Below are 72,089 nucleotides of genomic sequence, written 5' to 3' on the forward strand. Positions count from 1 at the left end.
AGAAAGGGCTTCCAGCTTTAAACACAACACTGTATAAATCCTAGGAAAACAGAAATTAATTTAGCTATTTTAGGGAATATAAACATGACCATAATTCCATTCTTACATGTTAAAGATGCCCTTCACTATACTTCTTTCTACTGTAAGAAAATATTAGCGTTTAAAGAGAAAGAACTTTGACGAACATTTTTTATTGAACAGTTTTATTCTGTCTTAGAATAAAAACCTTTTTAATATTGTAAGGTGCACTGCAGGTATGTCACGCTGCCGGTTATTACTGGGGTACCAAATGCCCTAGTCAATGACGCAGAGGGCTTGGAAAATGCATGAATTCATATTTTCAGAGCGTGTAGAACTGTTATTTACAGTTTTTTTTTGTTTTTGTTTTTTTCAAATCAGCCCCAGGACATCTCTAATAGTCTACACAGGTACTGCCATAGCACTTGCTTTGATGTTCAGAATGCCTCAGAAATGTGTTCAATGCCATGATTTATGGGTCCTCCAAAAGATTTTGTTGTTAACATGCGAGCAAACAGTATTAAACAATATTATCTAAACTATGGCTGCCAAGTACTGGACCTTAATAATGAAACCAAATTACAAAACATTTTCTTCTGGAGCTACACAAAAGATATAAAATTAAAATTTAAACTATCAACCACCTTTATATACTCCAATTCTCCTACAGTGCAATTTTCCATATCTTTATCACTACTGAATATTTTAAGGAGAAAGTTAACAAAAATCAAAATAGATAAAAATATTTAATCTTTGGATCCCTTTATTCCACGGCCTTCATAAAAACACAAAGTGGCCAGATTTTTTTTCCCACTATAGCTTAAAATGTCAAAAAGATTTACTAATAATTTTAGCAATTAACTCTATACTGAGTCATTTGTGGGTCACAGGTCTAAGGACCAGTGTTTTGATATCTTATAGGTTGCCAAAATAATTTCTAACACTCTGAATCATCTTGAAATATAATGGAAAGAGTCAAGGTATCACAACAAAACTCCAGGCATATCAGGAAGAACAGGTTAATTGACACCTAGTTTTATTGTCTTAAAAAAGGGGGGGGGGTTACTTATTTGAAAATACAGCTAAGTACATTCTTATCTATGATTATTTACATTTGTATACTGAAAATATCTATTATGTGGATAAATCCTGTGATATGCCATTTGCTACAAAATAAAGTTCTTACAATGAGCATAAGTAATTTACCCTTTTTAGATAATGAAAGAATGTATCAAATCTTCATTTACGTTCCAAACATTTAAAAAAAAAATCAAAATAAACAATCTTAAGCCTGAAAAGCTATGAAAAAAAGACCCACCCATACTTCTGCTCCTCAGCACATCAACTTCTGCAAGGACACAGTATGTTTGCTGACTTTAAAATGTTTATTCTTTAAAAAATTAGTTGCTTTTTATACAGCTATACAAAGTTCTTAATGTTTCTTTGGCAATGGAATATAATGGAATTTTACAACTATATAAAAAAGTTACCTTTGCCTAAGAAACAGTATTTACTGTGTGTACATAGTTGACTGACAAAATTCTCTACCATCCAGCACCCTAATTAATTGACGAAATAAGCTACCTCAGAAGGGTTATTACAGGATTTCCAAAAAAAGAAAGAAAGAAAGAAAGAAAAAGAAAGATATAGACAGACACACAGACACATAGACACACAGACCCTTCCTTCTGTGGCTCAAAACAGTATCACGGCCCTATCTGCAGGCAACTCACAATAACTGCCAAATACAATTTAGTGATAAGAAAAATCCTTTCAGTGATGAAAAAATACTTATAAGTTCCACTGGAGTACTGCTTTAGTTTAACTATACATAAGAAATTACTTAACCTTCTGCTATTCCAAATATATTTAATGCTCATTTATTAAGATGAGCCTTCCCTCCCACCCCCAAAATTAACTGTATTGTATCTTTGAAATTAAGCAGAAAAACAAACAAACAAACAAACAAAAACCCAGTGCTGGTGACAAATATACAGCAAATTCACTTTTTCATTCTTCTCAAAGACTGAAACCAATTCTCAGGACCACGAAGAGCTAAAAATCCATCTATTTTCAAAGACTTGTTTGCAGACTATGCAGCAACTTTGTTGTCTTTCTAAAAAGGAAAAAAAAAATTAGCTCATGTTTCAAACTATTGGGGTTTATTAATAAGTATTTCTTTTAAATCTGCTTTATTTTAAGTATATTTTTCATAACCTTTAAATATATCCTCCTCTTACTTTCACGTATAAACTCGTTTCACTGATTTCCAGGAAACACTTTTTATAACTTACACACCCAGCAGTAGCTCATTATCTGTTAAGTGTATTTTCCAGTTAGTAGAGGTTAAAGCAGTGGTGCTGTGGGCTTGTCCTAGCAAGAAGGCCCCCTACGAAGATATAGGCACACCCTACTACCTTTGGTGCCGTCCTAATAATTAAAAAAAAAATTAAGCCTTCATCATAGTAGTCAAACTCATCAAATACAACTGACAACATTTTTTGGAAGAAGATAAATAAAATTCCCGAGTCTTTGATATCTTTACTAAGCAATAAAATATCCAGGTGGTAAAATAACATTTCTCTTCTCCACAGTTTCATGTCAGGAGAAAGCAAGGATTTGGAAATTCATTTTAAAAGGACAACTTTTAAATCTGAAATAAGTTCTGAAAATCAGAGCGCTGCCTGGGAAATGTTTTTAAAAGCAACCAGGGAGAAAGCAATAAAAATCTCAAGGAGCCTCTAGCTTTCCAGTGAGATTAATCCTAAACCAAATGCCTGTACACAGAGCCAAGGGCTTCTCTTTTCCTCAGGACTAGTTGCTACCAGCTAGCTGCTACTAGTTGCTACCTGATTTTTACTGCTGATTCTCACCCTGACTGTTAGAAATACACACTGCCTACGTTAAAAACTTAATTTTATCTGTGTATACAACACCAAACCATTTGTACAATGTTATTAAATTAGAATACAAACGGCATGGTGTAAGTTGATACAGAAAGAAATAAGCTGAAGATGATCCTGATGTCTGTCCCCCACCAGTGCCAACCTTCACATGCCCTGTGTTTTTTTTTTACCTTTCAGAAAGCTGTATGATCAATCCAGACCTTTTAGGGTTCAAAAGCTGTGATTTTCTGAAAGGTAAAAAAAGAAAGCGAGATAGAAAGGGAAAGAGGGAGGGAAAGGGGAGAAGGAAACAGAGAAGTAGCAGGAAGGAAAGGAGAAAATAAAAGGGGAAAGGGAGAGAGTACCATGCTGAGTCATTTCAGATACCTTGTTGTCTCTGGACCCTCTCTGAAGAAACACAGACTCAAATGAAAGGCAACCTGTCTCACCCACCATGGCAGCTTAACCTCCTTAGCAGCAGCGTATAAAATAGGAGTGGGCCACTCTCTCATTAGCCCCAGCCTGATCTCCCAGCCCCCAAAAAAGAAAGAAAAGAAAAAGCACCATAGGACCAAACTCACCACAAGTTTATGTTTCTAACATTATCCTAAGGAAAACTCAGAAGCCGAAGACTAAATTTTGGCTAAGCTTATACCTAGATCAAGAGAGTTAACTCCTCTGGGTCCTTGGTTTCCTAACTATCTATTAAAGTAGGGTGGGAGAGAAGTTCTAGTTTGACTGATATTTCTAAGGAGTTCTAAAAAAAAATATATGATCCTATCTTTACCCATGTTTTCATTAAACAACCAGATCTGCTTATAATGTTCATGTCAGTGGAGCATAAAGAACAAAGCTAACCCATTACATGAAGGCTGCTGCAAATGCCACTGTACTTCATCTCTGAGAAGTATTAGATGCTTCAGAAACAAGTATAATCTTAGAAGGTAAATTTCCTTTATGTAATAGTGGTCAATCACTACTTCCACCTTTAAAGGTGCCAGATGCTATGATTTAGAAGGAACAGGCTGCTGAGAAGGTCTGGGATCTAGTGGCAGACAGAAGGATCATGCAACTTTGGAATGGACAAGCAATGGCTAGCCATACTGATGGACCTTCAGCCTCACTGAAGTAACTTATTCCTAATCAACATGCTAAGTACTTACTTCAAGCCCACTATGGCTCCATGCTGAGATAGGTGTTCTGGTGGAAAGAAAAGTAAAATACATATTCACTAATGCCAAGAGGCTCCCGCCTAGTTAGCAATGCAGAACAAAACAAAACACATGAAATAGGGAATATAAGTATATGTAAAATGTGTGGTGATGAGAGCAGATACCACAGGAGGTCAGAAAAGGAAGAAATCAGTGGAGGAAGGAAGAGAAGTTTCTAAGGATAGAGCAAACCTTAGGCAAGACTGAAAGGAAGCCCCTGTCTTTCAGCTGGGTCTGTCTTCCCACTGGACCATAAACATCAAGAAGGCTGGGACTGCATGTGTTTTGTTACCACCAATGTCCAGCATAGAGCTTGGCATATACGAAGAATTCAATATATTTGGTCAATGAATGAAGTCAGAGTTGGAATCAAGCAGTGTGTATAAGAGATGACCATGAGTCAACTGCTTGAATCGGACAGGTTAAAGGGTAATAATAAATGGGGCTGGATATATCCAGTGGGACCCTTACAGAGTAAAACGAGCAGGCAGTGCAATGTCACATTAGAACCTTCTAGCCATCAGCCTGAGGTCTAGTGAATCTACCACTCCTTGAAACACCCAAGCAGAGGTTGAACTATCTGTCAGGGATACATTAGTGCGGATAAAGGCTCATGCAGACAACCTCTACAATGCATTCTAATTCTACAATATATATGATAGGAGTTTTAACTAAAGGCTCAAAATGGCTGAACAGTGAGACACGGCCTGAAAACGAAGGTTTGCGTTAATAAGTGCATATTCTATGCACACAGTGGTTATTCAAAGGTTTACTGATGACTGCTCAGATAAAGGGAATTAATGATCCAGTCTTACACAACATGACAGCTAACTTTTTCAAATATATGAAAAATCATTATGAAGAAGAGTATATATTCTGTGTATAGACAAGGGTAGAGTTAAACTAATAAGTTTAGAAGGTAGAGGGAAAAAGATTTTGTTCAAATTATGTGTGTGTCTGTGAAATCCTAATAATTAGAGCACACCTGGGGTGGGATGGATGCTCTTAGAAAGTGTAATAAGTTCCCAGCCCTCATAAAGGATACCAACAGAAGAGGTTTTTGGTTTGGCCAGGAGGTCACAACTCTCAGATGCTTTCCAACTCTGAGACTTTAATGGTGTGTCTGAAATAAAACTGTGCAAAACTGAGAGCCAGAAAGGTTTAACAACTCAACTGAGGTCATACTAGCAAAAATTACTAAAATTCTCATCAGGATCAAGGTCTAATTTAAACGTACTTTTTCTCAAACCAAGCTGACTCAATGTGGTCTTCAACAGGAGTTGCCATAGGTTCTTCAACAGGTAGCTGATATGCCTGAAGTGAGGTAAAGAGAAACTGAAGGTCTAAACACCAATCAGTGGGTTATTATGGTAGTTGGCAGAAACGCCTCAAAGGAATGAATGTGGTGATGTGGAAATGGCCCATGATCATGGATACCTCCACAGCCTGGTAGACAAAAGAATACCAAACTGAGATGATGGGAAAGTGAGAAGATGATGAGGACATTCTGAGGAAGGTTAAGTTTAAGTTAATCACAGGACACAATGCAAGTAAATATAGAAAAATGTAAGTGAAAGCATACAAGGTCCAAGTTGAAAAACTGATTAGAAGCTATGAATAGACAAGCTCAGAAAGGGGAGGGGGAAATTGCTGCAGGAGAGGAGAGAGGGAAAGCTCGAGCCTATGCTGAAGTGCAAACATGAACACAATGGAGCAAACTGAACATTGCAGGCAGAAGGAATGGGTAAAAATGTCATGAGATAGGAATAAGCTTGGCACTAAACAAGAGCAAGAAGACCCACATATGTGTAGCAGAATGAATGAAGAAAAGGGCAGTCCCACTGGCAACAAGATCTAGAGCAAGTACTAGACCTCTCATCTGGAGAAACAGGCAGATCATGAAGCACCTTACAGGCTGTGTTAAGGAACATACGTTATTTTTATAAAGAGAGAAATATCAAAAAGTGTTAAAAAAAACAAAAAGCAGGAAGAAAGACTCCACGTTGGGTGGGCAGTTATCAGTGTCAAATATTGCAGAGTAGTTAAGGGCAAATATTTGTGAAAAGGCTACTGAATTCTATAAGCAAAGGTCACTGGCAACCTCAAGAGGAGTAATAGTGGCAAGGAAGAGGAGTTCTGTAGTTCCTAAGACACAGTCCCCTAGCTGAAATGGCCATTTTGCAAGTTAGAAGTGCTGAAGCCACATCAGGCTGCATCTACCATGGCTGGGTATCCTGAGCTAACGACTTGAGGCTAATTTTCAGCAGCCTTGGCTGTGATGACACAATACTAAAGGCATCAAAATTAACAGAACAGATCCAAAAGCCACTAACAATGACCCTTCAAAAGGGATCTCAACAATGACCAGTTTTAAATATTGAATAATGAAATTCCTGCTAGTAGGTCTTTTTGTTTCTTTTCCTTTTCTTTTTTTTTTTAAATTTTTTTTTTAAAATTTATTTTTGGCTGCTTTGGGTCTCCGTTGCTGTGTGCAGGCTTTCTCTAGTTGCAGTGAGCGGGGTCTACTCTTTATTGCAGTGCATGGGTTTCTCACTGCGGTGGCTTCTCTTGCTGCAGAGCAGGGCTCTAGGGTGTGCGGGCTTCAGTAGTTGTGGTATGCAGGCTCAGTAGTTGTGGGGCACGGGCTTAGTTGCTCCGCAGCATGTGGGATCTTCCCAGACCAGGGCTCGAACCCATGTCCCCTGTGCTGGCAGGCGGATTCTTAACCACTGCACCACCAGGGAAGTCCCGGTCTTTTTGTCTCTAGCTGCCCTATGTAATTCCTAGTAGACTTCTTTATGATAGGATTTTGATCGTTTCTTTGATTATATACTTTCCTCTCCACTATCCCTAAAATCGATGACTAGGATAGTAACACTGACTTAAAGACCCCTTTAAATATGTTCTTCCTAGATTCTCTTGGTATTGAAGCATACTTTGTAATATGAAATAAAGGTGATACAATATGGCTCTTTTCTGTACCATATAATATCTTTTAGTGAGCCCCTGTGCCTCCAACAACAACAACAAAATTTTTTTAAGGAAAAGAAATTAATCCTAAGTCAGTCTCTTAACAGGTTTTTGGAAGAAATTTTACCAGTCCATTAAATCTGAAACCATGGCTTTATAACAGAAAGATAAAAAAGAATATCACATTTCTATCTCTTTACTTCCTCCAACTGAAAAGAAAATAGTTAAAAAAGAATTAGATTCATTAACCAAGAAGTTACTGCTCCTTAAAATTATATAAATATCCTAATCAGGTACATCCTCCACTGAAAAGTCAAATGGAAGTTATACAAATGCCCTAAAAATATTCACCTCTAATAGATAAGAGTTTAAAACATTTTGAATTTCATACAACTGCAAGCCAACCCCAAAGCACATAATAATACTTACCCTATATTCGAAATCTGCAAACTCCCTGCCCCCACGACCTCCTCTGAATCCACCACGAAATCCTCGAGGAGTGGCAAAGTTACCACCTCGGCCGCTACCACGTCCTCGGCCACCACGGAAACCAAGACCTCCCCTGCCTCTGTACCCTCCACGGCCACGGTTTGGACGAAGTGGGATTCCAAATGTTTCTGCATTTAATCTTCTTTCTTCAGCCCAGGTTGGTCTCCGTTCTCTATTATGAGAACAAATAATCTTTAGTGTATCAAGTTTTAAAGAACATTTTCCAGCAAAACTATGCAGCACTGATTCCCAAATTAAGGCTAAGTAATTCCTAAGAATCAAAAATAAGCACCTTATCTAAGTCATCACAAGCTGTCCATGGCAATATGTTCCTATAATTCATGTGAAAATATGACTGGTATTAAGCTTCTTGCAAATGCAGTTGATAATACAAAGAAACTGACAACAGCCCCAATAAATGGGATTGGCAATTCACTCTACCCTCCAATCAGCCCCAAAGGAAGAAAGGGCAAAGCCAGGAAAGGAAACCCTGTCTCAGGATGTGAAGAGATGGAGGATAGATCCCTGAGTTCCTAGTACGCTCCTGGCCCAACCTCTGAACCTGACGCCTGAAGCGTCTGAATTGCTGCTGCTGGCCCACAGCCCAGATAATCAGAGGATTCAGAATCATCCCCATCCACGTTTAAAGTGAAGTAGAAAACTGCCACCAGGTGGCACCAAACTGCAGCCTGGAGGACAATTAGGATCAGGCAGCAGAAACCCTGGAACTCTTAGTTTGTTATGTTGGATCCTTTAATTAACCAGTTTTCTGGATCCACATTTACTGCAATATAGCAGAGCTTTACTGTATCAGCAAACTTCATCTGAACTACATTGTAGAGGGGTAAAGTAAAAGGTGTTTAGGTGTTAGATGAATGCCTCTATTTTTATTTACTAATTTTCAAATGTGAATGCATCCCCAAACAAAAGTATATGATTATTTATTTTTCTCAAAGAGCAATATCATTTAAAATTTTAGTATAGATTATCTTCTTTTAGCAAAATAAATCATTAAACAATTGTAGTCATTAGATTTTTTTTTTTTTTTTGCCACACATTGCAGCATACGGGATCTTGGTTCCCCGACCAGGGATTGAACCCGTGGCCCCCCCACCCAGGGATTGAACCCGTGCATTGGAAGTGCGGATTTTTAACCACTGGACTGCCAGGGCAGTCCCTAGATATTTTTAAGTATTCATTAAACTTTGTGAATTTATAAGAATTCATTTCACACTTCAACCTCCTAAGAGCATAAGAGCAGCTTAAAAGACTACCTGTTATCATCACAAGAAATATTATCAAAGAAAGATTTAGTTTTGTCATAATAGCAGTTAGGTCCAAGTGGATCTTCTTCATCTGCATTTCCTTCACTGTTTTGGGTATCAACTCCTGAGTCTCCTTTATCTTCACCATTTACAGGCTTCTCCTGTTTCTCAAGTTTATCTTCTAATGAAAAACAAGCACATACCATAAAAGTCAAGACTTGTACTAAACATCCATAATTCACAAGTCAAATAAGAGTATTTTTTGAATAGAAAAATAAAAACTCACCTTTCAATTTAAGTTTATTATGAAACTCTCTGTCGATTTCCTCCTTGTTAAATTGTGCATTTGCACTTTCAAAGTCAAAGTCTTTCTCAAATTTCATTGGACCATCTCGTCGAATACCAAATCTTCCCCTGCCACCTCGATGACCCCCACGCCCTCTCCTTGGAGCTGAAGGAGCACCTGGAACTATATTAATAAAGAAAGAACAAGCTGGTTTAGAGCAGAAGCTATTATTGTGGTCTTTATGGTCAACAAGAGAAATGCTTACAAGTCTCTATACACATGACGATATTTGTATTTTTTAATATAAAAAAGATGAAGTTTCACAAACATTTAATACATAATAGACTGAGAAGAGCACATATAAAATTTATAAACATGAAATTTATAAATGGCACACGTGAAATTTATATCTATGGGGTTTACACTCATACATGCTACTGATACAGTATACAACCAAACAATTTGGGAGACTTCTGTACTAAATTACTTTGTTCTTCTTATATCCCTAATACCTACAAAATGTCAAATATATATTGGGTTCTCAAAATTCAGGAAGACTTTTATGGAAAGGATCATAGAAATCAAGATTTATAGTGAGAAAAATAGATGAACATTTAGCAGCACAAATTGCAAGATAACACAAAAGACAAGAAGTACATGGTCTCGGATTTCCCTGGTGGCGCAGTGGTTAAGAATCTGCCTGCCAATGCAGGGGACGCGGGTTCTATCCCTGGTCCGGGAAGATCCCACATGCCGCAGAGAACCAAGCCTGTGAGCCACAACTACTGAGCCTGTGCTCTAGAGCCAACGAGCCACAATTACTGAGCCCGTGTGCCACAACTACTGAAGCCCACGCGCCTCGAGCCCGTGCTCCACAACAAGAGAAGCCACTGCAATAAGAAACCCGTGAACAGCAATGAAGAGCAGCCCCCACTCACTGCAACTAGAGAAAGCCCGCGTGCAGCAATGAAGACCCAACGCAGCCAAAAATAAATAAATAAATTTATATTTTTTTAAAAAAAGAAAAGACGTACATGGTCTCAACCACTCCAACCACTTCCTGCTTCACCTTTACTGTCTCCCTCTAAATGGCTCCATATTTTTCAAGTCTTCCTGTATCTATTTTTCTCTACAATTTAATACAATAACAAGATTTATGAGGTATGATAAAGCAATACCAAAGTAGCATAAATTATAGTGAAAACTTGAGAACCCAAATATCCAACACAAGAAGAACAGTTAAGAAGAAAAAAATTAAAAGAGAAACATGGAATAGTATTTGATGTTGGTTAACAGAAAAATATAGAGCACAAAGCACTATGAATTCAATGATTATAATTATGTGAAATGTTTAACACATACTGATAAAGATCAGAAGCGACTACAGAGTAATAGACAGGTTTGTGCTCACTGTTCACTAAAATTTGGCAAATTGTCTAAGTTTGAGAAAACAAACCTCAAAAACCCACAGCAGTATATCCAGACACTTAAATCTAGACAAGCAGGATGTTTAAATATTCAGCTCTACTACTGAAAATGTCTTGGCCAAAAGCCAGAAATTACAGCACAGTATTTCTGTCTTAAATTTTGAAGGGCAGTGAGAGATACTTTTATTTATTGCTTTACATGATTTATATTTTATTTTTTAAATTGAAGTATAGTTGATTTACAATGTTGTATTAGTTTCTGGTATACAGCAAAGTGAATCAGTAGACACACACACCACACACATATACACATATTCTTTTTATATTAAAATATGCAGTGCTTCATGAATTTGCATGTTATCCTTGTGCAGGAGCCATGCTAACCTTCTCCGTATCGTTCCAATTTTAGTATATGTGCTGCCAAAGCGTGCACTACTTTACACGATTTTTCAATGATGGAAGCATGGCAATTATTTTACCTTGAGAAGAGAGGGATTCTTTTTCCAAATTAAAAAAAGTGAAACATAGTAAACCAAACCAAAACCTCTGTAATTCTATGGCACACAGCACAAATAAAATACATATAGGGACTTCCCTGGCGGTCCAGTGGTTAAGACTTTGCCTTCCAGTGCAGGGGGTTCGGGTTCAATCCCTGGTTGGGGAGCTAAGATCCCACATGCCTCATAGCCAAAAAAACCAAGACATAACTCAGAAGCAATACTGTAACAAATTCAATAAAGGCTTAAAAAAAAAATGGTCCACATCAAAAAACAACAAATAAAAACATAAACATATAAAAATGTACAGAAGAAATAGTGTTTATACATTTAAAATTGTATCTAGCTTTCTAAAATTAAGTGAAAGAGCATCTTCCAATTATTATGTAATTAAAGAGATCACACACTGCTTTTATTTTTTAATTTGGAAGAGTTTATAATTATAATTTATTCTCTGCTAATAAATTTGAGAAGAATAAAATGGATGGATTTGGGGTAAATGTCATAGATTACAAAACAGGTAAAGAAAGTATACAATCATATTAAATCAATAATAATGAAAGAAAGTTAAAGTCCTTGAATAACTACTTCAAAAAAAAAAGGAGCCCAGAGCTTAATTTTAATGAGAAAACTTCTCAATTTTAAAGGTACAGATAATTCAATTCTTTTTTAAAACATTTATTTTATTGAAGCATAGTTGATTTACAATGCTGTGTTAACTTCTGTTGTACAGCAAAGTGAGTCAGTTATATATATTCTTTTTCATATTCTTTTCCATTACAGTATATTACAGGATATTGAATATAGTTCCCGATAATTCCATTCTTTTTTTTCTTTTGGCCATGCCACGCGGCTTGCAGGATTTTAGTTCCCTGATCAGGGATTGAACGCAGGCCATGGCAGTGAAAGCACTGAGTCCTAACCATTAGGCCACCAGGGAACTCCCAATTCCATTCTTAAGAGCATAGAAAACAATTTTATAATGCTAACATGAAACTGACACAAAAACATAAAAAAATACAAAAGACAGTACAAAAGAGAAAGCCATAAAACAATGTAAATATAAATATACAAGTCCTACTTGCAGATAACATTCAAGAATATATCAATAGACAACTGCCTACCATCAAGTAGGGTTTATTCCAGACACGTGATTAAAAAAAAAAAAAAATCTTTTGAAATAATTAGGTTAAAAAAAATTGAAATAAAAGTAGAGTGGTTCTATATGCCTATCACCCAGCTTCCCCTCCAACAGTTACATCTTGATTATCTATTGTACATTATCAAAAACTGGGAAAAACCAGGACACTGGCACAATATAATTAACTATACTATAGATCTCATATTCAGATTTCAACAGTTTTGGATGTTCTCATTTTTTTGTATGTCTTTATGTACAGTTCTATGACATTTTGCTACGTATACAGATCCACAGTACCCCCACCATAAGATAAAAAACTGTCTGTTACCACAATGAAACTCCCCTGTGCTACTCCTTTATAGTCACCAACCCTTGCTATTCTTTCTTTATAGTAATTATGCATCATACATTTCAAATGTTCCCTCTATTGAAAAGCATAGGATAAGGCTTTCAGATCCAAGTAACAACTTACCAATTTGTCTCTTGCTATCATTTCTGAGTTGCTCATTTTCTGGTCTTGAAACCTTGTGTACTTCAGCTATAGAACACACAGAAAGTGACAGTTAACTTAGGACACATAATCAAAAACTTCTGGAAAGTTAGAAATGGAAAAACAAACAAACCCAGAACAAAACCAAAAATCTATATATCCCCACCACCATCACTACTTTGAGTCAAATTTGAAAGACTGAACATTCTATCAAGTTCAGTTTAAACTTTCTAGGATCATTTACATAGAGTAAATGTTTTTAATGAAAGTAAGTTGAATGGAAGATGTTGACCAGTCAATTAAAAAATAGTAAATAGCTAAAGTTCTACCTCGCCTGTGCTCTTGATTCTCTATTGCTTTTTGGCTGGTTGATTGTAAAGGCCTGGTTGATGATACAGGGCTCCTTCTCCCAACAGGTGCCGGAGCAGGTAAGTGGGCCGAGGCTGTCTGCACTGCTTGTTCCATGGTTGGGCTTTTTCTCAAAGGGTCTAACTGAGGGCTTGAACGACCTGAAACGTAACCAAAAGATATGAAACTATCCCTATCCTCTGGGGGTTTCAAAATCACCTAGATCCTAAAACTAGGTCTAGAGTTTTACTTCTACCAATTCAAATCCTCAGCACAATCTGAATCCATCTACTCATTAGACCAGAGTTTAAAACTGTTTATCTTTAGTGGGCTGGTCACTTGATCAGTAAAAAAAATAAAATAAAATAAAATAAACCCCAAAACAAACAAACAAAATCTGGTACAAAATCCCCCAGGAGTATTATCAAAGATAATTTAGGCAGGTCAGATGTAGGCTTTCCCCAATAACCACAACCACCAGATTACACTGAGACTTTAGCCATTATTTCTAGAGGCTTTAACTTCTTTTAAAATTTATTTTTGGGTGCTTTGGGTCTTCCTTGCTGTGTGCGGGCTTTCTCTAGTTGCGGACAGCGGGGGCTACTCTTCCTTGTGGTGCACGGTCTTCTCATTGCAGTGGCTTCTCTTGCTGCGGAGCACAGGCTCTAGGCGCGCGGGCTTCAGTAACTGTGGCTCCGGGATCTAGAGCGCAGGCTCTGTAGTTGTGGCGCACGGGCTTAGTTGCTCCGCGGCATGTGGGATCTTCTCAGACCAGGGATTGAACCCGTGTCCCCTGCTTTGGCAGGCGGGTTCTTAACCACTGTGCCACCAGGGAAGTCCTAACTTTTTTAGTACTTTCTGAAGATATGTCTAAAGTGATACCCTTATATCTATAAGTATTATCTGAATTAAATTTCTATTATAAAGGAAGTAAAGAACTAGAAAGTCAGGTGAAATTCTTCGATTCCTTGGAGTCTTGGGTAATTAAACATCAATACTAAAAGGCCAGCAACAAATAAACCCTTCAGATAATTACACAGTAGCCATACTCACCCTTTGCTGTTTGAATGATCACTTGGCAAATTTTTGCTTAATATGGGTTTTGTACTTACAAATTCCATTTTTTCTTCCATGAGGTCAGAGCCTGGTCACAGTATGAACAGAAGAATGTAACACTGGGCACTCCCATCATGCTTTTTGTCTCTAATGTTTGCCATAAATCTCCGCTCAAGATGCTCTCACATCCCATGATATTGCACCAAAATAGGTTTTGCTTTATAAAATTGTCCTCATTTTATGTAAAAAAAAAATATTCCCAAATATGCTGCAAATGTTACTACCCACCTGTGCTATCTGCACAGGCTCCAAACTGGGGAACTGGTGAGTACTGACAGCACATTGGTTGTGCACCAGGTGCTTCAGGGACTGCTTATTAGTAATACTCCCCAAATATACGGTTAACTAAAGTATGCAATTACAAATGTGTGTCACCATTTCCAGCATTAATGACAAAGTTTACTCTGTCATTAATAGAAACACTGTAATTTTCCCACTGATTATAATGGGAAATCATAGTGGTTTATACAAGTTTTGGTCTAAGAGAAAACATTTTGTAATCACTTATCACCTTATAAACAGATTTATTTGTCAAACAAGTGTTAAGTTTTTGGAAAAGCCTATTGTTTAGGTAATTTTATAATAGTACATTAAATGGTCTTATAAACTTACAAAACTTTACTTCATTAAGGCTTTTCTTTAAGATCCTGTGACTCACAATATTACAGAACTGCAAGTGATAGGGCAATCACAGTAAGTAATAACTCACTGCTGTGTGTTTTTCTTTTTAATATTTATTTATTTGGCTGCACTGGGTCTTAGTTATGGTATGCGGGATCTTTTAGTTGCAATATGTGGGATCTAGTTCCCTGACCAGGGATCAAACCTGGGCCCTCTGAATTGGGAGCACGGAGTCTTAGCCACAGGTAAGTGCCTGTATTTTGAAAACCTTCGTAATTAAAGTCTGGTACTACATCATGATGGCAATTTTGTTATAAATAGGGAAATACAGGTGATACTGGACATATTAGGGATAAACTCAAAAGCTCTTTTATAATAAACACACCCCCGAGTTATCTTCACATTCTTATTCTTACAGTTACAAGAAAATTCTAGGTGTTAAAATTTTATAAATTTCAAAAATTTTAGTTGGTGAAATCAAAATGCAGATTCTCAGGCCACCTCTCCCATTGTTTTATTTAAACATACCTCTTTCTTCTAATAAATATGTAATTAAATTTAGAAAAACATTTTAATCTATTCAAAACTTATTTTAGCCTTAAGTATGAGGGAAGGATTCTAGAGTTACTTTTCCAAGTGATCAGGCAGTTGTCTGTTCACAAAATCATTTACTGGATGGATCATTTAGTAGTCTTTCTCTACTAATTTAAAAATAATATCTTTATCATATACTAATTATTTATTTATACTTGGATCTATTTTTGACTTTTGCTCTATTCATCTCTAAATTTATTCCTGTACTGCTTTATTTTATGTATACTTTATTAAGGAGGTAAGCCCTATCTCATTACTTTTTTTTTTTTTTTTTTTTTTTGCAGTACGCGGGCCTCTCACTGTTGTGGCCTCTCCGGTTGCGGAGCACAGGCTCCAGACGTGCAGGCTCAGTGGCCATGGCTCACGGGCCTAGCCGCTCCACGGCATGTGGCATCTTCCCAGACCGGGGCATGAACCCGTGTCCCCTGCATCGGCAGGCGGACTCTCAACTACTGTGCCACCAGGGAAGTCCTCATTACTTGTATTTTTAAAACATATCTAGGTATACTTGCATGCTTATTTTTAAGATAGTCTGTGTATCTATTTTATTAGGTTCTCTTACTATTCCATGTAGATTTATTGAAAGTACAGTAAATTTAATTATTATGAGAAATAAAGTCTTCCTAATACTAAATCTTTTTATCTAGGAATAAGATATCTTTCTTTGATTACATGTAACTTCTTTTATGTCCCTCTATTATATTTTGCATCTTTCATCATAGAGACTGGCCATATTTCTTATTATGTATTTTATATATAATTTCTATTTCTCATCATTGTGAACATCTTCTTTTATCCCCATTAATAATCAGTGGGTTAGGTTTTAGGACATCTATTTTTTTTTTTTAATTTATTTAATTTTTGGCTGCATTGGGTCTTCACTGCTGTGCAAAGGCTTTCTCTAGTTGCAGTGAGCAGGAGCTACTCTTCGCTGTGGCGCACAGGCTTCTCATTGTTGTGGCTTCTCTTACTGCTGAGCATGGGCTCTAGGCACGTGGGCTTCAATAGTTGTAGCATGCGGGCTCAGCAGTTGTGGCTCATGGGCTCTACAGCACAGGCTCAGTAGTTGTAGCTCACGGGCTTCGCTGCTCTGCGGCCATGTGGGATCTTCCTCGACCAGGGCTCGAACCCGTGTCCCCTGCACTGGCAGGCGGATCCTTAAACCACTGAGCCATGGGGGAAGCCCTAGGACATCTACTGATTTTTATACTTATTCTCTACATTTTACCTCTATCTAATTTAAGTCTCATATTAGTTCTAGTTTTTCAGTGAATTCTCAACTCCAAGTAGGAAGTCAGCATTGGCAAATAATGCTATTCTAATATTAATACTTCTTATTTCTTTTTCATGTATTCCTGACATAGCTAAAAATTCCAGAACAATGCTGACTAGCAATGAGAAAGGGAATCCTCACTTATGATTTTAATAAGAATCCTTCTGGTGCTTCAATATTAAGGTTAATGTTGGTTATTAATTAAGATAGCTAACATCTACTGAGCACGTTCTATGTGTCAGGCATTATGTTAAGGACACTGATACATTTCAAAAAAATTTAACCCTTACAATAAGTCTGTTGTTTTATCAGTAAAGTCCTGTTTTATAGTATGGAACACTAAAGCTTAAAAAGATTAAATATCTTCTCTAAGAAGGAAATCTTAAAAAAATTAACAAACCAATAACAAACACACACAAATATACACTTATGTTAACCTAGATGAAAGTCTGGATGTAAATATTTGTTATTTCTGGGTGGTGAGATTATAGGTATTTTTATTTTCTTCCTATGCTTAGTGTATTTCTTTTTTAAAAAATTTATTGAAGTATAGTTCATTTACAAAGTTGTGTTAATTTCTACTGTACAGCAAAGTGATTCAGTTATACATATATATATACACACATATATTTTATATATATATATACATTCTTTTCCATTATGGTTTATCACAGGATATTGAATATAGCTTCCCGTGCTATACAGTGCGCTTAGTGTATTTCTAATTTACCTACAAAAAATCTTTAGAATGTTAAAAAATTAAAAATTAAGTTTTAAAAAAATCAATATGAATAAAAGTAACTACAACTATTTCAAAATATCTAAAGTGAGATACACAGGATTATGTTTAGCATTGGCTTGATTTTACCCTCAAGTGCTTTAAAAAATACTGTCCTGATCATAATAGCATCTTTCTGAAATGACTTTACATTGTTTTATTTAAAAGTAAACATCCATATAAAGCAATGGGCCAGTTTCACCCACTTTAGCAGCAGATAAAGAATCCTGGGACCACTGAAGGTTATGAGACTGGTTGGTGGAAAGACAGAATTAAAAAGAAATGAAACAGGATCCTTTAAGCTTATTAAAATGCAGATCTCCAAGCTCCAGGGATTCTGATGTAGCAGTTCTCAGGACCTACATTTTTAAGAAGCATTCCAGATCAGATGATTTGATTGTGAGTGGCCCACACTGAGAGCCACTGCTCTAGATTCTATGAGGATGCTAGGAAAGATGCAACAGCATAATGAATAGTTTGTTTCCTCAGCTACTATTTCAAATTCATCAAGGATAGTTCATCCTCAGTGGTGTCTGAGATTGACCAGTAAGTATTATATACAAGTAATATAATTGTTTTGTAAAAAAAAAAAAGGTCAAACTTAGACAATGTTCACCATTTCAGTTTTATGATCTAAGAGTTATAAAAAGTCTGAACAGTAGAAGTCATTCAATAATGTACTTATTGAACAACAATTAAAATTTTTTTTTAAAGAACTAAGTAGAAATTATACATGTGAGTTACAACCTGCAAAAGCTCTTACATTCAGAGAAAGACTACTATCTATAGAAATTTAGAATGGAAAATTTTGAAGGAAAAAACAGCTTACCTTGAGATAACTGTGTTTTCAGAGATCTTGTATCCTGTGTAAAGGCAGAACCAACTGCACTACTTTGGGATAGGGCACCGCTGTTTGATGCTTCTGTTCCAAAGGATGTCAAGGAGCTTCCAGCTTTAAGAAAATTTTTTTGAATGACAAAAAATTTTAAACCTTTCAATTATATAAAGTAGCACAGCATTTTAATGATAATTGTCTCTCCCTATAGCACTTGTGTAAATTAATAATACTGGAAATTAATGAAACTGAATCAAAAAATACTTTGAGAAATTTTTGACAATATATAAAAAGCAAGCCCATATATACTCCAGCATCTTTGTTTGTTTGTTTTGTTTTGGCTTTTTTTTTTTTGTGGTACGTGGGCTTCTCACTGCTGAGGCCTCTCCCGCTGTGGAACACAGGCTCTAGACACACAGGCCCAGCGGCCATGGCTCACGGGCCCAGCCGCTCCACGGCATGCGGGATCCTCCCGGACCGGGGCTCGAACCCGCGTCCCCTGCATTGGCAGGCGGGCTCCCAACCACCACGCCACCAGGGAAGCCCTACTCCAGCATCTTTGGATGCAAACAATTTTTTTAACATATGCAATACTCTCCTGGACAGTTATACAGATGGGACAGCAAGGATGTACATCAGATAGAGAAGTAGCAGAAATGGTACATTCAATACCATCATTAAGGTTCAATTATCTTAACACCAAGTATCTGCACAAATAGTCAAATCAGCAGACAGGTCTATGAAGAGCTTTTCCAGCATTTCCAAGGCAGTGGACAATGGACTCCAGTCCATTCTAATGCCTCCCCTCAGTACAGTATTGTGGGCTGCATTCTGCCTAAAGCAACCACAAAAAGTTCTGGTAATATGAGGAACAAAATATGAGGAAAGGACCTTTGCTATACTAGGTTATGTCAATCTTCTTTTCTACATTTCTTCAGAACTTATGGATCAATCACTTTCCATATACTGTGCTCTCTTCTTAATATTTAATCTACATAGGCTTTCTCTAGCAGGAACTGTTTCAATAGCCCCTCTTCCCCCACCTCTAAATCCAATATAAAAGTGGTACTGAGAATAATCTTTTATGAAACAGAAAAATAATCACATCACTACAGTGCTTAGGACTCTCTGATGGCTTTCCACTGCCCTCACGAAAAAAGTTCAAACTATTTACCTTAGTTTATAGGGTCCTCCCCCTTATCTGCCTACCTCTTTTCTCATTACTCATTTATACCTCTTTGTTCCACAACAGAAGTTTAACTACCTGCTTTAAAATTACTTGAAGATTATGATCATGTTCCTCACATCTTCTAATTTCCAAGCTAAGCAACTCTAGTTCCTTCAACAATTACTCACCTTCACATGCTCTTTAAGCCTTGCCTCTTTTGACTTCTCCTAATTTAATGAATTCTAGTTGTTCATATCTCTCTTAAAACGGGGCATCAGAACTCAGCAAAGTACCTCAGACAATAAGAATGAATGGGACTCCTTTAGAGGTGTAATCCATTCAGGCTGCAGTCCCAGCCAGCTAAGGAGAGGCCTAACATAACCTCCCACAACATCCCCAGAAATGTTGAGGCTACTGCTCTCAATAATTCTGTGGGATGCTGAATCTATCCCATTATCCCTAGTATTTCTGGGTAATGACCAAGACATAAACCACTCTGATGATGTGTATTCAACCTCCATCCTGCTCTGACTCAACCTCCCACTCACTGCTTGCGCCTGCCTCCCCACCACCACCTAGCCCCATGAGCAAACTCTTCTACATCCTCCGTCTCTTTTCTGACTTCCCAGTCATACTACACCCACCTCCCTCGTGCCATTGCTGCTATTGATTTATCTCAAGTTATTTTTCATGTAGAGTGTGAGGCAGGGGTCACTGTTAATTTTTTCCAAATAGATATCTAGCTGCTGCAAGATCATTTGTTAAAAGGATTTCCCCTTCTATCCACAGGAAAATAAAAGTGAAATTTATAATCATCATTCACAAAAAAAACCAAAACAAAACAAAAAAGATTTCCCCTTCTCCACTGAACTGCACTGGCATCTCTGTCTTAAATCAGCATTTAAGTAGGTCTATTTCTGTACTCTCTATTCTTTACCCTGGTATATCTGTGTATTCTTATATCAATAATTCCCTGTTCTGAATCTTGAAATTGGGTGTATACCTCAAACTTCCTCTTTCTTCAAGAGTAGTTTGGCTATTATAGATTTTGTATTTCCATACAAATATTAGAATCAGCATGTCAATTTCTAGTTTTAAAGTGTGATGGGATTTTGATCAGGATTGTGTTCAACCTGTAAACCAATTCTGGGGAAAGTGTCATCATAAAAATAATATTGAATATTCTAACCCATAAGCATGGATTAACTCTCCATTTATTTAGATCTCTAAATTCTCTCAGCAGTGTTTTGTGATTTTTATTGTAGAGCAGAGTTTTCTCAACTTCAGCACTACTGACGTGTTGGGCCAGATAATTTTTTGTTGAGAGGGGTTGTCCCATGCATTGTAGGATGTTAAGTAGCATCCCTGGCCTCTACCCATTAGATGCTAGTAGTATCACCCAGTTGTGACAAACAAAAATGTCTCCAGGCATTACCAAATGTCCCCTGAGGGAGGGGGGTAAAATGAACTCCCCTCCACTGAGAACCACATAGAGATTTTCAAATACTATCTTTTGTTACATTCATTCCCGGGTATCTGATGTTATTGGTGCTATTGTAAGCTTTGTTGCACTTTATATTTCATTTACCAATAATTTGTTCTAGATCAGCAAACTTTATCTACAAGTAGCCAGATGGTAAATAAAATATTCTAGGTTTTTCAGGCCATATGCTCTCTGTTATAACTATACAACTCTGCCCTTGTAGTGTAAAAGTAGCCACAGACCACATGTAAATAAATGGGTATGGCTGTATTCCAGTAAAACAGGAGGCTGGTGGGATTTGGTCCACAGGCCACACAGTTTGCCAAACTGTCTGTTCTGAATACAAAAATACAGTTGATTTTTGTATATTTACCATGTATTCCTTTACTATGCTAAATTCACTTATTCATTCCAGTAGGCTGAATATTCCTTTGCATTTTCTACATACACAATCATGTCACCTTCAAATAATAACATTTTTAGCTTTGCCTTTCCAATCTCTAAATCTTTTATTTATTTTTTTCTTGCCTCACTGGACTGACTAGGACCTCTAGAACAACACTACATGAAATAAGACAATTCTTTCGCTTTATTCCTTACCTCAAGGGAAAAGCATTCATTATCCCACCATTATGTGTGTAAGTTTTTTTTTTTTAAATAAATAAATTTATTTATTTATTTATTTTTGGCTCTGTTGGGTCGTCGTTGCTGTGCGCAGGCTTTCTCTAGTTGCAGTGAGCGGGGGCTACTGTTCGTTGTGGTGCGCAGACTTCTCATTGTCGTGGCTTATCTTGTTGCAGAGCATGGGCTCTAGGCGCACGGGCTTCAGTAGTTGTGGCACGTGGGCTCAGTAGTTGTGGCTTGCGGGCTCTAGAGCTCAGGCTCACTAGTGGTGCACCGGCTTAGTTGCTCCGCAGCATGTGGGATCTTCCCGGGCCAGGGTTTGAACCCGTGTCCCCTGCATTGGCAGGCGGATTCTTAACCACTGCGCCACCAGGGAAACCCTGTGTGTAAGCTTTTCACTTCACTGATCAGGTTAGGAAATTCCCTCCTATTCCTTAGTTGTTGATAAAGGGGTTTGAATTTTACCAAATGCCTGTTCTGTATCTCTTGGGATTGCAGTTTTTCTCCTTTATTCTGTTAATGTGGTAAATTACTAATGATTTTCAAATGTTAAAACATCTTTGCATTCCTGAGATGTCATTATGTAATATCCTTTTTATGAACCGCTGGCTTCCACTGCTAATACTATGTTAAGGATTTTTACATATATGTTCAGGGAAATTAGCTGTAATTTTATTTTCTTGTATTGATTTCATTTAGATACCATTTAGGTTTTGGTATCTCAGCTTGCCTTGGTTATCTGGTTAGGAAGTGTTCTTCTTTTATTCTCTCAAAGAGTTTGTGTAAGATGGGTAAAATTATTTCTTCCCTAAATGGTAGAATTTATCAGTAAAGCAAATAGTCTAGAATTTTCTTTACAGAAGATTTTAAATTAGTTTCAACTTCTTTATTTTTTTATTATTTTTTTTTCAACTTCTTTAAAAGGGTGATACTGAGACTGTACTTCCTCCTGTGTTGGTTTAGGAAAGTTGTATTTTCAAGGAACTTGTCTGTTTCATCTGAGATGTCAAATCTGTTGACATAAAGTTGTTCACAATATCTTCATATTATCCTTTTAGGATCTATAGTGATGCCTACACTTTCTTTTTTTTTTTTTATTTTTTAAAAAATTAATTAATTTATTTTTGGCTGTATTGGGTCTTCGTTTCCGTGCCAGGGCTTTCTCTAGTTGCGGCGAGCGGGGGCCACTTTTCATCACGGTGCGCGGGCCTCTCTTGTTGCGGAACACAGGCTCCAAACGTGCAGGCTCAGCAGTTGTGGCTCACGGGCCTAGTTGCTCCGCAGCATGTGGGATCTTCCCAGACCAGGGCTCGAACCCGTGTCCCCTACGTTGGCAGGCAGATTCTCAACCACTGCACCACCAGGGAAGCCCTATTTGAGTCTTCTTTTTTTCCTTGTTTAGTCTTGCTAGGGGCTCATTAATTTTATGAAATTTTTCCAAGAACCAGCTCCTGGCTTGATGATATTATATACATATTTTTGACTTGTTTCTATTTCCTTGATTTCTGCTTTAAATTTTTTCTTCCTTCTAGTACTTTTGGGCTAATTTTCTTTCCTTTTTCTTAGCTTCTTAATAAGCTGGCAGCTTAGAGCACTGATTTTAAAATATTCTTGTTTTGGGGGCTTCCCTGGTGGTACAGTGGTTGAGAGCCCGCCTGCCGATGCAGGGGACACGGGTTCGTGCCCCGGTCCGGGAAGATCCCACATGCCGTGGAGCGGCTGGGCCCGTGAGCCATGGCCGCTGAGCCTGTGCTCCGCAACGGGAGAGGCCACAACAGTGAGAGGCCCGCGTACCGCAAAAAAAAAAAAAATTCTTGTTTTCTTATATATGTATTTAAAGGTATGAAATTTCCCCTAAGCAATGCTTAAGCTCCACTCACAAATTTTGATATGTTGTACTTTATGATCATTATATTTAAAAATATCTTATTTCCCCTATGATTTCTTCAGTTCATTAGTGATTCTTGTAAGTTTGCTCAATTTCTGTATTGAGCAAACAGAAAGATACTATTTGTATATTTTTCAATTTATCTTTTTTTTTTTTTTTTTTGCGGTACACGGGCCTCTCACTATTGGGGCCTCTCCCGTCGCGGAGTACAGGCTCCGGACACGCAGGCTCAGTGGCCATGGCTCACGGGCCCAGCTGCTCCGCGGCATGTGGGACCTTCCCGGACCGGGGCACGAACCCGTGTCCCCTGCGTCGGCAGGTGGACTTCTCAACCACTGCGCCACCAGGGAAGCCCCAATTTATCTTTATTAATTCCAAATTTAATTTCTTTGTGGTTTGAGAAGATACCACGTATGATTTCAATCCTTCTGAATTTAATGTAACTCATTTTATGGACCAGGATTTGATCTATCCCATTGATTGATCAATATTTACTTAAAAGAATCTACTTTCTGCAATTGTTGGTGTTGGTGTACTATTTTATAAAAGTTACATACACATCTAGGATTGTTACAGCTTCCTGATGTACTGTTATGAAGAATCCTTCTTTATCTTTGGCAGTACTCCTGATCTTTAAGCTGCTTTGTCTGATGTTAATTTTCCTAACATAGTTTTCTTCTTATCAGTGTTTGTATGGTATGTCATGCCTTTTTCTGTTCTTTAACTTTCTTTTAATTCATCTCTTATAAACATCACATAGCAGGGTCTTTTTAAAAAAAATTCAGTTTGATGATCTCTGCTTTTTAACTGGAATGTTTAATTCCTTTATACATTACCAAAGTAGATTTATTTATTTATTTATTTAGGCTGTACCACGTGGCATGAGGGATTTTAGTTCCCTGACCAGGGATCAAACCTGTGCCCTCTGCAGTGGAGGCAGGGAGTCCTGACCAATGGACTGCCAGGGAATTGCCCCCAAGTATATCTTTAACAATCCTTTGTCTGTCATCCTTAATGCATGAAACACCCTCCTGGTTTATGCTAACTTTATTTATTTTATTTTTGGCTGTGTCAGGTCTCAGGTGCAACACAAGGGATCCTCCGCTGCAGCGTGGGCTCCTTGTTGCAGCACATGGGCTCCAGAGCATGTGGGCTCTGTAGTTGTGGCATGCGGGCTCTCTAGCTGTGGCCCGTGTGCTCAGTAGTTGCAGTGTGTGGGCTTAGTTGTCCTGCGGCATGTGAGATCTTAGGTCCCCAACCAGGGATCGAACCCGTATCCCCTGCATTGGAAGGCAGATTCTTAACTACTAGACAACCAGGGAAGTCCCTATGCTAACTTTAAAGTTCATAAGCATGTTAAGTATTCATTAAACTCAGTGATTAAAAATTAATGTGTACAAAACACTAGAGACCTAAGAGAATCACTGTCCAATATGGTTCTGCTATTTAAGCAGCTAAAATGTACCCACTGGCTGAACCCATGTTCAGCCAATATGCCTCCATCTTGCCCACAAGAGTAGTATGAGACTTAGCATGTCATGGCTATTTTGATGCTTCAGTTTATTGTGAGATAATTAATTTTTCCTAATTAACATCAGTAATGACCTAATCTTTGCACATAAAAATTATTTGTGCATCAGCTTAAAAAAACAAAGTATGAGAGTATCTCTTTCTTCACAATCTTGCCAAAACAGAATATATTCAAACTTCTGTGTTTTTGTCAAATTGATAGTGAGAAATGGCGTCTTGGTGATGACTTAAGTTGTATATCTCTTATCATGAGCAAGATTTAAGCATCTTTCCATGTTTAAGCGCCATTTGTATTTATTTTTTTCTGAAAAAGGCAAAGTCAGTGTCTAATCTTTACAAATTTTTCTGTTGGATTGTGGAGCTTTATTTTTAGAAGCTCTTTAGATATTCAGGATATTAACCCTTCATAATATAAATTGCAAATAAAACTATGAAAATTAAAATAGAAAAAATTCCCCCCAAACAGCAATAGTGTAATCTTGATTTATTTAAACTTTCTCTTTACATCAGAATATTAGGCACAGAAAATGAAAACAAGAGGCTTAAATTAAAATCTGGCTTAATTTTACCAACACAAATTATATCTAAGTTAATTCCGTTTCTAAAATACATCTGCCACCTTAATCAATGCTACAGTTTTCCTCCTCCTCGTTTAACTACTTCTAAATACTATATATAGTTCTCTAATTAGCGACTCCAAAAATTGTTCTGCCAGTATGAAAATCAAACAATCAAAAATAATCTGTCAGGGCTTCCCTGGTGGCGCAGTGGTTGAGAGTCTGCTTGCCGATGCAGGGGACACGGGTTCGTGCCCCGGTCCGGGAAGATCCCACATGCTGCGGAGCGCCTGGGCCCGTGAGCCATGGCCGCTGAGCCCGCGCGTCCGGAGCCTGTGCTCCGCAACGGGAGAGGCCACAACAGTGAGAGGCCCGCGTACCGCAAAAAAACAAAAAAACAAAAAAAAATAATCTGTCACTGCAAAAATTAAGTCTACCCACATGGAAAGCACAAGCAAAACCTTCTACCTTTTTGACACCCAAAAACACTAAACCAGCAACCTCCAATGTCAAAATTAGATAACAGCATTTATAAGGAATATATATTTCACCACCACAAAATACTTTGATTAGAGGAGCAGGATGTGAAGAATAGCAGACGCAGTATTTATTATGTAGATACTTTGTGCTAGACCCTGTTCAAATGCTTTATACATATTAAGTTATGCAAACTTCACAGTAATGTAGAAGGTAAGTACAATAATCCAAATGTTAGCTAACTATTCAACTTAGTGAAAGGAGTCTCAAAAGGATAATATAATTTGCGATTGTCCCTTATCTGAATCCTCAGAATAGGATTCTAACAGTTATAACTAACGTAGAGTATATCTTGATTAACGTGTATAAGCAACATTGATCTTCACTTGACCAGGATTAGAAGGTACGTGGACCAAAGCTACCCTATTTCACCAATCCAACAACAAATCTGAAAGTAATTAAATATTTAAATTTTGATTAGGGATGAATGTCTGGGTTACAACCCACCCCCCAACAAAAATAAATTTGAAAAATGTCAAACCTGTGTCAAAATTGAAAGAGGAGTACACTGAATATCAATATATTCCTCCATCTAGCTCACCAACTACTAACATCTTGCCACGCCTATTCCATTTCTTCATGTTGTGATATACACAATTCTCTTTTTCCTATATAGACTACAATCAGTTTGCCTCTTCACCCTTAAATACTTCAAAATCATCTCCCCAAAACAGACATTCTCTTATATGGTTAACCACAATACCATTACCACATCTAAGAAAATAAACAATAACACCATCCAACATTTAGTCCTTACTCAAAGTTCCTCAGTAGTCCTAAAACATTCTTTGTTATCAACTTCTCCTAAAACTTGCGATCCAATCACATGTTATATTTGGATGCTATGTCTCTCCAGTCTTCCCAAGTCTAAAACAGTCCCAGGACTTCCCTGGTGGCGCAGAGGTTAAGAATCCGCCTGCCAACACAGGGAATATGGGTTCGAGCCCTGGTCCGGGAAGATCCCACATACCGCGGAGCAACTAAGCCCGTGCGCCACAACTACTGAGCCTGCGCTCTAAAGCCCACTCGCCTAGAGCCTGTGCTCCTCAACAAGAGAAGCTACCGCAATGAGAAGCCTGCGCACCACAACGGAAGAGTAGCCCCCGCTCGCCGCAACTAAAGAAAGCCCACGCACAGCAACAAAGACCCAACACAGCCAAAAATAAATAATAAATTAATTAATTAAAATAAAGATCGAATGCAATTAAAAAATAAACAGTCCCGCTGCCTCTGTTCTTTACAACATTGAATCCTTTGAAGAGCCTGGCATTCTGAATATATATCTCAATTTCTTCATGATTAGAGCCTGCATTTTCAGCAAGAATACCACAGAAGTGAAGTTGTTTACCCTCCTTCCCCCATATCATCACATCAGCAGACATATAATCATTAATTATGGCAATGCCAAACTTGACGACTTAATTAAGATGGTGACCATCAGATCTCTCCATTATAAAGGCACATTTTCTCCCTTTGGAATTAATAAGTAAACTGGGGGATGATACTTTTAAGATCGTTTAAATATCCTGTTCCAACACCATTCACCCAATGATTTTAGCATCCACTGATAATCCTTGTTAATTATTTCACTAGAGATTACAAAATGATGATTTTCTATGTCCACCACTCTTTCTATTTATTAGCTAGTGTTATTCTAAAAGCATCGTTTCCTCTTTTTCCTCTTCTTTTTAAAAGGGGCCTAGATCCCTTTTAGCGGGGAGAGGTATTTAGAAAGCAAGAACTGGGTTTATACATGTTCTTTGCTGCTGGGTATCATTGCTTCCAGGCCCTTTCTATGAACAGAGTCAGGAAACAACCAGTTTTTAAAAAATGAGTTCACACCCATACCTCCAATTCACATTCACCACCATAGCATTCTTCTTTACCTTTCCCCATTCCATATTTATATCTCCCTTCTCCAAGGTAAGAATACCATTTCTCAACAACATCAATATATTACTCATTTGCCCTATCCTATAATACATACAAAATAGTTTCAAAATTAACACCACCAATACCACTACCAATAATAAACCCTAAGTCAAGTTTTTTTTTAATAGTTGTATTTATTCCTACAATATATCTTACTAAGAGTGTAAAAATTTACTTGAATTCTTATTTCTGTGTGGTTATGTTATCTGATATAGTTGTTTCTGTTTGTATTCATTCAATTTTTGGATTTTTTTTTTCCCATTGTTTTTTATTTTGTGAATAAGTAAAACATTTACATACTTGGAAAGTCACAACTATATAAAAAATATTCAAAGAAAGGAATTAATTTTAACAAAACCTGTTAACATACTAATGAGTTTCAAGATAAACCTGAAACTGGATTTGTGATCAGTGAGATAAACTGATAAGTGATTATTTCAATGGAATTAAAAAAGATTAAGGGTTAGAGTTTGAGATTTAAAACTCTTCTTTATTGTGGAAATTTCAATAAAGGTGTACTTAAGAGTTAAAACGCACAACTATAAAAATAAACACAAAAAAATCTGATCTGATTATACCTAGCTTTTGTACATGATAACCTTTGTCCTCCAATCATAAACAGGACTGTTATTAGCCTAGCCCTCCTATATTTTCTCCTTATAGTGTTATATATTGATATTGTTCCCTAATAATGGCATTATCTCTACTTCCCTTTTTGAAAACCCACAATGTTGGAAAAAATGCTTATTTTAAATGGATATATCTTATGAAAATTTAAAATAACATTCAATAACATTTGGTAATTGGATATATCTAGATTTTTAAAAAATGTTAGCATTCTAAGAGATGGCCTTTATAGAACCACTAATCATTAAGGACATTAAAATAAAGTCTTTAAAATAATAGGCTACAAAAGGAACACCAAACAATATGTCTGAAAATTTGTGGTTTTATGTATCTTTGTGGTAAAGACAGGGAAATATACAAAAAAGAAAGAAAAAAAGGAAAAAAGCACAACATACCAACACCAACAGCCCCAAACTGCTGCCCGACTAATGAACTTGGACTGAATTGACTGTATGTTGGCATCCTGCCGAAAGGTCCATAGGAGCCCACTGACTGGAATGAAGAAGTAGATGAGCCTAGTGAAGACTGAGAAAAGATCATGGGTTAATTTTCCAGGCTCTAAACAATATGTACATAATGGAAAGAAATTTGGATATTTACTTTTTAAAGAAAACTATTAAATTACAACTACTAGACACAAAAGCAATTATAACAACTTGCAACATGCATTTAATGTTAAAACAGCTGAATAACCTGATTGCAGTATTTATATACATGTGTCAATTGTACGCAATGTGATTTATAAATGCTTTTTTCTACAATGAACTCCTCCTCTGAGTTCAGTTTTACAACAGATTTAGGAAAGAACCGAAGAAAAGTTACCCGAATAAGTAAACTAACTTTGCTTAAAGAAAAAATATGAGAACAATCAAATTTCGTTACAGTACTAAGTTTCAGTCTGGTGGTGACATAAGTAAGACATCTCACTTTTGATTTTACTCTTATTTTCAATCACTTGAGGTATACTATTAAATTTATGGGAAAGAAATGCAGAAACAAACTATCCTGTACGAAACCACTTGCTACTTACACTTTTAAATACAGTTATTATTACGTTAAAGAGCACTTTATAAAAAGCTTCTTACTAAACCTAAAATACATATATATATTAATATGTATATATATACATTAATTTATCTTAACATAAAATGTTTGATAATATAAATATGAAGTGTACTAACAGCCACCAGGATACAAGTTCACTGATGGCAGAACCCTGTCTGTATGTTTGCTGCTAGTATCAGACACAAGGCAGGTATTCAATAAATACTACTGAACGAATGAATCAAAAGATCAAAAGCCAAAATTTACAGTGGTTGGAAGAAGTTTTTAAAAATCATTTTGAATTGTGCTCTCTAGGTTACTGTCATTCCATAAAACTGACAGATTAAATAAGTTGTTCTCTGGAGAGTTATCAAAAGATATGAGAGTCCGATAACATCGCTCTTCGGTGTAGGCAGCTATTTCTATGAGAATGTGTCTCCTCTCCCTCCATTTAAGAAGTTCGCACTTTCTCAGGATTCTTTCAGACTTAATTCCTCAAAAGTAAGACTTAAAAAGCAGGGGATAGGTAAGAGTAGAGAATTTCTCCAGTTTATGTTGCAAGAACCAAATTTATTATTTCTTAAAAAGCTTATCTTATACTCAGAAAAATAGTAAGTAAATGTTAAAAGGTACTTTCTCTTTTTTTCCCCCATTTTAATTTTATATAGTACTTAATATTTTCTTTAGAAGAGTTCACTAGGTATTTCCTTTTAATAGCTGGAAGGCACATTCTATGCAAGATAATATATATTTTAATAGTCAGTTTTGTGAAAACCTAAGATTTTTATCACTCACAGCATAAAAAAGAGGAAGTTAAGAAAAACCCAACAAGCATATTTTACTGCAAATGACCAAAGACTTTTGACAAGAAAAAAACTTGAGAAGAAAATGGATTCAGCAGGAAAACCATATGGGGGCCACAAAGTTTTTAATCTATGCCAGTAACTAAAAACACTCATGTTAACCTGCTTCCTCTGCTGCTCTAGTAGAAATTCAGAGCTTCTATGTGCTTCCAATTAACATATAAACAGGTACTATAATGAACATCTTCTTTAATTCATAATTTACAACCTTTTAGACATCATGTGTTTCTGTTTTAAATAAAATACACAAATTTTATAATTCCTCGGGCTTCCCTGGTGGCACAGTCGTTAAGAATCTGCCTGCCAATGCAGGGCACATGGGTTCAATCCCTGGTCCGGGAAGATCCCACATGCCATGGAGCAACTAAGCTCATGCGCCACAACTACTGAAGCCCGTGCACCTACAGCCCGTGCTCTGCAATAAGAGAAGCCACAACAATGAGAAGCCCGTGCACCGTAACGAAGAGTAGCCCCCGCTCGCCGCAACTAGAGAAAGCCCGTGCACAGCAACGGAGACCCAAGACAGACAAAAATAAAAACAAATAAATAAATTAACTGATTTAAAAAAAACTTCTCTTAATGAGAATACTTAGGATCGTCGTCTTTAATACTTTATTTGGGAATTGAACAACGTATCTGTACATGTTAAAATCCTTTTATGTTTTTGCATTGCATGTATACTATGTTACAAACATATAATATATAATGTGATTTAGCATTTTTTTCGTTAAACTTAGTCATCTTACCTAAGAGTAGCCATCACCACCCTGGTTTGTAATATGATCCACGTGTGAATAGTATAGTGGCATGGATCCTGGATTCTAGAGCCAGAATTCCTGGGTCTGTTCAAATTATGGGTCTACTTCAATTTCCTCACTTATGAAAATGAGGATTATAAAAATGAGAATAACTCTAGCACCAAGCTGAGAGGGTGCTGTGAGGATTGCCCTATTATATGTGCAGTGCTTTGAATAGTACTTCTCATAAAGTCAGATCTCAATAAATGTTAGCTATTTTAACCACTGTTGAAATCAGAAAGTATCTTATGATAAAAATTAATTCCTCAGCTATTTCTTAATCTATTTAGTCCCAACTTATTATCTGAAGAGAAAAACCTGGGTGAGAACATTATCCAGTTATTTTGGGTATCCAGGTAACTAGAAAACAGTAATAAGCTTATATGAACATTTAATCGAGAAAATTTAAAAAACAAGGAGAGGCAAAATCCAGGGCTAGTTATGTGCATGAAATTTACTTGAACTGCAAGACAAATTTACTATGTTACCTGAACGATAGCTGGGTCCTGAGGCAAAGAACATTGTGGTTTTGGTGGCTCACAAACAGTGAGGTCTTTAATATCACTCCCACGGAATATAATGTATTCAAAGACTTCATCTCGAGGTGGTATTGGACGATCTGTTGGTCTGTCTTCTGTACCAAAGGACCGAACTGGTGAGAAAACAGAGGATATGAGATACATGTCTACTCACTGTATTCAGGTAGTGCCTCTTACAATGCACTGTTTCAAGTACTAAAGAGCAGTTCTTAAATGCCATCCATAAGATAGTATTCATTAATTTGTAGCTAAGTAAATTTCTTTTCTTAAGTGGAAAACAGAGTGGGTTTTGCATAGAGCTAAATGTGTTCAATTTAAAAGACTATTGGCGGGGCGGCGGGGCTTCCCTGGTGGCGCAGTGGTCAAGAATCCGCCTGCCAATACAAGGGACACGGGTTTGAGCCCTGGTCCGGGAAGATCCCACACGCTGCAGAGCAACTAAGTCCGCGCGCCATAACTACTGAGCCTGCGCTCTAGAGCCTGCGAGTCACAACTACTGAGCCCACATGCCACAACTACTGAAGCCTGCACATCTAGAGCCCATGCTCCACAAGAGAAGCCACTGCAATGAGAAGCCTGTGCACCGCAACAAAGAGTAGCCCCCGCTCGCCGCAACTAGAAAGTCTGTGCAGAGCAATGAAGACCTAATGCGGCCAAAAACAAATAAATAAATTTATATATTAAAAAAAAAAAGAATCTGCCTGCCAATGCAGGGGACACGGGTTCGAGCCCTGGTCCAGGAAGATCCCACATGCTGCACAGCAACTAAGCCCGTGCACCACAACTACCGAGCCTGTGCTCTACAGCCCGTGAGCCACAACTACTGAAGCCCGCGTGCCTAGAGCCCGTGCTCCACAAGAGAAGCCACCGCAATGAGAAGCCCACGCACGGCAACAAAGAGTAGCCCCCGCTCACTGCAACTAGAGGGAGACCGCGCGCAGCGACAAAGACCCAACACAGCAAAAAAAAAAAAAAGTTATCTTTAAAAAAACAAACAAGACTATCGGTATTATGAGGTTGTGTTCTTCCTACATTTTTATTTACTTATATCTTTGGTGGTTGTGGTAAGAGGAGGTGTTAAAGATGTCCTTCATTGTTATTTATTTTTAATGCCCTCATTCAGCAAAATAAAAAACTGGCAGCATTTCGTGTGTGTGTGTGTGTGTGTGTGTGTGTGTGTGTGTAGTAAGTGAAGATGTGAAGATTTTCCCAATCTACAAAAATCCCAAAGTTTTGGAAACTGAGCTTCGGGTTTAAGAGAAGAAAATGGAAAGAATATCCATCTTGGTGAATAGTACGTCCTCTAGAAGCCAAGGAAAGCAGCTGTCAAACTATTCAGCTCCATGGGATAGCCTGAAATGCCCTAGTTACCTGAAATATCTATCTCATAATTAAATCTGATTATTTTAACATTACTCAAAGGTGAACTGTGGACCACCTGCATGAGGGTAAGCTAGAAAGATTCTCAAATCCACTGACTCAAATCTTCTGGGAAGAGGGTATAGAAATCTGCATTTTAAACCAATTCCTCAAGAGTTTCTTATGAATACTAAAGTTTCAGGTTCACTATCTTAGGAGACTTCTGATGTTGACATTCCTATAGAAACTCCAAATAAGAAAGTTTTCAATATCAGATATTATTCATTTAAAGAGTGTCCTAGAGGAAGTAAACACCTTAACATTGTGCAAAGTTTTGAATGTATGCATTTTTCTGCAGAATTGATCCACAGCTAGATAGAAAATAAAGATTTCAGTTTAAATAATGCCTTTTTTTAAATCCTAAAAATTCTTTCTAGTACTTATGAGACTTCCAGGAAAGATGATGGCATGGTTGTAGGTTTGCAGAATATGCCTCCCCAAAAACTAAAGAAAATTAAAAAGTTAAAATATCCTTAAACCAGGAAAATACCTCAAACCTATACCATAAAGCTTTATTAAAAACTATCATTCAGATACTGAATAAGTTAGTACAAACCAGAAGACCAACTCCAGAATCCACATGTAGCATGCTGAGCAATTTTCCCAGGCACCCTCCAACCTGGTGGACGGGGACACAGATGTGATAAAGGAAAAGATGGAGGACGTCCTAGCTGAAGCATCCCTTCCTCTGGTGGCCGACCAATACTTTATCAGGGCGGGAGCAAGTGACAAGGTCCTACATCTTGTCCTTTAACCAAAAGGAAGGCCAAAAAGAATTAGAAAAAGCAAGACTAATAAAATTACAAGTAGGTCAATCTCACTCCTAAACTTAGCACCACCACTATCGCCACCATACAATGCTTTATAAAGTCCCAGACCTCCAAAGTAACAGATTAGCTCATCCTGAAGCTGCAGGCAGGTGGGGTGGGGTTAAAGGTCTTCCATCTATTTACAAAACCAAAGAGAAGCTCTACTAGGCTTTCTAAGGCATAACAAAACCATTCAAACTATACCCATGTAGTCAAAAGAAAGATGAAAAATCCATTCAGGATTAATATTTATCACAGGAAACAGAAGAAAATTTCAGAAAGAACTGCTTTACATTCTCAAGAAAAATAAAACTCTTATGATCAAAATGATACTGAAAAGAAAAGGTAGCATAGTTAAGGAAAGAAAAAATAGACAAGGCAAATACAACAGCAGAACTAATAAAACATATCAACAATAAGCAGAACAGTCTCTGAGAAAGACAACAGAACAAATAAGAGAAAATATAGCTAAAGATATAACAAGTATCCTGACATAAAGACCTAAATTTGATCAGGTTTCATTGTACTTCCAGGAAAAAAAAAATTAGTGCACTATAAGCCATACAGACTTATCCTTTGCTACATCAAAATAAAGAACTCACAGGAACAGTGCCATCAAAAAATAAGAGATGGACAACAAATCCATTTAAGCACATAAATATATGTGACAATTTACTAAGGTGCTAGAATAGAATGTAAATTTAATAGTTCTGAAAAAGACTACAAAGTTACAAAGTGTTGCAAAAATTAGGATGGTACCTATTTCCACAGTATTCTAACAAAAATTGGGAGATGAAAATGACAAGAAGCAGAGGAAACACAAAAGGAAATTCATAAATTAATACTCATCTTTTATAGTAGGAGTCACCTCATAAAATTTGGGGGGAAGTTGATAAATTAACATATGTAGGCTTAAAAATTTGTTATTCGCAGTCCTAAAGGTAACCAAAAATAGAGTTGAAAACTAAAGGCATACTTTCCAAAATATGGTATGAAGAAAACCGTTACCGGGCTTCCCTGGTGGTGCAGTGGTTAAGAATCTGCCTGCCAATGCAGGGGACACGGGTTCGAGCCCTGGTCCAGGAAGATCCCACATGCCGCGGAGCAACTAAACCCATGAGCCACAACTACTGAGCCTGAGCTCTAGAGCCCGCAAGCCACAACTACTGAGCCCTCGTGCCACAACAACTGCAGCCCGCGTGCCTAGAGTCCGTGCTCCTCAACAAGAGAATCCACTGCTATGAGAAGCCCACGCACCACAATGAAGAGTAGCCCCCGCTCAACGCAACTAGAGAAAGCCAGCGCAGCAACAAAGATCAATGCAGCCAAAAATAAATAAATAAAAATAAAAGTTCCCTTAAAAAAAAAAAGCTACCATACAGCAAAAGAGGGAAAATGAAAAAGTATGAAAACAGAGACCATGAAGAATGATTTGCACACACTAAGAGTTTGAGAAACAGGCTCTAATGATGGAAACCGATTTGATCAGATTTAATGTTTTCAACAGACAGTTCTTGTAGCATTATAAAGAATAAGTTAATTAGAAGAGCAACCAGAAGGGAACACATGTCTGGAAGATAACAGAACAAATGAGAGGTGGTGAAGGTTGAAACCTGGACATTGAGAGTAGAAAGAGAGAAGGCCGGACAAACACAGAAAAGGTAGAAAATTACTAGTACTATTCTGCTACAAAACATTTCAATACATGAATTAGCTCATGTGCAACTGGTTAGTAAGGGAATTATGTCAGTACAGTCAAAAATCACATTGTTTCCTCCCTAAGTTTTTTAACCTGTAATTTTTATTTATTTATTGCACTTTAGGGAGCAGCAGCTAAACACAGAAAGCCACAGAGTAACAGTATATGATGCCCAATCACCCCAAGTTTCCTCTTAGCTCAATTTGGCTATGTAATCAGTCTTATAAGTGCTTATTGCATGGTTCTCCCTGATCCTGATGCACTCTTTCATTGTCTCCAACAGCAGATTCAACTCTTTTTTATACTTTCTTCCATCAGGCTACCTTACATTTTTTTCTTTCAAGCTGGCAGACGACTTCATTGTTAGGTGTACTTCACCGGCATTTTTGTTAATGCTATCATTTCCATTCATTTTCTTTTTCTTCTTTTCTTTTTTTTGGCCGCACCACTTGGCTTGCAGGATCTTAGTTCCTGGACCAGGGATTGAACCTGGGCCCCAGCAGTGAAAGCGCCAAGTCCTAACTAACCACTGGACTGCCAGGGAATTCCCTATTTTTCTTAATTGTGGTAAGAATACATAACATGAGATCTACCCTCTTAACAAAATTTTTAGTGTACATCACAGTATTGTTAATTATAAACAGAGCTCTACAACTTTACCACCTTGCTTAACTGAAACTTTATACCCATTGAACCACAGTGTATCATTTCCCCCTACCCGTAGCCCCTGGAAACCACTATCCTCCAGTATATTTTCTTCTGTGACTTGGAAAATAAAATCAAAAAGGAAGCAGAGGGCCAGTTTGGAAATTACTGGGCAAGTGCTGGTGAAAAGGTACCTAAAGAAGGAGGTCAAAATATAACATTATTTATCAAATGTAATTTCTTACTTAGAGTTCTACAACTGTGTCCACTTTTTTTCAAAATAGACTGCTATATTATTTGTTACATCAAATAATATATTTGATATACAATAATATATTGTATATTAGGTAAATATACAATAACATTAAACATGCTATGTATGAGGCAGATTATAAAACTATTATTTTCAAAAGATTACAACTATCTAAAATAAAAACATATATGTGAGTGACATCATGGAAGATGGTAGAGTAGGAAGATCCAGGAATTGGTCCCTCCACCCAAGCAACTATTGGGCTGGCAAACAGTCTGAATTAACCTTTGTGGAACTATGGAATCTAGTCAAATGCCTGTAGCATCCAAGGGAGCACCTAATGAAGAAAGACGCCAGTAACCTTTGGTGAATTTTGGCATTTTGCAGAGTGGCTGGCTATTACCATTCATCATCTCCCATCTCTGTCAAGGGCAGCTATGGGGACAGTGGCCCATGTTTCTGGTGCAGCTTGCTGATGCCAGGTGGGCAACAGGGATCCTGTCCTCCAAAAAATTAGGGTTGTATGACATGATCTGCCTGAAAATTCACTGAGGGGCCAGCACAGAGGCTGGCCATTGTTTCAACCCTCAAGGGCAGGGCACAAGCGGCTTCCCTAGTAGTGCTGGTGAAGGCATTTAGAAGAGTTGGCATATCCTTTCCCCCCTCAGCAACAGCAGAATGTACATTATTCTGAATTGCACATGGAACATTTTTCAGGACAGACCAAATTTTAGGCCAAAACCAACTCTCAATAAATTGAAAAGGATTGAATTTTAAGAAGTATTCTCTGACCACAGTGGAATGAAGCTAGAAATTAATAATAGAAGGGTAACTGGAAAATTCACAAGTACGTGTAAATTAAACTGACTCTTAAAGAACCAATAAGTCAAAGAAGAAATCACTAGGGAAATTAAGAAAAATCTGAAGACAATTGGAAAAGAAAATACCACCTGCCAAAATCAGGGGATGTAGAGAATGCCATACTCAAGCAGGAAATTTATAAATGCTATACTAAAAGAATCTCAAATGATCTTTATTAAGAAACTAGAAAAAGAACAAACTAAGCCCAAATCCAGCAGAAGGAACGAAGGAAATTATACTGGATTAGGGCTGAGATGAACAACACAGAGAACAGAAAAACAGAGTCATCAAAGCCAAAAATTGGTTCTTTGAAAAGATCAACAAAATAGACAAACCTTTAGCTAGACCAGACTGACTAAAGAAAAAGATGAGCAGATGTAAATAACTAAAATCAGATGAAAGCAAGGACATTACTACCAACCTTATAGAGATTAAAAGACTCAGGAGAATACTACAGACAACGTATGCCAACAAAATAGATAAACTAGACAAAAAAGAAAAATTCCCAGAAACATACAAATTACCAAAACTGACTCAAGAAGAAATAGAAAATCTCAACAGATCTTTAACAGGTCCAACAAGAGACTGGACCAGTAATCAAAAACCTCCAAAGAACCAGGTCCAGTTTCACTGGTGAATTTTACTAAACATTTTAACATCAATCCTACTCAAACCTCTCCAAAAAAAAGAAGAAAAGGGAACACTTCCTAACACATTCTATTAGGCCAGCATTACCCCTGACACCAAGGTCAGACAAAGATACTGTAAGAAAACTACAGACAAATATCTCTTATGAATACAGACACAAAAACCCTCAACAAAATACTGGCAGACTGAACCCAACAGTACATTAAAAGGACTATAAACCATGACCAACTGGGATTTTATTCTAAGAATGCAAGGGTGGTTTAACACACAAAAAAATTCAATGTAATATGCCACATTAATAAACCAAGGTAGGGGGGAACCCCAAAGGTTTACTGCAATAGATGCAGGAAAAGTGGTTGTTAAATTTAACACCCTTTCATGGTAAAAATACTTAGCAAACTAGGAAAGGAAGAAAACTTACTTTACATGATAAAGGGCATATATGAAAAACCCACAGTTAACATCACATTCAATGGTGAAAGACAGAAAACATTCCCCTAAGAACAGAAACAAGACAAGGATGTCCACTTTCACCACTGCTATTCAACAACGTACTAGAAGTCTTAGCCAGCACAATTAGGCAAGAAAAAGAAATAAAAGGCATCGAAATAAGAAAGAAGTAAAACTCTTTTTGCAGATGACACGATTCCATATATAGAAAAGTCCATAAAATCTATTTTTTAAAAAACTACTAGAGCTAATAATTGAAGTCAGCAAAGTTACAGGTACAACATCAGCACAAAAATCAGCCGTGTTTCTACCTACCAACAATGACCAATCCAAAAAAGAAACTAAGAAAACAATCTCACTTACAACAGCATCCAAAGGAATAAAATATCTAAGAATAAATTTAACCAAGGAGGTAAAAAACTTGTACACTAACAATTACAAAATGTTGCTGAAAGAAACTGAAGACCTAAATAAATGGAAAGTCATCGCAGGTTCATGGATTGGAAGACTTAAGATTACAATGCTCCCCAAAGTGATCTACAGATTCAGTGCAGTCTCTATCAAAATTACAATGGCCTTCCCCCTTCCCCCAGAAATGGAAAAGCTAACTCTCAAATTTATATGGAACTTCAAGGGAGCCTGAATAGACAAAAGAATTTTGAAAACATTGGAGGACTCATACTTCCTGATTTCAAAATCTACTACAAAGCTACAGTAGTCAAAATAGTGTGGTATTGGCATAATGACAGACATATAGATTTATGGGATGGAATACAGAGTCCAGAAATAAACCCAAACATCTATGACCAATTAATTTTAGACAAGGGTCCAAGACTGTTCAACAGGGATAATAGAACAGTCTCTTCAAAAAATGTTCTGGGCTTCCCTGGTGGCACAGTGGTTGAGAGTCCGCCTGCTGATGCAGAGGACACGGGTTCGTGCCCCGGTCCGGGAAGATCCCACATGCCACGGAGTGGCTGGGCCCGTGAGCCATGGCTGTTGAGCCTGCGTGTCCGGAGCCTGAGCCATGGCTGTTGAGCCTGCACGTCTGGAGCCTGTGCTCCACAACAGGAGAGGCCACAACAGTGAGAGGCCCGTGTACAGCAAAAAAAAAAATTAAAATAATAATAATAATAATAAAATAATAAAAAAGTTCTGGGACAACTGGATAAATGTGAAAGAATGAGGGTGAAATCGTACCTTACTCCATATACAAAAATTATCCCTAAATGGGTGTGATATTAAGATATCATAAGAAATACATACATATATATATATATATATATGTCTTTATCTCTAGCTCCTGGCCAGAGTGCCTAAAACTTCTGTAATTTCCTAATAGATAAAGGTACTAAGAGCATCTTTTGCTCTAATGTTTGGTCTTTGACCCTGGCTTCTGACATAGAGCTCCTAAATCTCTTGGAATTTCCCGGGTGATATCAGAGCATCTTTTGCTCTAATGAGGAGACTCTTGGTGAACTCCTGGATAGCTTCAGGAAGGGGGCTGGACATCAGAAAGACGAGGCTATGATAAGGAGCTTGAAACTTTCAGCCTCACCTCCCACCCTCTAAGGAGGGAGAGGGACTTGAGATTGAGTTAATAATTGATCACGCCTATGTGATGAAGCCTCCATAAAAATCTGTAAACTATGGGGTTTGGAGAGCTCCCTGGTTGGTAAAGATGTGGAGGTGCTGGGAGGGTGATGTGCCTACAGAAGGCACGGAAGCTTGGCACCACTTCCCACATTTTGCCCTCTACATCTCTTTCATCCGACTGTTCCTGAGTTGTATCCTTTTATAATAAACCAGTAATCTAACAAGTAAACTGTTTTCCTGAGTTCTGTGTGCTGTTCTAGCAAATGATCAAACCAAGGAAGGGGTTGTGGCAACCCCCAATTTATAACCAGTTGGTTAAAAATACAGGTCACAAGCTAGGCCTTGAGACTGGTGTGGGAAGTGGGTGGGGGGAAGTCTTATGGAACTGAGCCCTTAACCTGTGGTATCTGACACTAACTTCAGATAGACAGTGTCAGAATTGAGTTAAATTGTAGGACACCCAGTTGGTGCCCAAGGAGTTGGAGAATTGATTGATGTGGGAAACCCCCCCACCCACCCACAATTTGGAAGCTAGAATGGAAGAGAAACACAGAATTTTTCTTTTAGTGGGTCAATGACCTAAATATAAGAGCCAAAACTATAAAAATATTAAGAGAACATAGGAGTAATCTTTATGACCCTGAATTTGACAACGGATTCTTAGATTTGACACTAAAAGCAACAGCAACAGAAGAAAAAAACAGATGAATTGGACTTCATAAAAATTAAACCCTTCATAAAAATTAAACCCCTTCTTAAACAGTATTAAGAATATTAAAAGACAAGCTATGAAATAAGAGAAATGTTTGTAAGTCATATATAAGCGTTTAATATGTAGACTATATAAAGAACTCAACAAATTGTTAAAGACAAACAATCCAATTAAAAATGAGCAAAAACTTGGAGACACTTCTCAAAAGAAGATATACAAATAGCCAACAAGATCATGAAGAGATGTTTAATATCATAAGTCATTATGGAAATGCAAATCAAAACCAACATGAAATACCACTTCACAACTACCAGGATGGCTTTAGTAATAAAATCAGAAAATAACAAATATTGACGAGGATGTGGAGAAATAGGAATCCTTGCACACTGCTGGTAGAAATGTGAAATGGTGCAGCTGCTGTGGAAAATAGCTTGGTGGTTCCTCAAAAAACTAAACATATAATGACCAAATGACTCAGCAATTTCACTCATATATAAAAAGCCTATGTCCACACAGAAATGAATGTTTCAAGTAGTATTATTCATAATAGTCAAAAGTTGGAAACAACCCAAATGCCCATCAACAGATGAACAAATTGTGTTTTTTAAACACACACACACACACACACACACACACACACACACAAATGAGTATTATCCAGCCATAAAAATGAACAAAATTCTGATACAGGGATGGTGGCGCAGTGGTTGGGAGTACGCCTGCTGATGCAGGGGACACAGGGACACGGGTTCGTGCCCCGGTCCGGGAGGATCCCACATGCCGCGGGGCGGCTGGGCCCGTGAGCCATGGCCGCTGAGCCTGCGCGTCCAGAGCCTGTGCTCCGCAGCAGGAGAGGCCACGGCAGTGAGAGGCCTGTGTACCGCAAAAAAAAAAAAAAACCCAAAAAACAAAATGCTGATACATGTTACAGCTAGAAAGAAGCTCCAAAGCATTATGCTAAGTGAAAGAAGACAGACACAAAAGTCACCTATTATACAATCCCTTTTATATAATATATCCAGAATAGGAAAAGCCAGAGAGACAGAAAGCAGATTAGTGGTTATTGAGGAAAGGCGGGGAAATGGGGAGGGAATTACTTAATGGATAAGGGGTATTTTCCCAAGGTGATGAAAAAGTTTTGAAATTAAGGAGAGGTAGCGGTTACACAACACTGTGACTAAACTAAATGCCACTGAATCATACACTTTATAATGGTTAATTGTATGTTATATGAATTTCACATCAATAACATACACAGGGACTTCACTGGCAGTCCAGTGGTTAAGACTCTGCACTTCCACTGCAGGGGGCACAGGTTCAAGCCCTGGTCTTCCTGGTACGGAAACTAAGATCCCACATGCCACACGGTGAGACAAAACAAAAACAAAAAAACACACACACACACATCCCTACAAATATAGCTGGTAAGAGAATACACAAAATGATAATAATAGTTGGATGAGAATGTTAAAACTAGGTGTGGTTGTCCTCTATATTCTCAACTTCATCATGTTGTTACATTGCTTTAGTAAGTATTCTAGTTTTTCTTACTCCCCAAACTAGAAAAGCCCAAATTTTAGGCCAGTGTTCAAAAGAGGGGGAAGTAGGGAAAATACTTTTTTTTTTTCTATTAGTCTTAAAAGAATATAATCAATTCCCCACTCTGGCTACAAATAGCAAAGATTTATTAATAAAAATGTATACCATGATACTCTTTTTTAAAAAAAGAGATAGGGTCAAAGTTCTGGCAAAATCATTTATCTAAAATATCTCTATCTCTAAATCAAGGCAAGCTCAAATATCACATTGTCAAACCTGGTTAACAGTATATTAACACCCATACCCATAGTCATAGTCCATGACTACAGGGAAGAGCTATAGTGACCAAATTCCCAATACAATACGTCCATTATAAAATACCAAAGCTTTCTAAGTTTAAATGATAAATATGTCCATAGTTAAGTATGGTTACCATCCTCAAAATAACATTAATATTTTCCAAAAGCCTTAACTTTTTTTTTTTTTAAGTCTTTACTGAATTTGTTACAATATTGCTTCTGCTTTATGTTTTGGGTTTTCAGCCCCCCTGAGGCATGTGGGATCTTAGCTCCCTGACCAGGGATTGAACCTGCACCCCCTGCAATGGAAGGCGCAGTCTTAACCACTGGACCACCAGGGAAGTCCCAAGGCTTAACTTTTGGACACAAACTAAAAATTATAAATTAGGCTCTAATACTGACTGATGAAGAAGAAAAATAAGTCTGTTGAATACTAAAATGGGAGAGCAATAAACAAAAGTTTGAATTATTCAAGAAATGTCCAAAAGTTAGTTGTGAAACTAAGGCTAAGTTCAAATGGAAATCTAGAATAACATTTATAGTGTAGTTTTAAAAAATATATATTATTTTTTAATTAATTAATTTATTTTTGGCTGCGTTAGGTCTTCATTGCTGCGCGCAGGCTTTCTCTAGTTGCGGTGAGCAGGGGCTACTCTTTGTTGCAGTGCATGGGCTTCTCACTGCGGTGGCTTCTCTTGTTGCAGAGCACGGGCTCTAGGCACATGGGCTTCAGTAGTTGTGGCTCACAGGCTCTAGAGTGCACGCTCAGCAGCTGTGGCACATGGGCTTAGTTGCTCCGCGGCATGTGCGATCTCCCCAGATCAGGGCTCGAACCCGTGTTCCCTGCACTGGCACGCGGATTCTTAACCACTGCACCACCAGGGAATCCCCATGATGTAGTCTTAAAGTTAAAACTCCTGTCAAGTATCAGTTGTAAGACCTGGTCCCAGACACTTACCCAAACTTAAGTTCCAACCAAGCTCATTATTCTCCATACACGGAGCAGGTTTTCCATCCTCTACCAAAACTCCTCCCCACATCTGACCTATCCTAAATTTCAGCTTGGATACTACTTGTATTCATCATGGTTCTCCAGAGAAACAGAACCAACAGGATGCACGTATACACACACAGACACAGAGAGATTTATTTTAAGAAATTGGGCTGATGTGAAAATCCCAAATGTGCAGAGTAGGCCAGCAGGCTGGAGACATGGAGAAGAGTTGTGTTTGAGTCCAAAGGTGGTCTGCTGGCAGAATTCCTTCTTGCTCAGAGGAGGTCAGTCTTTGTTCTATTAAGGCTTTCAACTTGACTGGATGAGGCCCACCCACGTCCCACATCATGGAGAGTAAATATGCTTTACTTTAAAGTCCAGTAATTTAAATATTAATCTGGTTTAAAAAACACCTTCAGAAAGGTCCAGAATATCCGACCAAATATCTGGGCACTGTGGCCCAGCCAAATTGACACAACACTAGCCATCACACAACTCCACCAGTGATATTCCCAGATGGAAGTAACACATTCTTCCTCTGAAAATCACACAGTATTCTACCATTGGATATACCTACCTCTTCTAAAAGTGAAAGATCTTCAGGACAAAGATCTGTATCTTTGTAACTACCACAGTAACTAACACAGTGCCCTACATATTGCTGACATTTGAATATTTCTTTTTTTTTTTTAAACATCTTTATTGGAGTATAATTGCTTTACAACGGTGTGTTAGTTTCTGCTGTATAACAAAGTGAATCGGCTATATGTGTACATATATTCCCAAATCTCCCTCTTGCGTCTCCCTCCCACCCTCCCTATCCCACCCCTCTAGGTGGACACAAAGCACCTAGCTGATCTCCCTGTGCTATGCGGCTGCTTCCCACTAGCTATCTATTTTACATTTGGTAGTGTATATATGTCAATGACACTCTCTCACTTCCTCCCAGCTTACCCTTCCCCCTCCCTGTGTCCTCAAGTCCATTCTCTATGTCTGCGTCTTTATTTCCTGCCCCTAGGTTCTTCATAACTTTTTTTTTTTTAGATTCCATATATATGTGTTAGCATACGGTATTTGTTTTTCTCTTTCTGACTTACTTCACTCTGTAGGACAGACTCTAGGTCCATCCACCTCACTACAAATAACTCAATTTTGTTTCTTTTTGTGGCTGAGTAATATTCCATTGTTGAATTATGGTTTTCTCAGGGTATATGCTCAGTACTGGGATTGCTGGTTTGTATGGTAGTTCTATTATTAGTTTAAGGAACCTCCATACTGTTCTCCATAGTGGCTGTATCAATTTACATTCCCACCAACATTGCAGGAGGGTTCCCTGTTCTCCACACCCTCTCCAGCATTTATTGTTTGTAGATTTTTTGATGATGGCCGTTCTGACTGGTGTGAGGTGATACCTCATGGTAGTTTTGATTTTGAATATTTCTTGAATAAATTCCAGAGTGGAAAAAGCTACTAAATAAGCTATTTCCAAAATTGCTGAGCATTGTTTAATACCAAAGGAATTGAATTAAGTTACACAATAAATCTACTTAGAATAAAATGGGAAAATGACTATTTACAGCAAAAAGAAATAGCTGGACATCAAGAGGATGGGCAAATAGAAAAAACAGCACATGGATTTAAAAGCTGCACTTGGTATTTTTATTCTCCTTCTGATATTTATCCTTAAGTACAGTGCTTGGTGCAAATCCAATATCATATATAAACTTTTGCTGAAACTATTTGAGATACTATATATTTGGAATAGCTGTTATATAAGGGTTTAATACAAGGTTTAATTATTTAAATATTAAAAGATCTTCACCCATCAAGCTATCTCTTCTACAACGTACTACCCTGCACAGACCCTGACAGCAGGACAGTAGTAAGCAGGCTCTGGAGATTTTTTTTACTTGGGCGGGGAGCTTTAAAAAATAAGATTCCACAGGCCTGGACTTTGAATCACACCACAGCCTGTCACCACAAACCTCCGCTTTCTGCACACCTGCACTTTCTCCTTTGGTCCATTCTTCACACTACTTTCCTTCTATTAGGGAATATTACTGCGCTGAATAAAAACATCTGTCCCCAGCCTCTGTAATCTCTTCCTGTACCCACTATATACTTGTCATCCCTAATAGAGACATTACTACTGACCTCTCCGCAATATTCTCAATCTCCTCAGCGCTGTCGCATGCCAGTCACTGGCGACTCTAAGATAACAGAGTTCACAGCCCAGATGACTTTCCTCTCACCTATTCAAACATATTCTTAAAACCAACTCCTTATCACTCAATTCTAAAAGTAAACTCCTGTTTGACTAAAAAGACTCCAAATGGTCTTGTCTTTTTCATTAATACATTTCATTATCTTCACTCATCTTCTCCCCTCTTCCTTGCAGTCTTGGGGGAAGTAAGACCCATACATTTCTTTTAACCCAATGTCATCTTCCACGATTATAGGTTTGAGACCTTGCTCAGTCTTACTTGCAACTTCACTTGCTTCCTCCTGTTGGATTACTAATACATGCAGATTTACTCAGACATATCTTTGCTCAACCATGAGAATTTCAGACTGAGCTTAAGGGAATAACGACTAGTGAGAATAAGAATTTAGAAAGAGTGCCATGAAGAGAGAATTGTAAAACCAGAAAGCAATTTGAAAATTTAGATGGTGATGCAAAACAACAGTAATAATGCAAAACACATAAATAAGGACCTCTTTGAAATTATAGATCCTGAAACATTTCTATAAAGCACAGGATGGCAAAAGAAAATTTGTTTATACTTATTATTACTAATCTGAGAGAATAAAATATTCTCAATACTGTCTTAATTTATCATACTGTCTTTTCCTATTAAATGTCAAGTTCAACCACACATTTTCTGACCGAGGAGAATTTTCAGAAATAATAATTCTTTATGTGATCAACAGTTAATTTGCTATGCACAAGGGACACAAGCGGGGGGAAAGATGCTGAGGTCTAGTAATGAAAAATAAGAAAAGCTTGATAAGCACAAAAAGAAAATAGAAGGTAAAACACGAACACAGAAGATGCAATGAACACTTCCTGACTAGGGTAATCAAGGAAGGCTTTGCAGGGGTGGTGATACTGCAGCAGAATCTAGGAGTATAAACCTGATTCCCTCCTGATCCATTCCCAATTTTGGTCAATAGGAACCATTATAGGTACCATCATTCGATTCCTCCCTGTTCCTTGTTCAATTCTTTAAAGGCCAACCCATTCTCCTAATTTCTCATGCATCTGCTCTTTCTTCTCTATTTTAACTAGTTTAGGTCTGTATTTCTTTTTTCCCAAACTCTTAAAATATTCCAACTGAACTCAATATTTTCCGCTCATATTGTCCCTCACCCTCAATTTTGCACAATGCTGTCAGCATAAACTTCCTAAACCTGGACTCTGACACATCACTTTATTGGCCAGAAACTTTCCGTGGCTCCTTACAATCCACCAAGAAAACTCAGACTCGTTCGCATGTCATTCAAATGACAAACGGAATAAACAAAGATAAATGTAGCAGTGGAAGCAAAATAAAAGGGAAGGGAGTGCTTGAATCTGTCATCTGACACATTTTCCTTGGGACTTGAGCCTCCCAGAGCAGTCAGGCCTTCTCTTTCGTTTGTGATTTCATTATCAATCTGTTGCTTTGTTCCATTTCTTCAACAGTCATGTAAGAAGGAAGAACATTCCAGTCAAGAGAACCTTGTGAAAAGGCCACAAATCTGAAGGAACTTGACTGATCTGAAGACCTAATTGACAACTAGTGTGGTCCTACCTTAGGTGAGTTGCAAGGTGTTGTGGGTAAGGATAAGTCTTGGACTTTGTGTTGTAGTTGTCTCTCTTCACTTCTCTGACAGACTGCAAACTCCCTGTGACCAAGGATTGGACACTTCTTCCTAAATATCCTCTTCATGTGGCTAATTGTGACTATCTGTCAGGCCCTAACTTAGCTGTTGGGTCCTCAAGAACCTTGTCTCTGTTGCTCTCTTTTGTTTACTAGCACCTAGCATAGTGTTTAACATATAGTCATAGTAGGCGCTCAGTAATTCTCTTGAATGGATATAATAAGCACCAGGCAGATACAAGCTTCCCTTATGCCCCATGTGCTCCATGCTGTCTTTAGTGTGGTAGCTAACTCTGCTCCCATATGTGCTAAGGTTTCTCCAGAACCTCTAGTTTACCCTCACCAGAGAGCACCAGGGTTGGAAAGGAATGGCTATCCAGTTGTGTAAAATGCAAAAGGGGCTTTGGAAATCTGACCACTGTTGAAACAAATTTCAAGTTAATCTTCCAGTTTTTACCGCTATCTTACCTAATTACTATAGTCCTTGTTTCCATTGCACATAATGATGCCAATTCCTGAGACTTTTAGGAGTTTGGGTGCAAATCAGGTTTACTTCGTGGCTTTACCCACTGCCTACTTAGTCTGCAGCTTTCTAAATACTGCTAAGAAGACATTTAAACTCATCCATTTGTTTTCAGCCTCCAAAATTTTGTGGCTGTTGTCTCCTTTCCAAATCTACTTTGTCCTTTATGGGTTTATGTCTTTAAAAAAAGGCCTTCTCATGTAGTTTTAGTAGGACTTATAAACAGGAAGAAAAAGTAGAAGCATGTCCAATCTGCAGTCTAAATTTAATCTTGACTCTCTAAGCTTGCTCTGTTGGGCATTCTTCCTTGTGGTTGGTTTTTCTATTTTAATCTTCCAAACATATAAGCCACAGACAGAGATATAAAAATATTTCTAAGAGCAAATTAATTAAAAATAAATGTATCCAATAGGAATTAAAAAACAAAACAAAAAACACTGGGGTGGAAGAGAAACTAATCTGAGAGTCAGACAGAGAGAGTAAATTTATTAGGTTACAGTAAATTTATTATGGTACAGATGAACCGGTTTGCAAGGCAGAAATAGAGACACAGATGTAGAGAACAAATGTATGGACACCAAGGGGGAAAAGCGGCAGTTGGAGGGGTGGGATAAATTGGGAGATTGGGATTGACATACATACACTAATATGTATAAAATAGATAACTAATAAGAACCTGCTGTATACTTATTCTTATTAGATATACTAATAAGAACCTGCTGAACTCCACTTCGCTGTACAGTAGAAACTAACACAGCATTGTAAAACAACTATACCCCAATTAAAAAAAAAAAAAAGATTTTTTTTTCAAGATTTACAAGATCCACAGAGAATCACTCAGGAGAAAAACATGCCAGTGTGGCAACATTTCTTAACTCAAGAATAAAGCTTCCAGAGAGAAAAGTGACTGAGAATCAGACTGGTATCAGCAACACCAGCATGTGAGAACAACATTCCAATAACTTCAAAGTTTCATAGAAAAAAAATTCTGAATTTGTAACAATATAGCCAGCCAACCAAGTAATCAACAAAAAGATAGGTTCACTAAGAAAATTTTCCACCCACACATCCCCCCACCCCTGCCCTGCAATACTAGGGGAAAAAGAGAGTCAACTAAGAGGTCAACTTGTAAACAAGAAACAGGAATCCCTGAATGTCTCTGAATAGACTGGTGAGAGATAATGGAACAGAGTAAAGCAGTAGAGGTCGTAAGAAGTAAAATTCTGCATATATTTTGAAATTAGAGCTGACAGGATCAGAAACACGTATGAGCTGTGAGAGGCAGAGAAATTAAGGATGACTCAAAGGTTTTTGATCTTACCAACTAAAAGAATAAGTTGTCATTCGATTAGATGGAGAAACAGGTTTGGGACATGCTGAATGGGAGATGCCTAGTAGACATCCTTCCAGGTGGAGATGTTAAGGAGGCAGATGGATATACAAGTCAGGAGTTCAGAGGAGGGGTACAGGTTGGAAATAACAGTAATCTATAGATAGTATTTGAAGTCATGAAGAGAAGAGTCATCAAGAGAAGAGTGCAGATGATAAAATAAGGAAATAATTTGTAAACAACAGAAAAGAAAAAAGAGAGAGGAGAGAGAGAACAAGAGAGTGAAGTTACGAACTAAGCCCTGGCATGCTCCAACATTTGGAGGTTTAGGAGTTGAAGAATCAGCAAAGGAGACTGAGATGCAACCAGTGAGGTATTAGAGAAAACTAGGATGATATCAAGTGAAAAAACTGTTACAAGAAGAGATCAATTGTGCCATATATTGCTGATCAGTCAAGTAGACTGAGAATAGGAACCAACCACTGAATTTAGCAACATGGAAGTCTTCGGTAACCTTAATGTAGACAACTCCTTCAAGGAGTTCTGGTGCAAAGGGAAGGGGAGAAATGGGGCAGTAGATAACAAAGAAGAACTGCATTAAGAGTAGTAGTGCTTTTTTGTTGTTGCTGTTTTTAAGATGGGTGAAATAACAGCATATCTGTGAGTAGACAGGAAGGATCTGGTAGAGAAAGAAAAACTGAATACATAGGAGAGAGAGAGTAGAGAACTGCTAGAGCAATGTCCTTGAATCATCAAGAAGGGATGAAATCTTGCACAAGTGGAAGGGTGGCCTTAGAGAGAACAGTTTATCTATATTGACCAGAGAAAAGGACAGGTTTGGGGCAGATGCAGGTAACTAGGTACATGTGGGATGAGTTGATAAAAATTCTCTTCTGTTTGCTGTTCTCTTCTCAATTAAATAGGAAGCAACGTTCACAGGCTGAAAGTGAAGATGGGGGAAGAGGTGGTGGAAGTCTAAGGAAAACAAGGAATGGAATAGTCATGCAGAAAAATGGAACGAATGGACTATGGAAATACAGTATATATATATGGGAAGTAGCCATGACCGCTGGGCTTAGTGAACATAAATGTACAGTGAAATTGGCCAGCATGTCTGTGTTGACACTTGTACAAGAAAGTGGGAGAGGGAAAGGGGGATTGACAGTATATGCTCTGTACTGACTGTAACAACTCCTTGTGGAATTAAAGCAGGAAGTAAAGTTATGAGGGGAGTGTGGGGCAGTGAAAGGTAGTAAGATCAACAGACTATAGACTACAATAGATCTGAATGACTGATGGAGTTGGGGTGCCTAGACAAAGATGGAGACAGTGGTTGGAAATAACACTAAGATAGCTACTCTCTGTTAAGCACCTACAATAAAAGTTAACTTTTTTTTTTTTTTTGTGGTATGCGGGCCTCTCACTGCTGTGGCCTCTCCCGTTGCGGAGCAGAGGCTCCGGACGTGCAGGCTCAGCGGCCATGGCTCATGGGCCCAGCCGCTCCGCAGCATGTGGGATCTTCCTGGACCGGGACACGAACCCGTGTCCCCTGCATCAGCAGGTGGACTCTCAACCACTGCGCCAGCAGGGAAGCCCAACAGTTAACTTTTGATATTATCCCATTTAATTCTGAGAATGACTCTGAAAGATGGGCGTTATTATCCTTATTTAAAAGATGAAGTTAAAACTAACGTTAAATTACTTGTCCAAGGTCAAAGAGCTACTAAATATTCCAACTGGCTTTTTGGGTCACATTTTCTTTCAGAAACAAACACCTCACAAAACTAGAATAAAATCCTTGTGAATAAAATATTTTACAGACTAACTCACACTTTATCCATTAAAAAAACTTACTTCAAGGATATCCAGTTTTTAAAATGGCTAACTGAAGTATTACTTTAAAGCATCACAGAGAAAATAAACAGTAAATTGTTTCTATAGAAAACGCCTTCTATCATGGAGTAATAAATTTAAGTTAAACTATCTACAGTTACTGCTATTATTACTTTGGCACTGAGTTAAATATAAAATTCTTGCTATGTGTCATGCACAGGTAAGATCTCTTTACTCTTAATATTTCCTTCCTTCTACTATTATTTTCTTCAGGCTTTACATTGTTTTCTTTACTTCTGATTCAGAAAGTCATGGCTTATTTTACTCCACTGAAAATGTACAGTTAGTTTTTGGCACTTGACCCGAGACTCCCAGAATTACCAAGAATTTCCGCGGACTATGTATGCAACAACAACAAACTGTTTCCAAGGCTCCAAGTTCTGGCAACCCCACTAAATAGGGCGACCAAAAGAAATTGCAGCATTAAGTTTCACTGGATCTTTGCTGTTCTAGGTAGCGATTTTGTGAATTGCTAGATTTGGATCCCCAACTCATGCGAGAATGCAAGAAATCAATAAAGCACTTCACAGGCATTTCATCCATCATACAAAACTCTCCCACTCTCTGAAGTTTATGACTATGTGGCTAATCAACAGTCAAGAAGTAGGTAAGCTATGCCAATGGGCAAGACTTAGCAGATGAGTAAGGAAATAACCCATTACCAATTTACCCACTTTTATATTCCTCCACCAGTCACCTGATTTTAAAAACAAATCATTTTAAAAGCAGCTGGCTTATATAATCATTCTTCTTCACAAAGTCTCTTTTCCTAATTCAGTGGCAACCTGGTTTTCACTTGAGGGTATATTATCCAGGTACAGCTAACTAAATATATGTTACATAAGAATTTCATTTAATTTTATTTAAATACTTTTAAAATCTACATATATAACGCTTATAGGAAATGTAAACTTCCTCCAACTTTGAGATTCCCATAATTAGAAACCTTCAATAACTACAAGTATCCTTTTCATTTATTCAAATATTTACCAAGGGTCTGCTATGTGCCAGGCACTATTCCAGGTACTGAGGATAGAGCAATGAATGAGACAAAAACTCTCTGCCTTCACGAAGCTTCCATTCTGTGCGAAATCTTAGTATCCAGGATCTAGTATGTGTCTGGGCGTCATATTCACAAACACAGGTGCAAATACAATTGGAAGTATCCCACAAACTACTGATGCATGTCATCACTTTGCAATTCCCTCAAACGTCCTGAACTGATGCTTCTCTTAAATTTTAAATGAAAACTATAATTGAGCTTGAGTCATAAGGTGAAACTCTGTCTCCCCAACAATGTCATTTAAATCATGTCATAAGATTTTTTCCTCTTATATCCCTATTCTCCAAAATTTCTTACTGTTGGGGGAGGGAACATACCTATGTATTTTAATTTTAAAGAGAGATACAATTGTGAACATGGAATTTGGAGATATCCCCAAGAGACTTCTATAAGATTAATAAACTAAAATGCTAATTAACTTCCATTTATTCATTCATTTAATAAATATTCGTTCATCCCAGGAGCTCAGACTCTACGTGGGGAGCGAAGGTGGAGACAATAAACACATGCAAATAAACAAAGATGATTATGTGTAGGTCATGATCAGTATTAGGAAGAAAAAAATGCAGAGCTATGACAAAGACTATAAGAAACAAACTACAGCCCAGGTTATCTACTAACATACTTAGACCTACATTAAAGTCTTCCTAGTTGCCTTTAAAACTTCCTGACATTGATTCAGAAGACTGAGTATTAAAGTTCATCAAACTTACCTCAATTTCACTTTATAGAACTAGAGCTAGTCAGTGAAATCTCTAGCAGAAAATAAAAGACATCACCCATTCAGCAGTACCTCTGGGATTGGGCTTTTGATTATATACTGTGTGACCATACAACTTATTATCCAAACTGCAACATTTTCAAGAGAGAAAAGGGATGTTTTAACGATTATGCCAGAATAACAGGCACAAACAAGGACTTTCCAAGAGGGCAAACCAGGCCATATGGTCACCCTAATTACATACTACATCAAACAGAAATAGTCCAAAATTTCAGGACTATTTTATAGTTCCAGGTGGATTTAAATTGTAAGTAACATCCAAGTAAAGAATCTAAATTATAATCTGGATCACATAAGCCAAGTGATGCCCTTACTAAATTTAAAGATTTAAATACCTCACAACATATACAAAATTAATTACAGGCGTATTATAGACCTAAATGCAAAAAGGCAAAATAAAAAAGTTTTGAAAAGATAATCAAAGTAACTCCATGACTTGGGATAGGGAAAAACTCCTTAAAAAAAAAAGGAAAAGAAACACTAGCCATAATGGAAAAGAGTGATAAACAAGCCTACATTAAAAGAACTTCTATTCACCAAAAGAAACCATTAAATGGGAAAAGATACTTGTAACAGATACATCCAGCAAAGGATTCATATTCTAAATATTGAACTCTAGAAAAAAACATGCAATTCAATAGGAAAATGGGCAAAAGATTTCAAAGGCACTTCACGAAAAGATGAAATCCAAATGACCAAGATATGAAAAGGTGTTCACCTCATTAGTAATCAGGGAGATTAAAACCAGGTACAAATACATACCCACCAGATTGGACAGAACTAAAACATAAAATACCTTATACTAAACATTATTGTTGAAGGATGTGGAACAACTATAACTTTCATATACTGTACTAATAACTGAAATAAAAACTAGTAAACAACTACTTTGGAAAACTGTTTGTCATTATCTAATAAAGACACACAATCCCCATGATCCTGCAATTCAAAGTATACACCATAAAGAAAATTATGTAAACATGCATCAGCAAACTCAAACACAAATGTTCACAAAGGCATTGTTCATAATTGCCAAAAACTGTAAACAATTTAAACAACTGCAGAATATCCAAAACAACTGCATTAATAAACATATCATATGCATGAAGGAATACTATCTCCCAACAAAAGCCAAAATAAATATATACAAGATGATTCCATTTATATAAAGTTCAAACACGGACAAAACTCTATCATTCAGAGATGTAAACTTAAGTGATAAAACTATGAATGTCAGAATAACATTTATATCTAGCTTAAGAGGGTAGTAGTTGATGGGAAGATGCAGGGGGTGGAAGGCTTGTGGGATGTTGGCAATGCCTGTCTTACCCTGGATGGTAGTTACAAGGATCTTTGTTTAAAGATCTTTGTTTATCTACTTATCTTTTCAACATGTGTGGTTATATTTCACAATAAGAAAAAAAAAAAAAAAACAGCTCCCTAGAGGGGAAAAAAATTAACATCCTAAAAAGAATTCTAAGAATGTTAAAGAGATTAACTCACTCCATAGTTTAAAAAGAGTTAACAAGGATCTCTAAATCCAAATACACACTGTATTCTAAACATACAGTATTCTAAAATCCATGAATAAACTTCTGGCTTCAATCTGTTATACTGCCACTCTTCATCCAAATTTTGAAAAAGGTGGAATTTCAGATATCAAATTACTCAACAAGTCATGTAAATTCTAAAATTTTAAGACCAAACACCCCACTTCTAATTTTGAAATTTGAAATAAGTGTCCGGTTGTTGACTGGACAGTTATAAAGTAGTTTTAGATTAGATACCGCTAGGTAGAATAATATCAAGATTTGATAACTCCAATTTTTTGCAAACACAAATTCCCAAACCTCTGTTACACATTAAATAACTCATATTTCTTAAGAAAAAAGAATATATTATGTATGTGGGGTTAAATATCAAAGCCATAAGTAGAGACATAAATTCAATGTTTAAAAAAAATCTTTTCATTGCTGTACTTATATAACATATTTATCAAGTCATAATAAAAAAGACAAATTATGTTTTGCATATGATTTTAACTATTACAGACTAACAAAATGTTCACTGACCCTAGAAGCTGTTGAAAGGATAATTTGTAAAAATGTGGATCGTTACTAAAATACAGACTTTTTAGGTTCTTGCATAAAAGAGTATACAGATTTTTTTTAAAGACTGAAATGAATACATTAGAAATCTTTACAATGTACAGATTTTTTTCTTTGTGAGGAGTGAAGGAACTGGCAAGACACCTTAAAATTCAGATTAGGTAAAACAATGCCTTTTTAAAAAGCTATTAAACCACTTTAAAGAGAAATACTGTTTTCAGCTTGTATGTGGCTCTCACCAAGAACTTTAGAGGACCTTTTTCACAATTTCACAAAATCATAAAAATTAAAACATTATACAGCTAAATATGCACGCGGGGGGGTCGGTGGGAGGGGAGAGGAAAGAAAATTAAGATAAAATAATTTAAGGCTCCCTACCCAGATATAAGATTTGTCCCAACACGAGTGCTATTAAAAAGGATGTACCAGAGAATCCAAAAAAAATGTCACTAAATACTTGTGTGATACCGCGAAATGACTCTCCTGGGTCAAAGATTAATCTTTTTTAAAAAAATAGATTTAGAAAATTTTTTTCCTATCGCCGTACCTCTCTCCTTACCATGCTATTCATTCTATAACTCTACCATGTACTGCGAAAATTATCAATACCTTAGTTATCTTGCTTCCCTCTCCTAAGTGTTCCAAAAACTTGTGAGGTTTCTTTCAAGATCAGGAGCTAAAGTTTATTTTCTTCCTGGTTTCCCGGCGGAGCTAAAGCCCAGACGTGTAAACGGAAACAAAACCCACAAGACTGTGGCGATGCTAAATATTTGGGGGAGAACAACTTCCTCCCCGACCCCAGAACTCTGTCCCAGGGAGCCTGCATGGGGGTCGGTCAGCGCCCACTGACCACTCAGATCTGCCTTGTGAACAAGGGTCCCGGAAAAAGCTTAAACACTTCTTCCCTCCGGGCTTCCAGAAACAAGGCCGAAACGAGAGCAGCAAACACTTTTAAAGAGATGGTTGCACAACAGGTTTGGAGAAGGATTCCGGTCTAACAGGTAAATACCACACAGAAGACAAGTGGGATGTGATCTGCTCCATGGTACCAATGGCATTTCGAGACCGTCTGCGTCGCAGAGGAAATCCAAAGTTTGGGCACATCACTTACACAGTTCACCTGAGGGATATGCAGCGAATTGAAATTAAGAACGCGAGAAAATGGGTGCCGGAGAATCAACAAATCAGCACTTTAAGACTAGGCGGAAAAATTCTTTGACTACTCAGGCTTTGTTTGATGCTAAGACCGAATTTCGGAGTTGGAAGACGCGTACCTCCGTGTTCTTCGGCCCGTCCTCGGACTTCAGGGCCGCCGTGCCCGCCCAGCTCCCGGTCCTTAGTCCCCGGATTGAAGGCGCGGACCTTGGGGCAGAAGCCTGGGAGCCCGGGGAAGGCCGCGGCCCGGCCCAGCCCGCGACGCCTGGGCCCGGAAGGAGGGAAGGGGGCGGCCCCGCTCGGGAGGACGGCGGAGGGAGTAGGGAGGGAGCGAGGAGGTCGCGGGCCGAGAGCCGGGCGCAACCCCGAGCGCCCGGCCCGGCTCCACACCCAGAGGCCCGCCCCGGCGTACCTTTGGCGAGAGCTACGGTAGAGTTCTCGGTGTCGATAGTGTAGAGGATGCCCTCGTAGCGGATCTCCGCCTTGGAGATAAGGCTGATCTTGCTGCCGATGTAAGGGGTGCCCCCGCTCATGGCGCCGCCGCCGCCGCCGCTCCCGGCCGCTCGCAGAGAGGCAGATCCCGCGCCGCTGTGGCCGCTCAGCACGCCCGCTTGCTCCGTAGGCGCCTACAGCAGCCGCCTCAGACCCAACATGGCGGCAGCGCCGGCTCCGCTACCCTCCCCCAGCCTCCCGCCCTCAAGCCGCGGCGCGGCGGCTGCAGCGGCGGCTGCGGCGGCGGCGGCTGCGGCGGCTGCGGCGGCAGCACCAGCGGCGGCGGCGCGAGGCATGCTGGGCTGGGGAGGCCGCGCTCTCGCGAGACTCGGCCGGCTGTGGGCGGCTTCGGACGCCTCGGCAGCCTCAGTAATTCTAGCTTCGCCGCTTGATCTGGTCTGTGGGCACCGTGCCCGCGCGGCCTGAGAGGAGATTCACGGAGAGGCCAAGTTCCTCGAGACGCGAGGACACTGTGGGCTGGAGTGGCGGCGCGCGCGATCCTCTTGACCTCAGCTGCGGCCTCCGCCATTTCCAGACCCATTGTATCTTGTCCTGAGTCCGGTGTCATTGCAAAAGAGGATCCCTCTACCTGGAAAGTTTCCAACCCCCCTCCAAGTTCCTGGTGAGCCCCTTTAAGACCCAGGCACTTCGTCTTTGAGGCAGCTGCGCCCCTCGTGGAACCCTCATGGCCCCATTACAGCATGTTACCCAGCGAGTCTCCCCTCTTCTCCCCTTCGCTGCTCCTGGAGGTGGGATTCTGTCCAGCACTTTCAGATTGCCTCATCCAGGCTCATTGCTTTCAATGCCGTTGCACACAGACCAATCCCAAGTGTTTGTCTGCAATTTTGTTCAGTCCTGTGAACTCTGGATTCATATAAGCCATAGCCTTGTTAACTAAAAAAAAAAAAAAAGCACAACCTAAAGGTTGAGAATTGTGTTTTATTTCGGGATTTTGCTGAGGATTTAAGCTTGGAGACAGCCTCTGAGATAGCTCTGAGGGCCTACTGGGAAGAGGTAAGGGAGGAGCCAGGATATATAGGAGTTTTTGAAAAAACGAAAACAAAATAACAACCCAGGTAGCCTAACATCAAAAGATTACTCTTAACTGAAGAAAAACCAGACATCTCAAGTTAATGAATTTACCACTTTTCTATGTGCGGGAAGATGTAAGAGTCTGGGCTCATTGAAATCATTCTTTTGATATGCACCTTAACTATCTAAGGTTAGTAAACTGTTTTTCTCCGTCCTGAACCCCCTCAGGGTGCACAGTTGGGGGTGGCTACTGTGACTGACGGCTTGATAGCTGTAAAATCCTTATGTTTACTTATACGGCAGGGGACGTCCACAGCCTCTTCAGCATCAGCATCTCCAGTTGAATGTCTGATTGGCAACTTTGTGTGTCCGAAGCCATAATCCCGATTTCCCCTGTAAACCCAACCTTTCCACTCAACTGTTCACGCCCACATCTGTTCTGACTGCAAAATCATGTTCATTTCACATATAGAATATATCCTGAATCTGAGCACTTCTCACCATCTTCACCCCTACCCTACAATAAGCCACCCTTACTCTGGTCAGAATTATTGCAGTAGCCTCCTAAAAGGTCCTTCTACCTTTGCCCGTGTCCCCAATAGTTTATTCTCAACACAGCAGCCAGAGGGATCTTGTTGAAAAATCTAAGTCAGATCATATCCCTCCTCTATTCAATACTCCTCTCCCCAGTGATCTCATATCACACAAAATGAAAGCCAGACTCCTTACTTTGGCCTATAAGGACGTACATGATTTAGTCCCTTGTTACCTCACTTTACCATTCTGTTCTAGCCACTCCTTTTTCACCCAGAACTTTCCCACTTTATTCAGATCTCTACTCAAGTGTAACCTCTAGAGATGACTTTCCTTACTGTTTTGTTTAAAATAATACCACCTAGGACTTCCGTGGCGGTCCAGTGGTTAAGACTCTGCACTTCCACTGCAGGGGGCACGGGTTTGATCCCTGGCTGTGGAACTAAGATCCTGCATGATCCCATATGCCGCATGGTGTGGCCAAAAAAAAAAAAAGCTAAAATAATACCACCGTCATCACTTTACATACCCTTACTCTGCTTGCTTTTTCTTCATATCTCCCTCCAATATCTCTAATTATTTGTGTCTTTCTCCTTCACTAGAATGTAAACGTTTTGAGACAGGGATGTGACTTTGGTCACTGCTATATGATCAGAACCTAGTACAAAGCCTGGAACAGAGGAGCTTTTCAGTAAATTGGATGAAGTTGGATAAAGGCAGAGCACAGGCAGGATGTCTGGTGAGCTGAGTGAACAAATGGTGAGAAGCCTGGCAATAAAGAGAGGGAAGCAGGAGAGAAGACTAGGGGCTGTGTTGGGTCTGGCGCACAATAGCTTCAAAGGAAGGCTGTGAAATACCTGCTTCAGTACAAAGTCCCTGCCAGGGAGTTGAACTCTTATTTCTGTTCTTTCCTCCCCCTTCCAGGCCTGGAACCCAGCTTATCTTCTCATGCTTCTTCAGTGAGCTCATGCTGTTCCATATATAAGCTGATTCCCAAATTTACATCTTCATGCCAGATCTCCTGATTTCCAGGGTCGCACTAACTACATACTTACTAGATGCAGTTGCTTGGGTGTCCCTCAGGCACTTCCAGTTCAACATGTTCAAAATTATCTGCATCTACTCCCCTCCATCCCCAAAATAAACCTGCCCTTTATCCATGCTCCCTGGCCCTATCACTGGCCCCAGGACTCACTCAGGTGTCCAGTCTTGAAACCAGAGTCCTTATCTGGCTACATGTAATCAATCACCAATCTTGGTGATTCCAGTTTATGTTTTTCAATTCATAGTTTCCTGCACCCTAGGGCACCAGGAACTGTGCATAAATGCAGCTGATCAGTGTGGTAGTCCATAGTGTATTATGCATGTGAATCTCTAACTTAGGTGCTAGAAAAAGGTTGAGAAGGTGACAACTTTCGCTACCATTGCTTCTGAAAACCGAAATCTCGTGTTGCTCCCCTGCTTAAGACCATCAGTGATTTCTGGTAGCCTACAGAAACAAACAAACAAACAAAACTACTTCTCCATTGAATGTTTTCAGCAATAGAAACTCTAGAATTTCTACATTGGAGGGCTTAAAGGAGAGGCAATCAAGTTGAAAGAGGAAATGAAAAGGATGGGAGGCTTGTCCAAAGCTATGTTTCTAGCTGGTACACTGTTTTTTTTTTTACATTTGTGTTTGCTTGGTGAGGCTGGGGAGTGGCTGATGGAGAATATGGGGGAAATAGACTCCTGCCACTCACCGTCTTTTGGTGTGGCCACAGTTATTCACTGTAACTCCCAACATACTCTCTGCATGCCTTAGGCTCTGGCCACACTGAATTCACTGCTTATCAGAACATATGTATCACTCTCCCACTTCTAACCATTCTTTCATCTCCTGTTTGATATGAAAGACTCTCTATTCCATCTCCTCTTGACAGGCAAGATTCAAAGTCACCCTCACAGTATAGATAAAAATTAGCTCAGAATAGATCAAAGATCTAAATGTAAGAGCTAAAATTATAAAGCTCTTAGAGAAAAACATTGGGGTAAATCTTCTCGACCTGGATTAGGCAGTAGTTTCTTGGCTATGCCACAAAAAGCTCAAACAACCAAAGAAAAAATAGTTAACTTAGATTTCGTAAAAATTAAAAACTTCTGTGCTTCAAAGGACATTATCAAGAAAGTGAAGAGACAACTCACAGAATGGGAGAGACTATTTGCAAATCATAGATCTGATAAGAGATTCAGAATATATAAAGAATATATTGATATAAAGAATTCTTAAAACTAACAGAAATTAAAACATTAAATTAAAAAACACAAATTAAGTTGCCCAATTAAAAAATGTGTAAACCATAATGGAAAAGAATATAGAAAAGAATGTATATATATATGTATAGCTGAACCACTTTGCTGTACAGCAGAAATCAACACAACATTGTAAATCTGCTATACTTCAATTAAAAAAAATTTAAAAATGTGTGAGGGATTTGTATAGACTTTTCTCCAAAGAAGATATACAAATGGCCAAAGAAGCACCAAAAAAGATGCTGAACATCATTAATCATTAGGGAAATGCAAATCAAAACCACAATGAGATGCCACTTCATACCTACTAGGATGGCTAGTAATGAAAAAGATGGTCAAGAACACGTGTTAGTAAGGATGTGGAAAAATTGGAACCTTCATACATTGCTGATGGGAATGTAAAATAGTGCAGGCTGGAAAATAGTTTGACAGTTCCTCAAAAAGTCAAACATAGAGTTACCATGTTACACAACTGTTCCATTCCTAGGTATATACCCACAATAATTGAAAATAATGTCCCCACAAAAAACTTGTGCATAGATGTTTATAGCAGCATTATTTATAATAGAGTGGAAACAACCCAAATATCCATTAACTGATGAATGGATAAACAAAATATAGTATATCTATGGAATGGGATATTATTTAGCCATAAAAAGAAATGAAGTACTGGTACATGCTACAACATGGATGAACCTTAAAAATGTTATGCTAAGTGAAAGAAATCACCAGGAAAGACACATATTGTATGATTCCATTGATATGAAATGTTCAGAATAGATTAGTAGATTAGTGGTTACCAGGGGCTGAGGGGTATGGCTGGGAGTAGGAATGGGGAGTGACTGCTAATGGGTGCAGGATTTCTCTTTCAGGTGATGAAAATGTCTGGAATTAGATAGTGGTGATTGTTACACTACATTATGAAGATTCTAAAAACCAGTAAATTGGGCTTCCCTAGTGGCGCAGTGGTTAAGAATCTGCCTGCCAATGCAGGAGACACGGGTTCGAGCCCTGGTCTGGCAAGATACCACATGCCGCGGAGCAACTAAGCCCGTGCGCCACAACTACTGAAGCCTGCACGCCTAGAGCCTGTGCTCTGCGATAAGGGAAGCCTGCGCACCGCAACAAAGAGTAGCCCCCGCTTGCGCAACCAGAGAAAGCCCTTGCGCAGAAACAAAGACCCAACGCAGCCAAAATAAATAAATAAACAAATTGATTGAAAAAGAAAAACAAGGGCTTCCCTGGTGGCGCAGTGGTTGAGAGCCCGCCTAACAATGCAGGGGACACAGGTTCGTGCCCCGGTCTGGGAAGATCCCACATGCCGCGGAGTGGCTAGGCCCGTGAGCCATGGCCGTTGAGCCTGTGCATCCGGAGCCTGTGCTCTGCAAGGGGAGAGGCCACAACAGTAAGAGGCCCACATACCGCAAAAAAAAAAAAAAAAGTCTCCTCATATTATCATTCTATTACACTAAGGTTACATAGCCGAACGGACACATGCTTAAAAGAGAATAATTTTTTTTTATTGCAGTATAGTTGATTTACAATATTGTGTTAGTTTTAGGTGTACAGTAAAGTGAATCAGTTATACATAAGAGAATATTTAAGTTAAAAAGCTAAATACAAAATTGTATGAGTATAAAGACTTTTTTAAAGGAAAAAACAGGCAGCATATGAAAATAAAGCAGGAAAGTAATAACTTCAAAATGCTATTGTATCAAGGTATTAGATATAAGATTTTATGTTAATTTTTTCTTTCTGTATTAGTTAGGAGACGTGGTCTGGTTATCTATTGCTGTATAACAAACCACCCTAAAATTCAATTATTTATTTATTTATTATTAATATCTTTATTTATTTATTTTATTTATTTATTTTGGTTGTGCCGGGTCTTAGTTGCAGCAGGCGGACTCCTTAGTTGCGGCTTGCTGGCTCCTTTAGTTGCAGCATGTGTGCTCCTTAGTTGTGGCATGTGAACTCTTAGTTGTAGTGTGCATGTGGGATCTAGTTCCCTGACAAGGGATCGAACCTGCGTCCCCTGCATTGGAAGGTGGACTCTCAATTACTGCGCTACCAGGGAAGTCCCTAAAATTCAATAATTTAAAACAATTACCATTTTGTTATATTTCATAATATTTAGAGCAAGGCATGACTAAGTAAGTCTATTTCATGCAGCATCATCTGGGATCATTGGGTGGCCACTTGCCTGGTCTAGCAGGTCCAAGATGGCTTCATTCACATGTCTGGCAGGATAGAAGGCTGGGACTTTTATGACACTGTGAAGCCACCTTACCAATTGGACTGTCAACTATCTTACTTGTGTCAGTGTTTTATATATATATATATATATATATATATATATATATATATGCCGCACAGCATGAGGCATCTTAGTTCCCAGCAGGGGTTGAACCCATGCCCCCTGAAGTGGAAGCAGAGTCTTAACCACTGGACCGCCTGGGAAGTCCCATGTCAGTGTTATTTTGTCTCTCTTAACTAGCAGTCAAATACATTTCCTAAGTGATGCAAAAAGAAAGGCAAATGATTGGGTCAGTCATTTTATATACATTGGAGGAGCCACATCTTAAACAGGGTTGAGTTCTAAACTCAGCATGTGTGTCAGCTGGTTCTCCTTAGAAGTAGATTCTGAGACATAAGTGAAAGAGGTTTATTGGAGGTAATGCCTGTGAAAGATAAAAGGGAGAGGAAGCAGGATTCAGCAGGTAGAGTTTGCAGATCTGACAAAGTCTCAGGCAACCTAACAGGGGGTCCTTGAGCAAAGATTGCTCTTTGGAATAGACCCACATCAGGCAGAAACTATCAGGCCCTAGGACCCTTGCTGTGCTCTGTCATTGGCCTGGGCTACCCAGGAAGAGCAAGGACTTGGATTGAAAGCTGTCCACTAACTTCACTCCTTGCAGTAGATTGCAAGTAAAAATTAGGTAGAGTCAATTAAAAATTAGGTAGAGTCAACAATTCCCTAAAGTCTTTTTATGTGATCACATCTCACTTTAGCAAGTGTTAGTGAATTTGATCCCCGATTTAATAAGTTTCTCTTCTATAAAACTTTACATTCATAGACTAGAGTAGAACCTTTGAGATTTTCTATTTCTTCTTATGTTGACTTCACTAAGTTTTTTTTTTAAGGAATTTGATCTGAGTTGTGAAATTGTATTGGCATAAACTTATTCACAATACCCTGTTAATGTGCATTTAATGTTTGTAGGCTCTGTAGTGATATTTCCCCTATAATTTGAGTCTTCTTTCTGTTTTCCCTTGATCAATCTTGCTAGGGTTTATCAGTTTTATTAATCTTTTCAAAGAACTAGATTTGGTTTTGTTAATTTTATCTATTGTTTTTTTCCATTTCATTGACTTCTGCTGTTATCTTCACTATTTCTTCCACTTATTTTGGGTTTAATTTGCTCTTCTTTTCTCAACTTCTTAAGGTAGAAGCTTAAATTATAGATGTTAAACTTCTTTTTTGTATAAGCATTTAAACCTGTAAATTTCCTTCTAACAACTACTTTAGCTGCATCCCACACAATTTAATATGTATTGTTTTTATTATTATTCTGTTAGAAACATTTTCTAATTTCTTGCTGTGACTTCTTCTTTGACCCATAAATTATTTCCAAGTATGTGGCATAATTCCAGACTTTGGAGAATATTCTAGATGTCTTTTGTTAATAATTTTTCATTTATTTCCATCATGGTCAGAGATTATGCTCTGCATGCAATGCTTTGAATTTCCTGAGACTTGTTTTACAGCCCGACATCTTGATGAATGTTCCATATGCAATTGAAAAGAATGTGTATTCTGCAGTTACTGGGTTTAGTATTCTATAAGTGCTAAGTCAAGTTGGTTGATAATGTTCTTCAAATATTTTGATTTTTTGGGTCTGTTTGATCTGTCAGTTACTGAGAGGGGTATGTTAAAAGTCTCTATGATTATAGATTAATCTATTTTTCTTTTTATATCTATCAGTTTTTGCTTCATTTATGTTATGAAGTGCATGTACTTTGGATTGTTACTCTCTCCTGATGAAGCAACCCTTTTATCACTATGAAATGTCTTTCTGTAAGGTGCTTTACCTGATACTAATAAAGCTATAACTGCTTTCTCATGACTAGTGTTGCTTGGCATATATTTTTAGTCCTTTTACTTTCACCTATCTGTATCCTTTTATTTATAATGTGTACTTTGTAATAGCATATAACAATGTTCTGTTTACATTCAGTTTGACAAGTCCTAACTTTTACTTGGAACATTCAGTCTGTTTATAATTAATATAATTATTGATATGATTATGTTGAAGTTTACCATTTTGCTATTTGTTTTCCTTTGTTCTACTTTTTGTTTGTTTTTTCTTTTCCGCTTTCTTTTTTTTTTTTGTGGTACGTGAGCCTCTCACTGCTGTGGCCTCTCCTGTTGCGGAGCACAGGCTCCGGACGCGCAGGCTCAGCGGCCATGGCTCACGGGCCCAGCCGCTCCGCGGCATGTGGGATCTTCCCGGACCAGGGCACAAACCTGTGTCCCCTGCATCGCCAGGCGGACTCTCAACCACTGCACCACCAGGGAATCCCTTTTCCGCTTTCTTTTGTATTAATCAAATAATTTTTATTATTCCATTTTTTCCTCCTCTATTGGAAATTTAGCTCTACCTTTTTGCATTTATACTAGTGGTTGCCCTAGAAATTATAAAATACATCCACAACTTACTGTAGTCTAGACTGAATTAGCTTTTTACTACATGTCTCTCATGGTCTGTTCTATTTCCTTGTTTTTTTTCCTCTTTGTTTCATTTTGGGTAATTTCTATTGGCCTGTTTTTTGGCTCACAGATCCTTTCTTCTGCTGGTCCCAATCAATTATTCATCCCATCCAGTATTATATTTCTTCAGTTCTAGAATGTCCATTTGGATCTTCTTAAGAAAGTGTATTTTTCTGGGCTTCTCTGGTGTTGCAGTGGTTAAGAATCCACCTGCCAACGCAGGGAACATGGGTTCAAGCCCTGGTCTGGGAAGATCCCACATGCTGTGGAGCAACTAAGCCCGTGCACCACAACTACTGAGCCTGTGCTCTAGAGCCCGCGAGACACAACCACTGAGCCCGCGCGCCACAACTACTGAACACCACGTGCTGCAACTACGGAAGCCCACGTGCCTAGAGCCCATGCTCTGCAACAAGAAAAGCCACTGCAGTGAGAAGCCTGCGCACTGCAACAAAGAGTAGCCCCTTCTCACCACAACTAGAGGAAGCCCACATGCAGCAATGAAGAACCAACGCAGCCAAAAAAAAAAAAATTAAAAAAAAAAAGAAAGTGTATTTTTCTGTTCAAAATTTGCATCTTCTTATCCACTCTGTCCAACTTATGCTCTGATTTCTTTAACATAATTGTGATAGTTATTTGAAAGTTCTTTCCTGCTTATTCCAGCATCTGGGTCATATGAGGATCTGTATGTATTGATTTCTCTTTCTCTTGACTATGGATCACATTTCTCTGCTTCTTTGCATCTCATAATTTTTTTAAAATAAATGTGTTCATTTTATTTATTTATTTTTGGCTGCGTTGGGTCTGCGTTGCTGCGTGCAGGCTTTCTCTAGCTGCAGAAAGTGGTGGCTACTCTTTACATTACATTTGGGACTCTAGGCATGGACTCTAGGCACGTGGGCTTCAGTAGTTGTGGCATGTGGGCTCAGTAGTTGTGGCTCGCGGGCTCTAGAGCACAGGCTCAGTAGTTGGGGCGCACGGGTTTAGTTGCTCTGTGGCATGTCGGAGATGCAAGAGGGAAGAGATATGGGAACATATGTATATGTATAACTCATTCACTTTGTTAAAAAGCAGAAACTAACACACCATTGTAAAGCAATTATACTCTAATAAAGATGTAAAAAAAAAAAAAAAAGCCAAACATAGGGGCTTCCCTGGTGGCTCAGTGCTTAGGAATCTGCCTGCCAATGCAGGGGACACGGGTTCAAACCCTGGTCTGGGAAGATCTCACATGCCATGGAGCAACTAAGCCCGTGTGCCACAACTACTGAGCCTGTGCTCTAGAGCCCGTGAGCCACACTTCTGAAGCCCGCGTGCCACAACTTCTGAAGCCCGCGTGCCATAACTACTGAAGCCCGCGCGCCACAACTACTGAAGCCCTCGCGCCTAGAGCCCATGATCCACAACAAGAGAAGCCACTGCAATGAGAAGCCTGTGCACCACAACAAAGAGTAGCCCCTGCTTGCTGCAACTAGAGAAAGCCTGCGTGCAGCAACAAAGACCCAACGCAACCAAAAATAATAAATAAATAAATTTATAAAAACAAACAAACATAGAACATAGGTGCAGTTAATTGATGTCCTACACAACTCATTTTAGGCCTTCATGTATTAAAATAGAATCTTCAAAACTACAAGTAGTTCCTTCTATAGCTTCTGTTTTTTAAAAAGTCACCTCCTACTGTATCTTTGTTGTAAATTCACAAAATACAAAAAAAAAGAAAAAATCTATTAGTTCATCTGACAGAGAGGTTTTGTATGTCTACTCTGTGCAAGGTCCTGAGTTGGTGCTAAGAATGCAGTGGTGGAAAGGCACATACAGTCCCTGCTCTCAGCACAACTTACAGACTAGGGTAGAATGTGCATATGTAAATAGGCAATTTCACCACAATGTGACAGCACAAAGGACTTAGTACAGGGTGAATAGGATCGTTTAGGAGGAGCAACTATCTCAGGACAGCAGTGAGAAAGCTTGTGTACTAAGTTAACATGCAAATTTCAGTTGCCAGTTGAGTAGTTCTATATGGCAGACACCCATGGCTTTCCCATTCACCCCATCTGGGCCTCCAGTGTGGTCTAATTATCCTGAAGAGCCAAGATGTGTTAGAGCTGAGCTTGGTTACTCTAATGGCACACAATGTTTTTACAAATCTCCCAATTTCCTGAATAATTATCATTATCATGTATATGTGTTTAGCCAAAAGCTTAATCGGAAAATTCCAGAATGAAACAATGCTACATGAGAAAAAACCTTCCAGTCATTTTCTTTGAAAAACAACCGTGTTTTTAAAATCAAAGTACCACTAATACGTGCATAAGTTTAAACCATCAAATCATGCAGAAAGGCTTATGATGCATAACAGTTATTCCTAGCCTACCTCTCCCCAGCCATGGACCTACGGAGGCCTCCACTTCTAACTCTTTTTAGCTGTTTCTCCTGGTGGTTATCTTTGTCTCTAAATAATATGCTTACATCATCAATCTTGATTCATCTGTTGTAGACATTATCTATTAATTTCCAGCTATGATAAATGAAGATTTATCTCACAGGGCAAGTACTTAGAGATATTTTAAAGTTCTTTTCCTGAGTTGCTTTTATTTCCTCTATGCAGGATGGAGGTCCCTGTTGTGACTTTTACAGGCCTACCATTGTAAGGTAGGCCTGCTATGTCCTGGTGGTGCCTAGTTTGACTATGTATAGCCCTTGCTGTACTGTCAGTTCCATAGTATGAAGATGCCCCTTGCCTCTTGGCTATGATTTTGTTTGCTTATCTTAGAGTGAGTCTTTCATGTTGGAGGCTTTCATCAGAGTACGGTGACCGTTGGAGCATATGTAAGAACGAGATCATAAATCATCTCTGTGATGGGGCCTTTGTGTTTACAGTGGACTCGCTGACTGAAGGACTTCCCTTATGGTGATCGGGTGGGAAGCCACTCATTTATTTATTTAAAACATTTTAATTTTTTTGTACAATTTTTAAAGCTTACTTTCCATTTACAGTTATTATAAAATACTGGCTATATTCCCCACATGGTACAGTGTATCCTCGAGCCTACCTTACACCCAATAGTTTCTGCCTCCCATTCTGCATCCCTGTACTGCCCCTCCCTACCCCCATGGCAACCACTAGTTTGTCCTCTATATCTTTTTTTTTTTTTTTTTTTTTTTTTTGCGGTACGCGGGCCTCTCACTGTTGTGGCCTCTCCCGTTGCGGAGCACAGGCTCCGGACGCGCAGGCTCAGCGGCCATGGCTCACGGGCCCAGCCGCTCCGCGGCATGTGGGATCTTCCTGGACCGGGGCACGAACTCGAGTCCCCTGCATCGGCAGGTGGACTCTCAACCACTGCGCCACCAGGGAAGCCCTTGTTTTTGGTTTTATTTGCTAGTTTGTTGTATTTTTTAGAGTCCACATGTAAGTGATATCATACATTATTTGTCTCAGAAGCCACTGTTTAGATGTTTAATGGGTACACCTCTAAATGACAGGTTATGGAAGTTTTGAGGCATTCAATTCCTTTTTAGAGAACTCCTGTAGTTTTTCTGGGGGATGCATATCAGGCCATCACGAGGCAGCTAGGTGAAAGTGGTGGGGAGAGGAGTGGCATTCAGCCCCATGTCTTGCTCCTACCCTTTGCTGTACTGCGCACAACACACAAGCCACTTGGGCGTCTGAGGGATGATTTGCTCCCACTGGGCTGCTGTTCTCCTTCCTACTGTCCACCTCATGCGTTCAGTCCTTGGCCTCCTGTACTTGGCTTCATCAGTGACCTCTACTCTCTATTTTTGTGTCTCTGTGGTGAAATATACATAAAATTTACCATTTTCACCATTTTTTCCCTTTTATTGGTGTGTTTGCTTTTTGATTTACTTTTTTAAAAAAGATTGAAGTATAGGGCTTCCCTGGTGGTGCAGTTGTTGAGAGTCCACCTGCTGATGCAGGGGACGCGGGTTCGTACCCCAGTCCGGGAGGATCCCGCATGCCGCGGAGCGGCTGGGCGCATGAGCCATGGCCACTGAGCCTGCGCTCCGTGACGGGAGAGGCTACAATGGTGAGAGGCCTGTGTACCGAAAAAAAAAAAAAAAAAAAAAAAAAAAAAAAAAAAAAAATTGAAGTATAATCTGTACTCATGCTTCCCTTCATAATCGAGTGAATCTTTTGCCTTTTACTAAGGATTCACGTGGGGAGGGAAAAGCACGACTGTTGCTTCAATTTTTTGAAGCCTTGTGGAAATTAAAAAAAAAATTGAAGTATAGTTGATTTACAGTGTTTAGGTGTACAACAAAGTGATCCAGTTTTATATATTTATATCTAGATATCGCTATCTATCTATCTACCTATCTCTATATATTTATCCTGCACTGTGTGGGATGCGGGATCTTAGTTCCCCCACCAGGGATCAAACCTGTGCTCCCTGAATTGGGAGCACGGAGTCTTAACGACTGGACCACCAGGGAAGTCCATATATATATATATATAGATAGATAGATAGATAGATAGATAGATATAGATATAGATATAGATATATATATGCTTTTTCAGATTCTTTTCCATTATGGGTTATTACAATATATTGAATATAGTTCCCTGAGCTATACAGTAGGTCTTTGTTGTTTACCTATTTTATGTATAGTAGTATGTATATGTTAATCCCAAATTCCTAATTTACTCCTCCCCCCACCTTTCTCCTTTGGTAACCATAAGTTTGTTTTCTGTCTGTGAGTCTATTTCTGTTTTGTAATAAGTTCACTTGTATCATTTTTTTAGAGTTTACATATATGATATCATATTTGTCTTTCTCTGCCTGACTTACTTCCATTTTCACCATTTTTAAGTACAATTCAGTGGCATTAACTACGCTCACATTATTTGTAACCATCACTATTATCTACCTGCAGAACTTTTTCAGTTCTTTAAACTGAAACTCTGTACCTATTAAACAATACCTTCTCATTGCCCTCTCCCCACAGCCCCTGGCAACTACCATTCTACTTTCTATCTCTATGAATTTGACTACTCTAGATATCTCACATGAGTGGAATCATACAATATCTGTTCTTCGTGTTCACCCTTTACTTTACATCCTTAATAAATCTGTTGAAATGTCTTATCTCTTGGTTGTTTCCCATCTCTTGCTGCACCTTTTACCTCCTTTGCTATTATCTTAGTGGGGTATTGGGAAGGCATGGAGATAAAAATGTGGGTTTATCAGCCATCTTTAACCAGTAGTTCACTCATTTTGAAAAGGGAGTGTTCTAACAAAAGGACAAATACTGTATGATTCCATTTACATGAGGTACCTAGAACAGTCAAATTCACAGAGACAGAAAGTTGAATGGTGGTTACCAGGGGTGGGGGCAGGCAAGGAGTAGCAGGGAGTTTTGTTTCATGGGTATGGAATTTCAGTTTGGGATGATGAAAAAGTGCTGGAGGTGGATGATGGTGATGGTTGTACAACAATGTGAATATACTTGGGGCTTCCCTGGTGGCACAGTGGTTAAGAATTCACCTACCAATGCAGGGAACATGGGTTCAAGCCCTGGTCTGGGAAGATCCCACATGCCACAGAGCAACTAAACCCGTGCGCCACAACTACCCAAGCCCGCGCACCTAGAGCCTGAGCTCTGCAACAAGAGAAGCCACTGCAATGAGAAGCCTGTGCACTGCAACGAAGAGTAGCCCCTGCTCACTGCAACTAGAGAAAGCCTGCATACAGCAACGAAGACCCAACGCAGCCAAAAATAAATAAATAAATAAACAAAGAAACCCAATGTGAATATACTTAATGCCACTTAAAAATGGTACATTTTCAGTTATGTCTATTTTACCAGAAGAAAAACTAGAAAGGGTTTATCTTCACTGTATATGATTTTGTTACAATTAAGTATCTAAGGAAAAGTAGCTCCTTTATTTATTTATTTTAAAAATCTTTATTAAAATTATAGAAGCACATAGATTTAAGAAGCAAATAATTCTACAAAGTTTCTACCAAGAATTCTACAAAACAAAAAACCTAAATGGACATCATACTCAGAGGCACTTCTTTTAGCCTTCTTCTCTTTTCTTTCTTTCCTTTTTTTATTTCCCCACAATTATCCCATGATTTTAAGTGACACGTTGTTCATGAATTTTCAGTTTTAGTGTTGTCCATTGTCTCTCCACTATGGAGAATGAGGATTCAGCTTTCTTTCTTACCCTGTCTTGATTGGACACTGGCATTCAGCCTGCTTCCCATCTTTTCCAAGGGGCCTCCCTAAGGAGTTTTTAAGGGCTCTCAGGCGGCATGCCAGGGCAAGCTTCCCAGCATCTCCCCTGTTGTGACGCTCCACGCCGAAGCAGCCCCTTTAAAATGCTATGGAGGGCTTCCCTGGTGGCACAGTGTTCAAGAATCTGCCTGCCAATGCAGGGGACACGGGTTCAGGCCCTGGTCTGGGAAGATCCCACATGCCGCAGAGCAAGTAAGCCTGTGCACCACAGCTACTGAGCCTGCACTCTAG

General features: G+C 38.6%; 1 protein-coding gene and 2 non-coding genes across 9 annotated transcripts; 1 reads left to right on the forward strand and 2 right to left on the reverse strand.

The window, feature by feature from the left end:
• Window positions 1–1,031: 1,031 nt before the first annotated feature.
• LSM14A (LSM14A mRNA processing body assembly factor) lies at window positions 1,032–57,241 on the reverse strand. Of its 7 annotated transcripts, XM_032612314.1 has the most exons (12): window positions 56,886–57,226; window positions 31,783–31,946; window positions 28,986–29,115; window positions 18,239–18,361; window positions 13,009–13,188; window positions 12,662–12,727; window positions 9,125–9,307; window positions 8,848–9,019; window positions 7,514–7,745; window positions 5,352–5,428; window positions 4,067–4,103; window positions 1,032–2,134 (listed from the first exon to the last, which is right to left on the reverse strand). In XM_032612314.1, exons 1-12 carry the CDS (start codon window positions 57,004–57,006, stop codon window positions 2,111–2,113), a joined length of 1,509 nt encoding a protein of 502 aa, XP_032468205.1. In that variant the 5' UTR covers window positions 57,007–57,226; the 3' UTR covers window positions 1,032–2,110. The 7 variants fall into 7 exon arrangements, with proteins under 7 accessions (XP_032468205.1, XP_032468206.1, XP_032468207.1 ...); XM_032612315.1 differs by lacking the exon at window positions 4,067–4,103 and having other exon boundaries at window positions 56,886–57,229; XM_032612316.1 differs by lacking the exon at window positions 5,352–5,428.
• Window positions 10,878–10,984, reverse strand: LOC116744872. Its single transcript, XR_004347200.1, has one exon. It is a non-coding gene; the product is annotated as a U6 spliceosomal RNA (small nuclear RNA).
• Window positions 57,242–69,719: 12,478 nt separating the features above from the next.
• On the forward strand, window positions 69,720–69,833 carry LOC116744834. The gene has a single exon (XR_004347164.1). It is a non-coding gene; the product is annotated as a U5 spliceosomal RNA (small nuclear RNA).
• Window positions 69,834–72,089: the final 2,256 nt, after the last annotated feature.

Source organism: Phocoena sinus, chromosome 19 (assembly GCF_008692025.1).
Source record: "Phocoena sinus isolate mPhoSin1 chromosome 19, mPhoSin1.pri, whole genome shotgun sequence".
Lineage (NCBI taxonomy): Eukaryota > Metazoa > Chordata > Mammalia > Artiodactyla > Phocoenidae > Phocoena > Phocoena sinus.

What these genes read in the sequence shown, in the direction of transcription:
- LSM14A (XM_032612314.1), bottom strand. Translation starts at nt 57,006, where the DNA reads ATGAGCGGGGGCACCCCTTACATCGGCAGCAAGATCAGCCTTATCTCC. An exon ending in GTTTGGGGCTGTTGGTGTTG is followed by an intron (nt 18,362 to 28,985) that starts GTATGTTGTGCT and finishes ATTTTCTTAAAG; the next exon opens with CTGGAAGCTCCTTGACATCC. An exon ending in TCAGCTTGGTTTGAGAAAAA is followed by an intron (nt 4,104 to 5,351) that starts GTACGTTTAAAT and finishes TCTTTCCACCAG; the next exon opens with AACACCTATCTCAGCATGGA.